This window comes from Uloborus diversus, unplaced genomic scaffold, assembly GCF_026930045.1.
Source record: "Uloborus diversus isolate 005 unplaced genomic scaffold, Udiv.v.3.1 scaffold_12, whole genome shotgun sequence".
Taxonomy (NCBI): domain Eukaryota; kingdom Metazoa; phylum Arthropoda; class Arachnida; order Araneae; family Uloboridae; genus Uloborus; species Uloborus diversus.
Window position 1 is genome coordinate 4,863,703 of NW_026557876.1, and position 72,089 is coordinate 4,935,791.

General features: G+C 33.9%; 1 protein-coding gene and 1 long non-coding RNA gene across 2 annotated transcripts in view; one reads left to right on the top strand and one right to left on the bottom strand.

Moving 5' to 3' along the window:
- Positions 1–8,826: 8,826 nt before the first annotated feature.
- On the top strand, positions 8,827–36,127 carry LOC129232380 (ankyrin repeat and protein kinase domain-containing protein 1-like). The gene is made up of 3 exons (XM_054866530.1): positions 8,827–8,902; positions 14,034–14,122; positions 34,470–36,127. The coding sequence occupies exons 1-3, from the start codon at positions 8,894–8,896 to the stop codon at positions 35,566–35,568; spliced, it is 1,197 nt and encodes a 398-aa protein (XP_054722505.1). The 5' UTR covers positions 8,827–8,893; the 3' UTR covers positions 35,569–36,127.
- A 31,595-nt stretch (positions 36,128–67,722) lies between these two features.
- LOC129232382 (uncharacterized) overlaps positions 67,723–72,089 on the bottom strand; it is a 26,216-nt gene continuing 21,849 nt past the window's right edge. Inside the window, exon 3 of the long non-coding RNA XR_008581345.1 lies at positions 67,723–67,813. This is a non-coding gene — a long non-coding RNA (uncharacterized LOC129232382). The remainder of the gene's footprint in view (positions 67,814–72,089) is intronic.

The following is a 72,089-nucleotide window of genomic DNA, read 5'->3' on the forward strand; positions in this document are numbered from 1 at the left end:
CGGGAAACTTTGATACCACGGCACGGATAAAGTCCCTTATTCTAATGTTGTGTGATACTTAAAAAATAGAGAGTGAATGAAACATTAAAAAAATAAATGAAACAAAAACGCAAAATGAAATATAGTGTGATAAGATAATCATGGTTGGCAGCTAATGTTAAAATTGTTTAAAGCAAGTCTTGATGTTCTGAACTGTAATGTTAGTTTATATTCTGTTCAATTTAAAGCAGAACTTAGTCTAGCTTTCAATTTGACAAATATGAGTTGTAATGAAATTTATCATAAACTTCAACAGAACTGCTACAACAGTAAAATCAAATGCAGTGGATGTCGGTTAGTTGAATCAACTGCTTCAATTGGATTTTGATGTTTTGATTCATCAAATCATCAAACACAGAACGAAATCCGGCTTTATTGAATCAGTCGCTTTATGGAATCGAAACTATGGAATATAAGTTATTCATATCAGCAGCGGCCACTGTATTTAAAAAAGCGGGGGAGGGGTTCACACACACGCCATTATATTGGAATAATTATTGCATGACGATAATTATTGGTCTGTTATTTTTCGTTACGATTTTCAATTTTAGTTTGTTTTTTGTAAACTTCTTTCAGTTTCTTCCAAATATAAGGTTTAGTTCTTTTTCTGCTCAATTCAAGGGTCAAATTATTTATGAATGACGCATTAGAGTTATTTTGGTCTTTCTGATTTCCTGATTGGCTAAAGCAGTGCATTATCAATAGGACAGGGTTGGCCAGATTGGACCCAATTGGGTTGGACCCAATGGGTTTTTTTGAAAAAACCCATTTAAAAAAACCCATTATTTAGCCCACTTTTGGGTTTTTTAAAATTTTCTGAGAACTTTTTTTTTAAAAATAATTAATTTATTTTTTAAACAATATTACAATTTAAACTTCTTATTTCTTCTTCACAATGGGCAATGGACATAAAAAATGAATTTTGAACTTTAATAGTATTTCTTAACTCTTAAGGGCATTAAAAAATGCTTCAAAGATTTTAAATAAATATATTTAACTTTTTCCTTCAACTGGTCAATAAGGAACTCAAATTATCTTGACTAAGTCCTGTCACGTCAGATTTTCTCGGTATTTGCAGAGTGTACAAAGGATACTACTTTAGCTATAGGGCTCTCATGTGAATTATTTTCTGCAAACCAACACATCACAAAACTCGAATAAACAAAGTATATTTTTTAGAAATTAACAGGTTTTACAAATGGTCGGACAGAAAACGGAATAGGATGTACAGTATTTTCATTATCTTACGAAAAAGTTTAATATTTCTTACTCTGTACACAGAAATAGAAAAACAGGCAACATAAAATTCAAAGAAATGTCTTAATTAGGCTGGAATTCAGTAAAAAGGGATTTAAACTACTTGAGGTTCTACAGTAGTTTTGCATAACAAAATGAAATACAATAAAGTAAAATACAAAAAAAAAAAAAAAAATGTCGCAATAAAAAAACGAACAAATAAACAATAGATTTTATCACTCAAGAAGTAACTTTGCCTTAACTGTTGGTAATCATGGAAACTAAAAAAATCTGAAACTTCACCATTCTTGAATTTTGTCGTCTTTTATACCCTTCTTCTGAAAACGCTGAATTTTCCAGCTTTTTTTATCAAGACAATTTTTGTGCTTTGTCCATATACTTATGCTACAATATGCTACGAGTACCCCACCTTTCCCCTAAAAAAAGACAAAAAAACCCACATTTCTTTTAAAGAACCCAGCTTTAGTTGGGTTTTTTTTGGGTTTTATTTAAAAAAAAACCCTGGGTCCATGGGCTTTTTTAACAAAACCCGGGTTTTTGCCAACCCTGCAATAGGATAAAGATATGCATCAGTCATTAGGATATGATCGTGATATAGATCCAATATTTATTATGAAAATATGACATCTTTGGTATTTTCAGTAATTATACAAGGGTCGCTCAGAAAGTACTGTTTGACCACGGATTGTATGTAATTTGGCAATCTGCCAAGTAAGGACGATTCCATCTGAATGAATCTAGCAGGGGAGAAGGGAAAATAAGGATGGGATTTTGATGCACGCCTTTTATAATGTCACTAGTGCCTTATTCATTTATTGCAGTCTCAAAAATAAAATAAGGGGAAACAAAAATAGTTACCATGGAAACAACAAAAAGAAAAGAAAATATTTTCATTTCGATCAGGAACGTAAAAGCAAAATGGTAAGCTCAAAACTTTGTTGTGAATAAATAAATGAATGAATTTTTGCCTTGAGAATATAGATCGAATATACTTAAGATTTAAAAAATGTTGCTGTGAGCAAATTTTCATTTTTGCAAAACGAAGGCTAAATAATAGAGAGGCGAAAGTGCACATCTGAAACAAACCAACTAACATCCCTATAAACTAATAGATACGTCCATTTCCGCCTATAAACCGGATATTAGCCTTTCCATGTAATCGATGATCAGACAGTAAGTTGAACCTCCATATGTAAAAATGCAAATGATTGAGTAGCGCTCCTGACGTCATCAACAATGAAACTCGCTCCATGGCATGAAAATTTGATAATATTTTTTGGTAATGCTTGACATACAGGGAAATGTTTTATTTTAAAAAGGCTGAACTGGATCCGGTTTTACTAGTAACAATCATTTTAGGAGAATGAAGAAACGAAAAAGTGGTCAATGCTATATACTGGAGTTAAGAGTTAATCCCTGGAGTTAGGGTTAACGTTTCAACTATCAAAATATTGCCAAACACGCAATGGCAATGTTCAAATGCGGAAGCAATTTTCACCCATCATACCTTGGCGGGCGATTTCCTAGTTTTGAAATAAAAGTACAGATAGAGCAAAGAAATTTACTGCTCAAAAATCTACCGCCCTTACTCTATTTTTCGACATTGCTCCCATGATTTTCCAAGCATTTGTCATAGCATGGTACAAGTTTTAAAAAACCTATTTGTAGAATATTGCCATCTGTGTAATAAATCATGAGGACACCTACAGGCCTTTGGCTGAAACATTTTTGACCATCCTCTACACAGCCTGGACGCCGCTCCCAGCAACTTTCATTTGTTTTGGCATCTAAAATCTTTCCTTGGGCGGTCCAAAAGCGATGATGAGCTCAAAGAACATAGTAACCCATAGTTGACTACAAAGGTTTCAACATTCTGTGAAGAGGGTTCACAAAAGCTTGTACCACGCTATGGCTAATGCCTGAAAAATGCGTAGATTTTTATACAAATACAAATACAAATGTGACGACCAGCAACAGGCTCTGGGCCCAGCTAGGCTGGTCCTAGTCAATTAATTAGTCCCCAATGAAGATCAATGGCCCTCTTAAAGCTATCCACTCCTTTGCTCATTACCGCCTCTTCCGGTAAGCTGTTCCAAGTGCCCACGACCCTGCTAAAGTAGTAGTTTTTCCTGATTTCCAAGTTAGCCTGAGATTTAAATAGCTTAAAACAATGACCCCTTGTCCTGCTTTTCCCGCAAAAATTTAATCCATTTACATCTTTCATTTTGATAAATTTAAATAACTGAATCATGTCCCCTCTGACTCTCCTTTGCTCCAGGCTATACATGTTAAGCCTATTAAGTCTGGTATCATAATCTAAATATGAGAGTCCCCTTACTAATTTAGTTACCCTTCTTTGAACCCTTTCCAATACAAAAATATCTTTCTTCAGATAAGGCGACCAAAACTGAACAGCATACTCCAAATGAGGTCTTACTAAACTCCTATATAAAGGCAGAAGAACTTTCTTAGATTTGCTTGAAATAGATCTATTGATGAACCCAAGCATATTGTTGGCTTTGTTACTAGCAATACTGCACTGTTGACTAAACTTGAAGTCCTGATTTATAAAGACACCCAGATCCATAACATTTTCTGCCTGATTTATGACTGAACCCTGTAAACGATATCTCATACGCTTATTTCCATGACCTAAGTGTAGCACTTGACGTTTCCCTACATTAACTGCCATACCCCATTTATCTGCCCACTTAGTAATATGATCTAAATCCTCTTGCAGCTGTTTTACTTGTTCTTCATTTTCGACAATCCCCATAACTTTTACATCGTCAGCAAAACAATTCATACTTCCAGAAATAATTTCATTGATGTCATTCATAAATATAATAAACAAAAGAGGCCCTAAAACTGATCCCTGAGGAACCCCACTTAAAACATCGCTCCAATTAGAATGATTTCCTCTCACAACTACTCTTTGCTTCCTACCAGTAAGCCAATTTCTAACCCAAAGTAAAGTTTTTCCTCCTATTCCAATGTCAGCTAACTTGCTGAGAAGAGCAACATGCGGTACCTTGTCAAAAGCTTTTTGAAAATCAATATAAACAACATTTTTTGTTATCTAAAGCTGAGGTAACCTTGTCGTAGAAATGCAATAAATTAGTAGTACAGGATTTACCTTTCCTGAAACCATACTGCAAACTAGTCAACAGACTATTAGTCTCTAAGAACATCATGATCTTAATTTTGATCAAAGTTTCGAAAATCTTACAAATCACCGAAGTCAAACTTACAATTCTATAATTCCCAGCAATACCTTTAGACCCCTTCTTGAAGAGTGGCGTTATGTTAGCCAGCTTCCAGTCCTCTGGCACCGTCCCCGAGTTATAAGAAGCATTGAAAATATTCAAAATAACATCCACTAATTCATCTGCACATTCAACCAAAATTTTTGTGCAATAAATTCCTTTGCTCTATCTGTACTTGTTCGTTTTTTATTTCAAAATGGCACTTACTTTCCAAATGATTTTTGTATTTGCAGCTATAATATTTTCAATCTTAATATTGCACGTATCAGTATAACATTAAGTAATTTAAGTTAATTAACTCTAATTTATTCATTTTATGATATATAATTATATCATTTTAGTAATAAATCGGTTTTCTGTTTCAATAATTAATTTTGGAGCAACAATATTTCCAATCTTAATGTTGCACTTATCAGTATCATATTAAGTATTAAGTTAATTAAGTGAAGTTAATTTTTGTGTATACATTGCAATCTTTCTGCAAATGTGTTGTTTAAATGTTAATTGATTTGATCACTTATTAATATGACATCTTGGTGTTTTCGTAAAACGTACCATCGCTGAAGGTCGATGATCCACACTTTATAGATAGAATTATTGTGTTGCAAACATCCTATTGGACTATGTGTTAAATTACAAATATACAGTGGTACCTTGATTAACCGAGCTGCGATTAACCGAGGTTTCTATTAAATAAAATGATGGTTGTTCAATTTGAAAATGGAAACATTTTCTGAAAAAGTGTTTTTTTTTTTTTAAGTTTATCTTTTAGTATAAAACTTGGTTTATTAAAAAAAAAAATAAACAATTGACTTTTTAAAACTTACTGCAAGACTACAAGTTATTTCCCATTTTTGTTTTTTTAACTAAAACACTACTTTTTATATGTTCATCTCTTAAAAATATTTTATTGTATTTTTAATTAATACATTTTAAAATTGTCCTAACATGTGATCCTAACATGTTTTCATACTAAGTTTCTATTAACCAAGATTTCTGACATCCGAGGCACTAGCGTGCCTAATTAACTCAGATAATCGAAGTTCTACTGTACTTAGAATCAGGCCCTAATTTCTACGTGCCTCCCCCATCCCCCTCCCTACAGTTTGTAGTACAGTACAAAGCTGATTTATGAAAACCCTTATACAGTAAACTCTTGATTATTGGCGGTTGGATTATTCACTGGTCTTTTTACTATTTTTTGTTTTTTTTAGCCTACTTTCCCAGTAAAAGTCGGAAAAAAAAGAAAAAAGCATGAAAGAAGGCTTAATGCATCTTAAAAATATCGTAAAAAACAAAAAAAAGTCAAAAATAAATAAAATAATTAAATAAATATTAAAAAAATAAAAATTGGAAAGTAGGGTATTGAGTTGGGGAAAAATGTCTGTCGGTCTGTCTGTCCCCCCCCCCTAATAGCTTTTGAATGAATAGTCCGATTCGAACAAACTTTTTTTTGTTCGAAAGATCTCGGCGAGGACACCTCATTCCCATATTTCACTTTTTGATTTGAACTATTTTTTGTTCACACTTTTGAACAGTTCAAAAAAACTTAACATTAGCGCCTACGGGGAAAGTCAAGGCAATTCCGATCTGTGAGGCGAATTTGCTTCAAACAAACTTTGTAGGAAAAAGCTTTTGATGAAAAACTTGTATATAAAATATCTTTTTGATTTGAACAATTTTCCGTTCAATTTTGAACAGTTCAAATCCCTTAACATTAGCGCCTACGGGGAAACTGAAAGTCAATGTAGATTCTGTACTTGAAGGCGGATTTTTTTTCAAACAAATTTTGTTGGAAATAGCTCTTGACGCCAAACTCCAGACTTCAACTCCGAGAATTTAGGGACACTTAAATCCGACTCCTATGCCCGACAGTTAATCGGACTCCGACTCCCCGACTTCGACTCTGACTTCGTAGCTTTGGCAAAAATTTATACACGAGGACAAATGACTGACTCCGATTCTTAGATATTTGACTCCGACTCCTTTACCCCGAAATGAGATTGACTCCGACTCCGCAGCTATGGTTTTGACTGTGAAATAATTATTATTGATTTGACTTGTTTTTATTTTTACGCTAAAGTTTTAATTTAGGTAATCAGTTTTCGGCGAATAAACTCGAAGTCATTTATGTTTCTACATAAAGATATGCGCAGATTTTTTTTTTGACAATGAAAATTATTTCTTTAAGTTGACATTTTATTGTTTTTATTTATATTGGTAAGTGCATTAACTCAGTTAAAAAATTGTTTTTGGCAACAGGGGAAAAAGAAACGATTTTTTTTTTTTTGATATGATGTATTTATTTTAATGAGTTTATTAATTTTAATTATTTTTTCGTTTTGAAAGCTGTTAAAGATTTTTTTAATGGAAAGAAGTGTATTAGCTGCTTTATTTAAAAGGTTCCTTTTTTTTACGCATTTAATTTTTTTAGATGAGTGAGGAATATTTTATTCCTAGAAATCAGCTTAAAGTATTTTAAAAATATGTTTGAAAAAAATTGCGATTTTAGCTATTTTTGAGAATATTGATCAGGTACTAGAAAGTAGTATGGGTATACGGGAAAGTAGGCTCGTCTAGTTCTAGACAGAACTTCTTGTTTTTAAATGTCATTAAGTGGTTTTTAACACTTTCAGGTCCGAGGTATTTCGACAGCATATCTCCCTCTAGACTGTGGTTTCTTGGTGCTTTGCTTGATTTTTAAAAAAAAATACTTGGAAAATGTGTATTTTAGTAATTTTTATTGCATTACATACTTCAAGATGTTCTCTTTCATAATAAAGGAACTATTTGAATGAAACAAAATTCAATTTTTAGTTAGAAATTCTCAAAAAAAGCATGTTTAAAATTAAAAAGAAAGTTCCGCATAGGAAAACATCATTTTTAACCATAAAAGTTTACCCAGACTAAATTAAAAACTTGAACAAATATCTGGAAATAACTTTAATTTTTAAACAAACATTATTTAATTAAATTTGCTTTTGTATGGTACATTTCAAAGCACAAACTGGAATCTAAACCCTTATTCTATCATGTTTCGTATAGTTATTTCTGCCTGGTGCTGCCATCTATCTAAAGTGAAAGGTTCGTAGATAGTACCTGAAAAGGCTAGAAAGGTATAGAACTCATACTTTTATAGCTAAGATTGTGAAAATTTGACGCCGAGAGAATCTCGGGCTTAGTTAATTTCACCAAAAACGGGAACCCCAGTGACGCACGGGCATAGACCTCTAAGTGTTAAATTTATGATTGTGTTATTGTTCATTTTTACCTCTTACATATATTTTTTACATTCAGTGGATGCAAAGCAGGACTGTTTTTAGCTATAGTTTAAATGTATGGGTCAGTGTTATTAGTATTTTTTAGCTATTGTATACAGAAGTGTATCATTTTTTACCTATTATTCGGATTATCCGTGGTTTTCACTTATCCACGGTTAACGTGCCACACTATTCCGTGGATAATGGGGAGTTAACTGTAGGTACAGTACCTGCCACTAATAAAATCACGGGATTATAAAATCAACCGCTTTTTAAAATCAAATCTGGAAGAACAATCATTGTAGTACCAAAACATGTTAAAACCATCCTTTAATAAAACCATTATTGCCGTTTTATAAAATCAAAATTTGGGACATCATGCGAAAAAAATTGATAGAGAAGCACCAAGAAGTGAAGGAATTGGTCTCAGAAGATGAGAAAATTTCAGCGCCAAATTTGCCTCTTCAATGGATGTCAGAAAAGCCCTTGATGATATACGATGCACTTCAGAGCAAGGAAGAAATTGTAATGTTGAACGATACAAAACATTTAGTAAACTCTCAAACGATATTGAAACTTTACTCCCCAATTCTGTTAACCAAACTGCAATACGCCAATATTTTAAGACCCTTGTGTAAAAAAAAGAAAAAAAAAACCCTCATGTTTAGTTAAAATGAGAACTGTATTTTGAAATACTTAAAACAGAAATAAATGGCGTAATTCATTTCGTTTTTTAATCTATTTAAACTTCAAAAACCTTTCACATCTTTAAAGGTAGGTATGCCGGTTTATAAAATCAGCCGCTTTATAAAATCAAATGTCCTGAGAACGAATGTGATTTTAATAAGCGGCGGTCACTGTACTTATAAATGAAGATATTTATGATTCTTCTCAAGAACTTTGCCCCACTTTGGATACTATCTGTTAGTAATCAACACCTGTAATGCATATTGTGAGAAGTATATTTGAATGTGTAATCTATAGTTACTTTTAATTTTATTTTCAGATACATTTTAAATAAAGAACCTACTTGTGATCCTCCTCCAAAGAAAAAAATCCCTGAAAGGAAAAATGAGCTCTGTAAGTTTTGCTAATCTTGAAGTGAATGTTTTATCTTTTGTTGCAGTAACTGAAATCTCTAGTAAACAGATGTTTTGAAATACTGCTGTTGTGATTGTAACAATTTTGAACTAAACTTTTTAGCGCATAATGTAATATTAATAATGTGATTTTAAAAAAGTTTTAAATAAGGAGGACCAAATATTCAGTTGATATTCGGTATACTGCTTGTTGGGCCAATGAAAAACGAATACGGTTGAACCTCATTATCGCGACAAACGGATTTGTTAGGAGGAAAAACTATTTAAAGTTTTTAGTGAACCTCACAAATGTGTCTTGGTTGAGACAAATTAGTAAGCATATTTAAGTAAATCATTTACATTTATTAGTACAGAAAAAATACAACATGTTAGCGAGCATTTCTAAAGCTTCTTAAAAAATTAGTGTATTTATGTAGAATCCTAATCCAGCAATGAAACAATATTGCAGCATAACAAGAAACAAAAAAATTAGTTCTACCACAGGTGCTCCTAAAAATTCATCTTGATAACAAAAAAAGGTCCAGTAGTTTTGAATGGTCTTCAGCCAGGTAATTTCTAATCCAAATCTTGAGAAGTTCACCCAAGGCCGGCCGGCCTAACTTATTCATTCAGCAGGTGGATCAAGCACGATTCCATCATCAGCAGGATGACCAAGCCCTGTGCAGCTAGCCCACTACTGGAGCTTATACAGGAGGAGACATCGTTGCAGTGGAAGTGGGAGAAAGAGAGAGATCGATGGACGGATGTCCACCGCTTAAATACCACCTCAATGACGTTCCACGCACTTTACTTTCACTCTTGACTGTTTGATGAAATTCTCCAAAGAAGCTCAAAAAATATTATTGGCAACACTTAATTTCGTTGAAACAGTTACTTCGACGAAAAAAAATTATTTTCACTGTGAGTTTTAACTGAACCGTTAATCGTGCACCATGCGGTTTGTTTACATTTTTCACTATGCATGCGGGTATGAACGAAAGTCCTGGGACTGCATTTAACCAGTGTAGCGTCAAGACATGGAGAGTCCCCTCACATAGAAATAGGTAAGTATAATTAATATCATTTCCCCAGCACCGGAAAGTCAAGAAAAATAAATAAAAATGTCTAATATTTTGACAGGATTTCACGACTCTCCGGATGTCACGTTTTCAAAGTCCCGAACTCATGCTATATAATCTTAATGTTGAGGGGCTCCAGATTTTACAACAGTGTTTAATGGTGAAACTCCAGTTACAACGACACTTTGAGCTGCTTGCACAGGATCGAATTTTTCTTTGCAAGCGAAATATTTTCGGTAAAGTAATGAAAATATCTGGAATAGTTTATTTTAGGAATTTCAGTCTCTGGTAAGAGATTAGAGACATATTTTATTATGGACCACGGATGCTCCCTCAAGAATGGCGGGGTTGAGTAAGATAAGTTCTGAAAGCTACAGATTTCAGACTTTGACAAGAAGGACAATCGAAAGGAATGCAAATCAGGTGGATTTTATCCTGGATTAGGGAAGTATCAGTAGAAGAATAAGACCATAGCTGTGTGTAGGTGGCTACTGAAAGCTTCTCCCATGAGAGAAAAAGAGATAAGAGCTACTCAATAGAATGAAAAGGAACACACAACTTTAAAATTGATAAAGGAATTATAAAGCGTTTTTCCCCTTTCGAAACATAAGGTTTAATTGTCAAAATCGGAGGCCCTAAGTGAAGATTCCTCCTTGGTTTCTTTCTTGCTGATAATTACAGTAAACCCCTTCTTCAAATAATCAACTTTGTGGAATGTAGGAATACTAATATCATTCAAAAACGAAGTAAATTTTATTGAAAAGTATTTTAGAATACAAAAAAAATGTGGCGTATATTTTTTTTCTTGACATTTTAGTTTTACCCACCAATAATTCAACTTCTTTATTAAATCTGTAATGATATTGTTAACTAATGTTTAATTACGAATTTTTAAACTATTCCTGTTATGACGTCGCTCCGGGTATGACGACACTTTGTTGACACTCTTAAAACTGACATGATACCGAGGTACGACTGTATTTGGTGTGACCGAATACTTTGATATTCGGCAATCGAATAGTGAACAAATTTAAATATTCAACATTTTGTAAACATACATTTTTTATACAGAAAATGTAAGTTATAGAATGGTAAGTACCGTAGTACAAAATTATGCTTGCTAATTTTTGCTCTCACTTACAATAATTTGAAATCCTCAGATACTTTGCACTAAAGGCAAAAAATAAAAAGGATCTGGCAATGTTTGAAATCGACTCCTCAATTTCGATTTTGGTAAAATTATCTACCAAATATTCTCAACAATAAACAAATGACTATATTAACTTCATTTCTAGCTTTGTAAAGTTCATAATGTATAAATAAAATCACAAACATTTGAAGAAAAAATTACCTATTTTCCCCAATTTTAGGCCTGTCTTACCGGGAAACCATAATACAGTGCAATGATGAAATTTTTTTTAAATAAGTAGCTATCCGGTGAGCACAGTAAAACATGTTTCTGGAAGCATAGATTTTCTCCCCATGTTCCCGTCATTGAAATATGCAGTCCCTAAGTCTTCCGAAACTTTAAGAAAAGCCGCCAAATTATGCAAGTTTTTGTGAGTCACCTTTGCCTGGCCATTGAATGTCTTGCCACATGCAGACAGTGAAGTTACTTGGTACCTTTACCACCAATTTTTTGCCAAATCATTAAATTTGGCGAGTTTTCATAAACTTTTGGCGAACTTTTAAGACCTCTTAACTTGATTAACAGGAAGACAATGGTAAATAATTTTTGCATCAAAAATGTGTCTCAATATGCATTTTTGATTTTTATCTATTTTCACTCTTTTCATAATTTTACTTTTCATGTACCCTGGGTAGAACTAGGAAGTAAACGAACTGATATGTTCACCACTTAATTTCCTTTTATGCCAATTTAATGATAAAAGTGCCTTGGAGTATGCAAATAAAACAATATAAATATTTTCACCCCTAGTTTGCTGATACAAAATAGTGTTTTACAGGGATCAATTTTTCCCAATATCGACAATTCAAATGTGAGCCACTGGATAACTCTCTAAATAGCTCCAAATTGAAACCAGATTCGGAAAATAGTTTTTTTTTTGCCAACTTGGTGACAACTTCATTGAAGTGAACACTGATTTTCTCCAAAAATATATAAGAGACCCCTTTTCAAACATCCGAATGCAACCCAAAGGGGAGGTCAGGGCTGGATTTGGGGGAGGGCAGGTGGAACTACTGCCCCAAGGCCTCCACAATAAAGGGGCCCCCACAGTAAAATTTTTACAAAATATCCTAACTTTCACGGCTCAGCAAATTTTACGTTTTTTTCTCCTTTATAAATTATAATAATAATAATATAAAAAAAATAAATAGCAGTAACTTCAGGATGTATTTACTATTACAGTGCTGATCGAAAATTATCGGATATATACATATACATCAAAATATTCGGATACATATCAAAGTTTCGGATATTTTCGAAAATATGATGATCTTTTTGAACCCTGATTAGGGGCCTCCATTCTTTTGTTGCCCCGGGGTCTACACACTTCCAAATCCGGCCCTGGGGGAGGTGCACAAGTGGACACCACTCAATAGTCAACTTGCAAAATTTCAGCATTCTACCTCATACCATTTTTGAGTTATGCAAGATTCGAACGCATATATATACAATTGGACGTCACAAGAAAAGTCATGATAATTAACTCGGGAATGGTCAAAATGGATATTTTAGACGTTCATACGTTCTTGGGTGCTTACACACGTGCAGTCGGGTCAAAAAAAACAACTCACTGAACTAATGCTGAATTTTGTTAAGCAAATGTAAAAGATGATGTACAGTAGAAGACCATTATAACGCACACCTTGGGACCAGAGCTTTTGCGTTATACAGGTTTTTGCGTTATATAGATCATTTCACAAATTTTGAAACTAATATTCAGAGTATATCTGTATATTAGCACTTCAGAATGAGTTTTATCTGCAATGAATATTAAAGCCCCAATATTAAAATTAGTTATTCACAAATAAATATGTTCCACAATCAAAATCCTGCACTTCTGCTAGCTTCATGGTTTGCATAACAGCTGCATTTTCAAGAGCCATCTGGTATTTTCTGTTTCCTATGAGTACTAATTTTCAATTTAAAAGCTTTGAAATAAGATGGAAAGATGAAAAACTTTCAAAATTTAATTCGCCTAACAATTTTTATTTTTGCAAAGCAAAACAGAGGGATTTTTTAAACTTCAAAACCTATTGTTTACTTCTGAAACGTAGTGCAGCTTATAGGGAATTGCATTATACAGGTCGGTGTTACAACGTTCTTCTACTGTATCTACTTAATGAAGAATAAAAAAAATCTGACATTTCCACTACATAATTTTCTGTACTTCTATTAATTGATGTTTTTTCGATAACTCAAAAGAATAGATGCGTGTACTTAAATGTGCGCATTCTGAGTAATACTTCTTGAATTCATATTTTTTTACAATAATAAAAATACGCTAAATATAGAATTTGGTCCTTCAGATGTTTTGAAATCTGAAGGATAAAGCTGTTTTTTGTAAGAAATTATGTACGTAATAAGTACAAATGAGGCAGTGAGAAGCAAATGTGTGTGAAGTGGCAAAATTAAAAATTTGGAGATAACCTATACGCATGGTAGGTGATCCTCTCCTCTGTCGTGGGGCAAGAGATGTACTAGTAGCCCAGGTTGGTGCTGTTATACAGCATGATTTAGAAAAAAAATTCAATGAAAGCTTATCTAGGACGCTATCTTTAAACGCGTTTTACTCAAAACTTGAAAATGTCCACTTACATCCCTTTGCTTCTCAATTTTTCAGTAATATTAATTTTATTTTTCAAATAAAATTTCTAAAGAATGAAGTGCAAAAATTAAAAAAAATAAAATAAAATTAAAAAAAAATTAGCAAAAAAAAAAAAAAAATCATAATAAAAATAAGCTTTTTTGAATGCTTTTGAAACATTTCAAAGGGTGTTTTAACCCTAAAAATCCACCCCTTGAATACGACCCTGGTTTAACTGTCAGCTTATTATATTGCTTTATCAAAGAACCTTATGTTCTAGGGAACTGCAAGTGAGACAGACAGTCAGCTGCCAGCAGCAGATGGAGGGACCAAGCGTCAGTCTGAAAACTCTGAGGACGAGCCTCCCAGGTAATTTGAATCATTCTGTAAACGTTTTGTCATGTTGATGCCCGCAGAACTTCATATTGGATAATACTAGTGATGGGCCAGATATCCCTATCCGCAGGGTTCGAAAAGTCTAAAATTTTCAAAATAGTTAATACAACCTCAAATCACTCTTGATTTTGTTATGCCATTATTACAATACTAGAAAGTCGCCCGTCAAGATATGATGAGTGAAAATTGCTTCTCTTTTTCTACATTTTAACAAAGCAATTACCTTTTTGGTGATATTTTGATAGTTGATATTTTAACCCTAACTCCAGTAGATAGCGTTCATTGTTGACCTCTCTTTTGTTTCTTCATTCCCCTGAAATGACACAGTCTTACCAGTAAAACAGTTAAGTCACCGGATCCAGTTCAGCCTTGTCTCAATTAAGCCTTTCAATGCGTGTTTGACATTGCCAAAACATATAATTAAATGATCATACCGTGGCAGGAGTTTCATTGTTGAAATTCGCGGCTTACTCGATCATCGGCCATTATTTATATGAAGATGTAGACTTAAAATTAAGGTTTCTTTTCATTATTCATGTCTCATTTTAGATCTTTATCTATTTTAATGGAGTTAATTTAGCTTTAGCTCTTTTACTCATTTTTTTTCTCTGTTAGCTACTTTTATACAGTTGTATGATTCAGAAGTAAAAATATGCATTCAATGGTGCACAGTTCATAAGGTATTTTATTTTTCTGACCAACATTAATTAATTAATTAGGCACTTTTAATATGAATTAAAGTGTTACATTACTAATAATTTTATGAATATAAAATAAAAAAGGAATATTTTACTTTGTTATATTAATGATACATTAATGCTTCATAAAAATATAGCACATAACTTTTTGGTTATTTTTCATCATAAATTAACAATATTACTATGTTAATATACTTTTTATATTGAAAATACCATAGTTGAAAAATAAACATCGAAATTATCAAAATATCATGATATTTTGAAAATAAAGGGATTGGAAAGAGGGGGGGGGGGTATGAAACTACGCTAGAATCAATACAGGAGAAAAATCTGTCAAAAACAAATTATACAATAAAAATGTTTTCAAGTTTTGACTTCTTCAAAGCCACTATCAGCCATATTTTTTAAGTGTAGGGGAGAGTGGGCCGCAATGAGACAAAAAACATATTTTTCATATATTAGTGAGTTCTAAAGCACATAAACATTTTTGATTATATTGAAGGTCAAATTATATTATATTGCACCAAATTTAGCCCATTTAATGTTAGAAAAAAAAGTATTGTGGCTTTATAAATTCGATGAAAAGTGTCTCATTGTGGCCCAGTTATGGGACACTATGAGACACTAAATATGGCCACAATGGGACAGCTGAATGATCAGTTCTTTACCTAAAATATAGCCATCTCATATGCTAATTCTCTTAAATCTCTCATACTTTTTCCATTACACATTTTTTTAACTAGAACCATAGTAATAATAAGCCTATTCTCTGACTCAGGCCCAGGGTTGCTAAGAAACACATTATTTTTGCTTAAAGCATATTTAAAATGTTTAAAACTGTTTTTTATTACATACGAAACAATTTTAATTACAGTAAGCAAAAAAAAAAAAAAAAAAAAAAAACAGGATTTAAAAAAAAAACAGGAAGAGAATAAAATAATAAATGCCAAATATTAATTGATGATTAACTTATATAGTTATTTTATACAAATATTAATTATAATTATAAAGTGCTTTGAAATAAGTACCATGTTTGGCAAACTTATTAACACCTAACCGGTTTCTAGTTTTGGTTTGTACAAAGCTGTGTAGTAAAATAAAAAGGTCACATGTAACAATTAGTTAAAATATAAATATTTTTAAATCAAGCCTATTTTTTATTGTTAAATTTGTTTTTTGTAAACTATAACAAGAAAGTAGATAACTATTTTACACTTGCTTACTGGTGCTTGGGCATCTCATTGTGGCCCAAACAACAAAATAATTTTTGCTTCATATCATTAAAATAAACCATGAGTTAAAAAAGATTATGATAGATGCAAGAAATTATCCAAATAACTTTCAGCGTGTCCAAACAGTAACAATTTTTTTCTCTACAAAACAAAAGCATAGAACAGCATGGAACTAGGAATTCTAGGGAGCATTTTGGTTATGTTTACTCCTAGGTGGTGGTAGCTGTCAGAATTGTATTTATTTTTGAATTTTACAATGTCTCATTGTGGCCCACCCTCCCTTAAGGGGATATCACACGAGAGAAATTACAAGACATCGCAACCGCAATAGCAACCGTAAACGCTATCCGGAACTGGTTTTTCTACTCACTTCCACAAATGATTTCTCCAAAATTCTCGTGTGCTATGGAAATTTGCAGTTGCTCGTATAGGGGCAAACTTTTTCCTCCGCTAGAAAAAAATTGCCTTTAATTCTGGGCAAGTTACGAAGGAACCAATCAGAGCGATAGGATTTCGTGACGTCAGGCAGCGTCACTGTAAAATAACATTTGCAATCGTGGCGACAGAAATGTGGGGATTCCTTTTTATTGTTCTATTTATTTTATGTTTCAAATATTTTCAGTTACACTTTAAAAAACGGATGAGCGACATTTAATCTTTGGTTTTGCATCTGATTTTAAATTTAAATTGCTACTTATATGTTAGTTAACATCAGTGCGAATTTTATGCATTTCTTAATTTATATTGGTGCATTGGGTTTTTGAAAATTGTTTTGCACAAATGTTACAATGGGGTCGTTTCCAAAATTTTAAACATATTTTTTTCTGAAAGAGCATGTTTAAAAACATAGGATCTGACCATTTTTTAAATAATTTGTTTTTGTTTAATATTTTTAAAAAATTACTTAAATCGTGGCGCTTTCATTGTTTACATTTCTGTCATGTGACGTCACAAATGATGAAATGCCATTCGTGTTGACATTCACAGAGCAAAATATTTAATTCGCATCTTTACTCACGTGTATTTGTAACGTCATCAAGACCGCGCTTTGTTTGAAAAATCGGACATTTAAAAAAATTAATTAAAAAATAATGGTTGGAAAAATGAAAGTATTTTTGGGTCCAAGTTATTTTTTATTTTTTTTTATTTTTTGCTTATTGTATCAATTTCAGTGATAAAAGTACTACTTTTGACTGGAGGAAGCCACCCCATTCTGATACTTGAACAATTACAGTAAATTTTTTCCTTGAAAAAGTTACGTGAAAATTCCTTTTTAAAAATCATAGCATTGAAGCTGTACTTTTCTTTTTTAATTCAAACTGATGGGTACATACAGTATGTACCCAGGACTATAGAAGTTTACAAGGGCTAGGTCATTCCTTTGTACTAAGCGTTTCACCGCCGATGTGGTGACAAGAAGGGGAAACTCGTTTTTGACGTCATCGGGTACACTTTGTCCAGAGATTTCTGCAGCTTTGAGTATTCAAGCTGAAATCTCTTTAGAATGTTTACTCTGCACAAGGGTTATTTTAAAGGGCAGTTGAAGGGACCTGGGCCCCTCCCAGATATGATTAAAATCCACTCATTATGAATAAGGATATTAATATTATTTTCAAGCTTTTATTTGGGAATGTCTCATAAAGCTTTCCTTGGGGCCTCTCCAGAAAAAAGTTCCTTTTCCTGTTGTACGTTATATTTGCTTCTCGTTCTACTTGCTGATGTAGACATAAAGGTCACATTTTTTAAAATCGAAAAAAAATATGTAATATTTGTAAGTATTAAAAATGCCATCGTGAGACGGAGGATTTTGAAACTGAAGAAGTTTTGGAAACTTGAGCTCCCCTTCAAGATTTTCAGGGGTCCAAAACACACCAAAAAATTGGGAATACAACCTTCTTTTCATTTTTTAAAAAATGGAACACTAAATTTAAAGCCGGGCAGCAAACAATTTAGGAAAGAATTTAAAAAGTGAAGACAAAGAGAAAGAAAATTTTCTTAAAATGTGGTGCACGCAAGGTATTTTTTAATGTAGGATTTCTCTCAACTTTTTGCAACGTACTTTTATGATTTTTTTTTTTTTTTTTCAGTAAGGGCACTGTGAGACCTAAATAAATTTTATTCAACAACTAACCGTAGAATTACAATGCATCTAGATGTAATGCACGGAATTTCTGTGTAAATATTATTCAATACATCTAATTCAATAATTTCTTTAACACGCTTTCCACTTGTGTGAAATAATTGAATAATTAATAAATCGCATTGATGTGACAATGACTTAAAGGTGGGGATAGGGGGATGGAAAATGAACACAATACATTTATAACTACCTTAAATTGTGATTATTTAAATCGGGTATCTTTTTTTTAATGGGGGTTAATGTTTTTATGATTGTACAAAAGGAAGGCCGTTTAATCGTTCTTCTTAAACTGTTTTCTAGAATTCTCATTAGGGGCCCAGCATTTTTTACAAAGTAAATAAACTTACAAGCACGGGTACATATTACTGTTGCAGGTTAATTTTATTGCGTTATTTTGTTTGAGTTAAAACTGTAACTACTTCAGAAAAAATGCTTTTTTTTTTTCAATATCTTGTATTTAAGTCTTTTGTCCAAGTGTTTTACCGAAAATAATTCTTTGTTGATTTTAATTTAAATGTATCGTCTATTTGTGCAACAAAACTCACAATTTCCTTGAATCAAATAAAAAACGTTTAACACTGGTATCATTTAGAATTAAGGTAAAGATTCATAATTCAGAGATTTTCAATAATAATGTTTGCGATAAAACGTGCTTCTTTGGCACTCTCACAATGATAGGAATATTTTCAAGTTTAAACGTGTGGGAGAAAAAATACATTATTTTAGTTCTTGACCGTGCTAATGTTGAAACAACTCAATCACTGGGCCTAATGCGTAACATCTTTCGCACCCCCCCCCCCTCTCCTTGGGTTAAGAGGAAAGGTATTATTTTAATCAAATATCTTGTTCAAAATTAAAGCACATGTAGGTCAAATCAGGACAGCAGTAGGGTCACTTTCTGTCAAATGCAAGCTAATAAATTTTTCCATCTTTCAATGAGAATTCGGGAGAAATCGAAGAAAATACGATGTGGCTAGCTTCCTTCCCTTCTCATGAGAGTTACCGTTTTTTCTTAGAAATGGAAATATTGAGGGAGGTTGCTAATTTTTGGTAATCAGCTTAACTTTTAGCTTGCGGCACGGATGAGGTGCATTTACGGGACATGGACTAATGACGTGTAGAATTTCTCACAAGAAAGTATTTCTTTTCAGAAAGCATCAGAGGGTGTTCTTCCGGAGCTCATCATACTTGAGCCTCAGGAAAAATACTCAACATCTGGTTTTCCTAGAAACGATTTATGCAGCTCTGAAAATGCGAAGTAACTGAGTGACCATTTTATCCTTCGTCATTCATAATTGCATCCCTTTTCAGTGTAGTCGTACAGTGCGCGAATTTGTTTTAAAGTCTATGCTGTTTCAGAAAGTTTTTTTACTCGTCTAATGTAGATAATTTTTGTTTAACATTTTCTTGTATATACTTATATTTAAATCATAAAAATGCCTTCATGTGCCGTAGCAACGTGTAAGAATTACGCAAAAAAAACTAGAGGAGGAAACATCATTTATCACAGATTTCCTAAAGAGCCAGAGTTGGCAAAAGAATGGTTGCATAAATGCAAACGGAATGATACTGTGAACATTGTCAACGCTAGAATTTGTAGTGAACATTTTGCAGCAAATGACTACAAAGTAGACCTAAAAAATCAGCTACTTGGTCTTGAAGAGAGAAAAAACTTGAAGCATGATGCGATACCCAACCTAAATTTACCCAGTATTTCTGAGAGTGATGCTCCATTGGCAAATGAACGTAGACTAAGAAATGAAAAAAGAAATATTTTAAAAAACGCCTTAATTCGACTTGATGAAATTCCACTGCAAACACAGGCAGATGAAGATATTTGTGAAGGAGAAAACAATTCATCTAATATTGATTGCTCTGAATGCAATGACTTAAAAATACAAAATGAAACCTTGGTTCTCAAAGTAGATTTTTTAGAGAAAGAGATAATAAAATTATCAGAAGAAAAAAAGGAGCTACTGAAGCACAAAATGAGAGTTACTAGAAAGAAACTTCAGCTGCAAATTCAAAAAAAGAATTTAATTTCGGAAGCTAAAGGTTTACGAAGAAAACTTAAAAAAGCATCGAAAATGAAGAATTGCATGGAAAAAGTGCTAACGAAAACGCAACTGTCAGCAATAGTAGAAAAAAAGAAGCGTATAAATTGGACCCCCGAAGATATTTCCAGAAGTTTGGTGTTAAGGGCTATATCTCAAAAAAGTTATGAACACTGGCGGACAATTATTGGACTCCCGTTACCATCTGCAAGCACTCTTAAAAGGTGGTGTGCAAAGTTTTCCTGCAAGCCCGGCATTTTAGAAAAAGTCCTAATGGTATTTAAAAAAACCTCTGAATCTATGTCTGAAGAGGAAAGAATGTGCACGCTTAGTTTCGATGAGATGCACATAGACAGTAGATATTGTTACGACGTGAGAGATGACCAAGTTTTAGGCTCTTTCTCAAAAGTTCAATTTGTTTTAGCAAGAGGAATTTTAAGATCTTGGAGGCAGCCTATCTTCTATGATTTTCAAAAACCTATGACAAAAGATCTTCTTTTCGATATAATCCTCAGAGCCGAGAGTTATGGTCTATTTATTTCAGCAATTGTATCTGATTTAGGTGGCGCATCGACTTTGTGGCGTCAATTAAACATTTCTCCTGAAAATTCATTCTTTGAACATCCGGGCAATAAAGATAAAAAAATTTGGGTGTTTGCTGATCCTCCCCACTTTTTAAAATTACTGAGAAACCACTTTTTGGACAGTGGCCTAATTCTGGCAGACGGAACGCTCCTCACAAAAAATATTCTGGAAGATGTTCTTGGGAAAGATAGAGGAGAAATCAAAATGTGCCCCAAGCTCAAACCAGAGTATTTGAATGTGAAGGGCAACAACCGACAGAAAGTTTTGCCAGCTAAAGCAGTGTTTTCTGCTACAACAGCTACAGCCATAGATCATTTAACAAATAATAAAAAAGCTGCAGATTTTTTCAAGCTTGTGGACACATTTTTTGATGTATTCAACAGCACACATCCAAATCCCAAGAGTAACAAACCAATGCAGTCGGGTTTTGGAGAAGAGAAGCATTTTCCAGAGCAAAAAAAAGTGTTAGAAGAAATGCGGATTGCAATTCATGGAATGAGGGTTTTTGGTAAAAAAAGTTTACTTCCCTTTCAGAAAGGAATTCTCACATCCATAGCATCTCTTTTAGGCTTGTGGGAAAATTTAAAGGAAAAAAACTTCCGTTATATTTTGACTGCACGCTTGACACAAGATGCTTTAGAAAATTTATTTAGTCAAATTAGAGGTGCAGGTAATTTTTATGACCATCCTTCTCCGATTGAGGTGATGAACAGATTAAAAAAATTACTATTAGCCAATAAATTGCCTTCATTATCACCCAAAGCTAACACGGTGTTGGAAAAAAGCTCAGAACAAGCGCACTGCTATTTGACTGCGGATATTATAAAAAATGCATTTGAAGATGATGTAATAGTAGATCCACCTTCAACACCTCTGGATGAAAACGAAATATGCTCTCTTTTGTATGAAGAAGAAGTTCCAATGGAGTGGGAGTTAGAGAAAAGTACTTCAGACGTGTTGATGACTTTCTCGGAACACGAAGGACTAAAATATATTGCAGGCTACATCGCATATCGTGTAAGAAAAATTGACCCAACTCTCGGAGATCTGACGTCCAGTCAAAGTGAAAAAAAAGCAGACGCTCCGTGGATCATTGCCTTATCTGAAGGAGGATTGACGATTCCAACTGACGAATGGCTGGAAACAATCGAACAATTTGAAAAAATATTTTTAGCCATACACGGCAAAGAAGGAATTCGGACAACAAAAAACATAACGAAAGAATTGGCTCGTATATTGGAGGACCAATTTCCTGACACTTGTAAAGAAGCTGTTAAACTTTTTTCTCGAGTAAGGACATTTAGAAGAATCCGATTTTTGAATGAGAAACTGAATGAGGACAAAAGGAAAGCTAACAAAAAGATGAAAAAATGGATTTTATCACAGCAGAAAACTTAGTAGAATATTCGGTAAGATTTTATTTAATTACTGTAACGTAATGTTTTTAGTGTTTAGACATAAAAATATTTTTTAGTCTACAAAGTTAGCTTTATAAATTCGGTGATGATCATTGAAACTTTAAATTCAGTTTACGTTGTAAGTAGTTCAATTTCAATTTTTATTTTTAAATTGAAGTGGTTGAAAACGTTGAATAATAATTACAGTAAGACTTTGCCTAATCCGGAACGTTACGTATAAATAAAAGGCCCGTTAGCGCAATAATGTATTTTTGTAAGGCCGTATTTTTATATTTTTGGATTTATTTTTTGTAATTTTCTCTAATGCAGTTATATATTTCATTCTCTTGAATTAAAAATTACAATTTTTACCGTGTTCAAGTATTTTTCTGATGTGCATTGGTCCAATTTATAGGTTATTATGTTTTAGCCGCTTTAATCAATCTGGATGACTTGGATCCCCAAAAGTCCGGGTTAATGAGGTTTTACTTTAATTTTCTAAAACAACGTTCGTTAAAATTCTTGGTTAGAGCTTTGTTACTTAAGGTAAAAAAAAAAGGAAAAAAAAAACCCTGCTCTAAAAAATATGTGCAGTATTACATATTTACGAAAGGCATCACGAAATTCAAATATGTTTTAGTTATTCCTTATTATCTTACCTCTTTCATTTTCTATAATGAAATACATTATTATTATTTTTTTAAGTTCAAAGTAACAAAATTAAAATGCACACAAGAGTAAACTTGACGAACACAGTAAATTATTTTCATTTCTTTATAAGCTCAGTTTTATTATGCAAAATGTCCGCTTTCTACCCCTTCAAAATACGCAGATCGGATCAAGTATTTCCGAAACTACACAAAAAGAACTAAAAATTTGTATTGTAGATTTTAATTGCGTTTATTGTTTTTAGTATCGTTTATTGTATTTGTTCTCTGTACAAGGGTTGTTAAAGAAGCAGTTGAAGGGGCCCAGGCCAATCCCAGACAAGGTTAAAAATCACTTATTATGAATAAGGATATGAATATTGTTTTCAAGGTTTGATTTTAATTTGGAAATGTCTCATAACATTTGACTAGGGTTTCTTCAGAAATATGCTCCTGCGCTAGATCAGTTGCAGGTCATTTTTCCTCCACGTTATGCTAAAGTAGACATTAAAGGTCACATTTTTTAGAATCGAAAATATTTGTGCGTAATTATATTTGAAAGTATTGAAAATGCCTTCACCTGCTGATGGCCTAGTACTGAAAAAGTTCTGGAAACTTAAGCTTTCCGTCAAAATTTTCAAAGAGCTCAAAACACATAAAAAAATTGAGAATACAACCTTCTTTTCTGTTTTTAAATGCTTTTTTTTTATGGAATACTAAATTTGAAGCTGCTTCAATAAATAATTGGAGGAAGAATTTTAAAAAGTTAAGATAAAGAGCTAGGCAAATTTCATAAAATGTGGTGTACGAAGTTATTTTTTAATGCAGGATTTGGTTCAACCCTGTCACATTGCAAGTTAATGATATTTAATAAGTTTATTAACGGCACTGTGAGACCGTAATAAGTTTCCTTCAACCGTAAAACTACAATATTTAGATGTAATGCATGAAATGTCTTTGTAAACATTATTCAATAGATTTAACTAAACAATTTCTTGAACACTGTATCCCCATGCTTAAAATAATTAATAATTCGCATGTAAAATGAGCACTGTATCGTGATTATTTCAATCGTGTATCTATTTTTGTAGGAGCTTTTCTTTTTTTTTTTTTTTTTTTGTGATCATTTAAAGCTTTCAAATCAGATACATTAGTGTTTTTGTGATTGTACAAAAGCTTGGCCATTTACCGTATTACCCCACATTATCCGGCATGCCGCAAAATTTGGGGGTTACCAGATTTTCAATAACACTTGCCTGGTCCTTTCCGGCATGCCGGAAAAATCGAGGTTAGGAAAAAAATAATAATAATATAAAAAATATATGATCAGCTTAAAAATGAATATGAATTCTTTTCATATCTTATTGATATTAACAAACAGTTTAATTTTGTGAAAATATTTACTAACAATGCCATTTGTTATTTTAACAAGAAAAATATTGTTTGATAACAAATAATTTTATAAAAATTAAATTGAAACTATGTAAGCAAACATTTAAGCAGTAAGAGTCCGCCCCTAAACCAGTGCTAAATAATTTACCATAGCTCTTCGATAAATAAAAATTAAACTTACCTCTCTGAAAGGAACCTAAAATATTTTTATGTAAAAAAAATATGAATAAATCGCAGTAATGATGATTGTTTCTGAACTGATTACTTTATTGGCATGTAATCAAATCCATTAGTTATGTCCTATCATAAATAGCACGCACATGTTATATGAAATGCACATTTATTTTGAAAAAAGGTTACTTTCGCGATTTATTTATTTTTTTACTTACAGTGGTTTGACTTTTGATTGGACCGGAACGGGAAAATTTACTTTTGTTTTAATGCGAAATAAACCTTGAATTATCCGGCATGCCGGACAATTCGAATTTCTCGGCGTGCTGGTCAACCTCGCTTTTTTCCGGCATGCCGAATAATGCGGGGTAGTACGGTAATTGTTCTTCTGTATTGGAAGACTAATTTCCTGACCCATATAAAAAAGCTGTTGAACTTTTTTCTCGCGTAAGAACATTTGGAAGAATCCGATATTTGAACGAAAAACTTTCTGATTACAAAAGGTACGCCGACATTTTTTTTTAAATGGACTTTATCACAGAAGAAAACTTTGTAGAATATTCCGAAAGATTTCAATTAATTACTATAACGTAATATTTTGTAGAATTCAGACATGAAGAAATTTTTCAGTCTACAAATAAGTTAGCTTTATAAACTTAGCGATAATCATTGAAACTTTAAACTTGGTTTACGTTGCTAAATTTCAATATGTTATTGATAAATTGAAGTGAATAAAATGTTGATTAATAATTTCAGTAAACACCCATTAATCTGGGAAAACCATTTAAATGTACATACGGTATAAATGAAGAACGCGTTAGTGCAATAATGTATTTTTGTAAGGCTGTATTTTTATTTTTTTAATTTTCTTTAATGCAGCTTTATATTTCATTCTCTTGAATTCAAAATACAACTTTTACTGTGTTCAAGTATTTTACTTATGTACATTGATTGAATTTAAAGGTTGTTTTGTTTAAGTCGTTTTAAACAATCTAGATGACCTGGATCCTATATTAGTCTAGGTTAATGAGGTTCTACTTCAGTTTTCAAAAACAACGTTTGTTAAGATTCTTGATCAGAGTTATAGTTACTTCGTAAAAAATAATTTTCTCTAAAACATATCGGCAGTATTTAGATTCAAATGGTATCGCGAAATTCAAATATGTTTTAATTATTCCTTACATCAATCTTATCTCTTTCATTTTATTTGAGACAAGATTGAAATAACAATGTTATTAATATTATTTAAAGCCTAAACTGACAAAATTATGTACACACGAGAGGAAACTTGACAAGCACAGTAAATTATTTTCATTTCTTTATAAGCTCAATTTTACTGTGCGAAATTTCCGCTTTCTACCCCTTTAAAACAGGAATATTGGCTAAAGAATATCCAAAACTACACAAGAGAAACTAAAAATTTGTATTGTAGATTTTAATTAGGTTTACTGTTTTTCGTATCGCTTATTAACTTGTCGATGGGACTCAAAGCATTTACCCTTGTATTTCATTCCTTTTTGAAGCTTAACCCTCAAGAAATAACATAAAAACGGGAAAAGAGTGAGGAATTACGCACGCACGCACAACACAAATGTCCCAGATCGAGTGTACCTAGTGACGTCACTGGCACTTTCCCCCTCCGTTCCTACTTTCGAGGCGCTAAGACCTAGCCCTTCCTCTTCTATGGCTCTGGTATGTACCATTTGAAAATACTTAAAATGTAGGAGAATGTGAGGCAAAGTGAAATGGTGAAATATTTACTCTACTTTTAGCTCCACCTATTTAGTAATATTTTGACTGTGTAGTAACACATGTACTCTATTCCAGTCAAGAAAAATAATCCCTCTGAAAATCAAAGAATATGATAATACAAAGAATTTTTAAAAAATGATACGCACATTGTAATATTTTGTTGAGATGTCAAAAATTATGTTTGGCATTATTAAATGATAAAGTTATTTTTATTAACATTTGAAACATTGATTGAGACGTACTAATATTCAATGCAGTGTTAATTTTCTCAGTATTAAGCTTATTTGTATTATAAATATATGATATTATATATTTATGAACTCAAAATTTAAAAAATTAAAATTTCTTCTTACCTGTCAATAAGTGACTAATAATTCCTATCTAAAATTAAGATTTAATTTAGTAGTTATAGGAAAAAATAAGCCTAGAGAAGTCATATATTCTGTATGTCTTCTTTAAATGTAACAAGAGTATCACTTTAAATCAAACATTCAATTAATAGTAATAAAAGTTTTCTGTTTTTCTGAAATTTTCACCATAAGTACTACAAATTAATGTTAAAACTCAAATATGAATTTAATAGGAGGAGCTTTGGTGACTGCATGAAATAATAATTGATGCTCTAGCTCTGAAATCATTGCCTTGATCATTTCCCTTTTTTTTTTTTTTTTTTGGCCATCTTTTCACAAATCCACATACAATTAAAACTGCAAGAGCTGCATTAAGTATTCGATTACTAATTTCAACCATAATTGTCGAATTCACGCGACGCAGCGTGATAACCAAATGCGGATATGACGAAAAGCGATGAACAAGCGCAAGCACATGGATGTACGCTAAAAAATGGTAGCCCCCGTTGTGAGCAAATCGAGCAACCGTCCGAGCAACCGGCAGTAACCCTGTAGGCAACTTCCCGCCCGAAAAACCAGTTCCAGATAGCGTTGACGGTTCCTATTGCGGTTGCGATGTCCCGTAATTTCTCTCGTGTGATATCCCCTTTATATGACTTTCAATGTGAGCCACTATTAGTTTCTGTAAATGTACTTTGAAGAAATATTTATGCTTGGTGCCAATTGATAGCATTAGTGATTCAAGTACGACCAAAATTGATATTCTTCTGAGAGCAGAATTTGCAAGAGTCTGCCACAAAAGTAAGTTTTCACTTTCATTTTAATCTACTTTTATGCCACCTTAAATTGTTACATCCTTATTAGTTGTAGTTTTTTTTTTAAACTTATAAGAATGAAAAAAAAATCTGTTGAAATTATTCTATCGTGATAGTTTAGATGTCTTTTCTTGCCCAGGAAACTGCTGCCAACGCCCAGTGCCTCACATCTGGCTGTGTTTAAATCATTCGAGGATATGTGGAAGGAAGTTGCCAGAGGCAGTGGTACCCATGTCCTATGTTCAGGGGGGTGGACCTCTCTCCACAATGCTCTGATTTTTGAGAGTGAGGTTGGAGCAGAGATCTTGATTGATGCTGGCTGCGGAAATGATGTCCAAGATTGCCATGGGGATATTCCTCTGCATCTTGCTGCACGGCTTGGATACGTGGAAGTAGTCAGGAAGCTGATTGCTGCCGAAACCAACATCCATTTCCGAAACCAATTGGGCCAGACACCCCTCCACGCTGCTGTGATGATGAAGAAGGGGGCCGTAGGCTGAGCTCTTGGCTGATGCTAATACAGTAGAAGACCGTTATAACGCCAAACTGTATAATACAATGCTCTATAAACCGCACAACTTTTCAGAAGTAAACAACAGGTTTTGAAGTTTAAAAAATCCCTCTGTTTTGCTTTGAAAACATAAAAATGGTTAGGCAAATTAAATGTTGAAAGTTTTTCATCTTTCCATCTTATTTCAAAGCTTTTAAGGGAAAATTAGCACTCATAGTAAACAGAAAATACCAGATGGCTCTTAAAAATGCAGCTGTCATGCAAACCATGAAGCTTGCAGAAGTGCAGGATTTTGATTGTGAAACATATTTGTTTGTGAATAACTAATTTTAATATTTGTGCTTTAATACTCATTGCAGATAAAACTCATTCTGAAGTGCTAATATATAGATATATTCTGAGTATTAGTTGCAGAATTTGTGAAATGATCGATATAACGCAAAAACCTGTATAACACAAAAGCTCTGGTCCCAAGGTGTGCGTTATAACGGTCTTCTACTGTAGTGGAATTGACATCCTAGATCGGTATGGATGCACTGCTCTTCATCTTGCAGCAGCAAATGGATCTGCGGACATAGTGAGAAAGCTTGTTGCTGCCGGAGCTAATACGTGTCTCCAGAATCCATCGGGACAGACCCCTCTGCACACTGCTCTTTATAAGAAGAATGAGGTTGCAGCAGAGATACTGGTGGATGCTGATGGCAGAAACGAATTACAAAATACGCCCGGCTCTACTCCCCTGCATCTCGCTATACTCCAAGGATATTTGGGAGTGGCGAGGAAGCTGTTGCTGAGTGGCGTGCATCCGCACATAAAGAATAACAAAGGACAGTATGCTCTGCACAAGGCTTTCTACGGACACCATGGTGATGTTGTTAAGATGATTCTAGCATTGTGTGCCTGGAGAAGCATCACGATCGATTGGAACGAGATGATGCTTCGGCACGATCATAGGCGGCGTTGCATTCGTCTGCATGCCAAGTGGAGATTCGAAAGATGAAGGAAACCCGAGTGCACGAATCAAGGGTGTCCTATTATGACATAGCGAGTCAATCTGCAAGAAAGGTGGCGCGATACCTTGAGAACAAGGTCATGCACGATGTTTTGCTTTGTGATCATGTGATGCAGGAATTTCCACGGTATGGGGACCTTATTGCTTTCAAAGTGAGGAAGGCAGAGGAAAGGAGAGTCCTCTCCAATCAGTGTCTGCAGTGTTTCTTCGTCTTGGTTGGAAAGTTGCCTCCTCTGCCACCCACCAGCACAGACATTTTATTACCCTTCCTGAACGAGCGAGATATGCAGAACTTAATTAGTGCTGTCAACTTACGTCCTTGAAAACCTTTTCAAGTCTTTAATAGCAAGAAAACTATAAGACAGTTCATGCAGTTTTTTAATAATGGTTACATTTATTCCTGTTTTGTTCTGGAGAACATTTTTCAACACATGCATTTGAGATTTTGCCTACAACTAACCATATGAATGTTTTTATTCGTGATTTTAGCTTTAGTCCCGCCCTTCGTCAGAATCTATAGATTGTCGGTGATGTTCTTCCACATTCCTAATTCCCCATTGCTTCCACCAAGAAACAGTCAAAAACATTTGACATCTTTCCTCATCAAGGGTACATCCAATAACATTCTATGTTGCCAATTCAAAAGTTTGTTTGAAATATGCAAAACTCTTTATTGTTTGTGCGTGTGAAAGGTGTGGACTCTGAAAATGACTGCATCTTATGTAACTTTGACAATTTAAAGCAGATATCTGGTAATATACTTGACAACACACAGCTGAGAAATAATGTTTTAAATATTGTGAAATGTCCTAATATCAGCATAAATCACACATGTTTTACCAACCATTTGAGAGAACTACAGTATAATTTACAAAACTCTTATCTTTTTATTTGTGTCAATGTTTGTTGTCAGTGCTGCCTAACAAAAAGATTTTAGCATTTGAAGTTTGTTTATTCTATGCGGTATTGACATGAAATAATTTGCATGCACATGGCTCAAAAATACTCACTTAAAAAGGATAGTATTAGTAAGGGAGACTTGGGATACTTGATCTCCACTTTAGTTTTCAATATTTTTCTCTGCTGCAAATTTTCAGTTTCTTTAAAAAAAAAAAAAAAAAAAAAAAAAAAAAAAACGTGAATATAGGTAATTTTTTCCTCCATCTGACAGTATTTTTTTTTTTAGTTGAATTGAAAGTTTTTTGGTAAAATATTTTTTTTTTCAAAAATTTCATAAAGGGATCATGTATCCCCACATCTAGGAATACTTGATCCTATTGAGAAAATACATAGACTTTTCATTAGATCGACAGTTTATGGATTTTAGTTTTCTAAATAATGTTTCTAAAAAAACAATTTCTAATTTTCTTTATTAAATTATAATAATGTGAACACAAAATAACAGATTTTCAAATTTCACCAAACATTTGTAAAAAAAAATGTACACAACTTTCATGAACTTATGATGCTTTTGATCAGTTACTTATTATCCAATACAGTTGTGAACTATACTATATTTTATAAATAAAACTAACAATTTTTTGAAAGTAGCGTAATTAAGCTAAAATTACAACAAATAAAAAAAAAAAAAATAGGAGGACAAGCACGAAAATCATTTTATTTGCTTCTTGTCCTGCAATAATAAAACTAAGAGTTTCATCATTTGAATTAATTTTTAAAAAGAGGGAAGAAAAATGTAAGTATCAATGTACTCATAAAAAAGAAAGCCTAGCTTAATATGTTTTCAAAACCTGAAAAGTCAAATGCAAACAATTCGTTTGTTGTAGTTCTTTAAGTTCTGCTCAACCCTACTGGATGTGTGCAGCTTAACACATTTTGTCAATTTTTCAGGGAAAATAGATTGATTAAACATATTACCTTTTCGCTTTAGAAAACTAATTTCAAACTCTAGAAATCCAACTTTGCATTCTATCCGCTAGTGGGTCAACATGATGGGCAACTCACTTTTTTGTTGTAAATCTAACTATAGTAAAATCATTTATTTTTTCTTTCAAACAAAGAATTGACTTCTACTTCAACTTGTTCAAGCTCATTTGGCTGATCAGAACATAATTTATCAGCAGAGTTTATGTTCAGATGTTTGAGGTGTTATGTGGGTTACAAGTGTAAATTTATATTTCAATTGTTTAGCATATTTACAGTAGTGATGGTTTAAATCTATCACTCAAACTATGATTAATTTTATTATGTTAACATGGTTTTTTGAATGTTTAAAGTTAATGTCAACTAAGTAAACAACATTTATATTGTTTTCAATGTGTTTATATTGTCATATGGATACTTGATCCCTGGGATCATGCATCCCTTGAAACCAAGGGTTTCAATTATTAAAGACTGTCTATACTTTACCATTATACTTCAGTATTTTTTTTTAAAGTTGTATTTAACGGATAATGTAAACTTCGGAATGCTTTCCTAAAAAAAAGTTTCCCTTGTCACATTCAGCAGACGATTATTGCTTAAGCTAAAACAAAAAGGCTGAAAAAAAAACAAAATTCTCCCAGTTTTTATGTACAAGTATTACTTTTATATAATTGTCAGGTTTCAAATTTCTACTTAATGATTTTGGTACATTTTTGGCTATGGGATCATGTATCCCTAGGGATCAAGTATCCCTAATCTCCCCTCCTTACTTTTGTAAAACTTCTACTCTATGCGTAAAGTTCAACAAAGCTTTAACACGATGCATAAGGTTTTTTATGTAATATATGTAAAATACAACCATTAAAAAAAGAAAGAAACCCTACATTTGCAAAAAAAAAGACTGCATATAGAGCAATCTTACCTTTAAACATTGTAACTCGTTACGACATAGTACTGCATTTCAGGCTCATTTTTGTATTCTATCTCAAAGAACACCATTAAAAAAAAAAAAAAAAAAAAAAAAAAAAAACACGCACAATGTGGTAGTAAATCTTTTTAATGGTGCTAAAAACAAAAATTAGTGGTAGCAAATTTGAGCTACAGGGCAGTGAAGGCTGGCTGTTTTTGGTGTGGAGGATTTTGATAACCACTGGATGACAATGTTTTATACAGGGTTAATATGTAAACTGTAGAACTGTAACATATCACAAAAATGAGTTCTTTTGGGTTTTTTTTCCAGTACGTTTTGTGCTTTTTAAAAATCTGTTTATAGTTTTTCTTTTTTCACATAATGTAAATTTATTTCCGAATGCATATGCTTCGATATTAATAATTTCCTTGTAAAAGTTTGCATTTATTCTGAAACTAGTGCTACCCGCACGGCTTTGCCCGTAATAGAAAACTAAAAGGTCTTTTGGTTCGCCTGTATATTTACAAATAATGTATGGTGAATTTTCTCGCCAATTAGCTTGTACCCATGTTACGGTTCCACGTTATGATAATTTCGTAATTTACTCGTCTATCTTATGATGTTTTTGTTCTTAAAATTGAATTGGAAAAAGAACCACATCGAATTTTCGAAAAATCGCTTCGAGGTGCACACCCCCATGGTACAAACTAACTTTGTGCCAAATTTCATGAAAATCGGCCGAACGATCTAGGCGCTATGAGCGTCACAGAGATCCGGACAGACAGAGGGACATTCAGCTTTATTATTAGTAAAGATAAAGGCAAAGCTTTTCTAGCTTGTCAAGTAAATGTAGCAGCGAGAGTTTAAAGCTTGAAATAATTTTTCACATTTTATTTCAGCATGAATGAGCGCTGTCCCATTTCTTCCTCTAAACTCCCCCTCTCAGAAAAAAGGTGTTGGAAAATTATTGCCAAGTCAATAATAAAGGATTTATAAGGTTAATAATAATTTTATATATCCTTTATTTGGGATTTATTCTCTATACAAAATGTTTCTAGCTAGTTTTTAATGATAGTGGTGTTTTTTCACAAATAAAAACTTATGAGGTTTAATTTAAAAAAAATTATTTTGGAATCAATTCTTGGGTAATTTTGATCATTTAATGCTTAAACCCAGTGATTAACGAACGTTAGTTCTGATGCTAATCCAGTTAGTTGTTTTTCTTCCTGCGTTCATTTTTCTGACATCTGGCGAATGAGAACTGAAAATTTGAAGTAAAATTAAAAACTTGATTTTGAATTCTATGAATACTAAAATAACACTAAATTAAAAATGAACACTTTTTACATACAGTACACTTTTTACATATCGTTTTATGCGGGTTTACTTTACGCGGATGCGGTATTGCAAACGGATAAAAATTTTCCCCTCTTTCAAAATTTAAACTCTTTAGATTGCAGATAACAAGTAATAAACTGCAATTTCAAGTGAGCTTAGGCCACTGGAGACATTTTTTGCGATTGGTTACAGAGCTCTTTCCAGAAGAGCTTTTAGAAGTGACAAAGGAGAACAAAATGAGCGAGGATACTGACATCAGTGACACACAACCAAAAACATTCACATTGAAAATTTTGAGCCATTCCTTGACAATGGCAGATCACAGATGATCTTTCTGATTTTTTGGTGAAAGAAGATCCCGCCATGTAGATTAAGCTAGTGATCATGTAGCATTAATGCCCCACAAAAAACTACAGAGGAAAATTTTTTGTTGAATTCCAAAAAATAACATAAGCAGCTCTTTTTTTATAAACACTAAGTTGATACATGTTTCTTTATGCACGTTGTACATTATGTATTGGAATAAAACATATGATATTGATCTATCACTAGTATGAAGGTTTTTTTTTTAAATCTACGGAATCTAACACCAGATGAAACACTAATATTAAATCTTCAGTTACTTGATTTTGATTTACGCTGCATTTCCCTGGAACCTAACCCCCGCGTAAAACGAGGGTCTAGTGTATTTAAATGAGTTTTGATAGGGTAAAATGTGCCTGTGATTCTGAATGGACCCTACTCACGGTTTGGCAACGGTTCCTTCAACTTTTCATCAGCAGGTATTTTGATGTAGTATTCAGTGTTAGTAGTGCAATCGAAACTCGTTTAATTTAATAATCACTGGACTTAATATACATCATGAACATGCGTAGGGCTTATAAAGACTCATAACTGCGTAGAAAATGCTGAGAAAAGGGGAAAATGAAAAAAGAATGGGTTTTCACCCTATTTCTGATGATGAATCAAGATTTTTAAAATCATGAAAATACCGGTTATAAAGAATCCTTCATCATACTTTTACAACGTTTCTAAGTTAAAAAGTTTCAAAAGCCCTCTTTTTTTTAAATAGAAGAGTTTATAAACCGCATAAAAGCAATTGATGCCGTAAAACTGGATTTTCGTCTGCCACAGTACCCAAAATATCATTTAACACCCGCAGTTACGTCAGGTGAATAGGGTCCATTGCAACTTACATGAAGAGCAATCTCTATCTGGGAGCGAAATGGGAAGATTGGGCGTCTATTTTTTGGGCGCTGTTCAACATTTTCTGTGCCCAAAAACTGTGTCCAATCGACGGCACCCAATCTTCCTAGACCGATCTGGGAGGGAGGGGGGGTAATTGGCTCGCTTGTCTTAAGAAATTTTCAAATGTGGCCCTTTGGCAAAAAAGTTTGAAGACCCCTGACCTAGAAAATTTTCTCTTTTCTAGGAAACGTCAGCAGATGACCGGAGGCTCTCATCAGGCTGAAACGGATGAATACGGATGGACAGAGTTGCACAGGGCAGCATTTGAAGGAGATGTGGAGAAAATACGGGAGCTGCTGGCCCTAGGCTTCGACACCTGTGCCCGAGATAAAGAAGGAGGGACGGCCCTTCACCTGGCAATAAGGTCGAGAAAGGAGGCTGCTGCACTGCTCCTCGTGGATGCTGACAGCTGCAACATCCGGGATAGAAGTAATTTGACTCCTCTGCACGTTGCCGCGATGATAGGATGCGCGAGGGTTTTGAGAGCGCTCGTTGCTGCAGGAGGAAACATGCGTCTCCAAAATGTGGGCTCCCGGACCCCCCTTCACCATGCTGTGAGTTGGGGGTGTAGGGCTGCAGCCGAGTTTCTGGCGGACGTCGACGGCACGAATGACGTCCGAGATGCAGTCGGGATGACCCCTCTCCGTATTACTGCGGCGTTTGGATACACCAGCATCGTTAAGAAGCTGTTGTTCAGCGGGGTGTGTCCCTATTCAAGGGGTGCAGGAGGTGAGTACGTTCTGCGAAATAGCCTGAGGGAAGGAAGTGAAGACATCTCGAAAGTGATTCTGGCCATGTGTGCCTGGAGGGGCATCGACATAAACTGGAACAAGATGAGGGTTCCCACGGACAAGGTGCAGTGGTGCAACGAGGTGCTCTCGGAGTGTTACGCCGAGATAAAGCGGATGAAGAACACCAAGCTGGATGGGATGAACGTGTCTTATCATGAGCTGGGGATGAAACACGTGAGCAAGATCTCGCCGAGACTCGCAAATGAAGTTAAGCGACAGGTTTTGCGCTGTGATCGGGCGACGGCGGACTTCCCGTACTACGTCGAGCTGATGGCTTTCAAAGTGAAGCAGGCCGAGGAGAGGAGAGTCCTCGCCGATCGGTTTCTGGAGTGTTTCTCCGTCCTGGCCCGAAAGTGGCCTCCTCTGCCTCGCACCTGCACGGACATTGTGTTGCTCTGTCTCAGTGAACAAGACATGAGAAATTTCATCTGTGCTACCAAATTACGGGCTAGAACACCTGTTAAAGTGATAAACAGTATGAAATCTGTTTAAGACAAAACCTTAATTTTCTTTGTACCGGTTTCTATTGTGTTCTCCAGATCATTCGTCAAACTTGTTCTCTGGAGACAGTTCGCAATATGCATATCTTCCCACAATTCTGCTGCTCTTGAATTTCATCCTTCAAGAGATCAACTGTGATGTCCCTCTACAGGGTTCATTGCTCCTTGTTTCCATCCAGAAACATTAAAAAATTCAATGGTTTTTCTTATCAGGTGATCCATCTAACGACTTCAACATTTTCCGTTGGAAGTTGAAAAATTCTTTTGATAAATAAACTCTTTTTGTATGATCGTACGAAAACTGCCTTCTAAAAACATGAATATATCCTGCACTACCCAATCTGCCTGATGTGGGTATCCGGCAGGGAGTTTATTTAAAATTATTTGATTAAGAATGAATGTTATAAATAGTATAAGCTTTTTTTTATTGTGCAGCCCCGTTATCAACGGAAAACACCCACGTGTTTCATCATTGTTTTAGCATTCTTTTATATTCATAACTCTGTCTTTTTTGTGTTAGTAGTTGTTAGTAATGATGCATAATAAAAAGAATTAAGCATTCGAAGCTTATTTGTTTTTTTTCCACATGGCATCGATTTGAAATAAATGAATGAAGTTGAAAATTGTCATTTGCATATGCATACTGCGATTTTTTTTTCCCAAGTGCAGTTTTGGAGTGTTCTGTTTCACATAGGGGCACATGTGTGTACCATATTTCGTTCAATTTCATGCGGTAGTTTTTGCTGTAGAGCAGCCACAAAAAAATGTTCACACACAGATATTTTCCAAAAACCATCGAAATTTGAAAATTTGCACGAAACTAATATTTTTGTTAAAATATCAGATTTAGAAGAAAGTATAAACGACATTAGTGGCGCTTGTGTTTGGAGGCTTGTAAAACGAATCTTACATTTGTTAATTGAATATTTTCTTTAAAAATTTCTGAATTTCTGGTGTTTTGCTTTAATACTATTCTTATTATCCCTATTTGATATTATTAAATGGTTTTAACCCATTATTTCGCCTTATAGAAGATGTATTGGAGGGGGAACGAAAATAGGACAACAATTTTCAATTCTGGTAAAAGTGCATTTTTCTAAAACCTTTCTCCTTTTTTTTTAATGAAATGTGTTTCACGTATTTAAGCTTAATACCATGTGTAGGCTTATTTGGTGGTGTTATGTAATTTTTTTGGATTAATTAATCGTAACATATGCTACTCACTACTAAGGCTAAAAAATTTATGGGGGACAAAATATGGCGACTTGATTTTGCTTGTTGTCTGCTGAGCAAAATATTTAAATTTTCACTAAAAAAGAAAATAAATTCTTTTTTCACGAGTCATTTATTATTGCCGTGAACAGGAAAATTCATGCTTTTGGCAAATTTGAACTTAAATGAGATTTATAAACCACATAATAATTACAACAAAATTTCTATCTGTGGCAGATACCCAAGTTATACGCTAATAAGTAAAATAGTTTTTTAATTATAATTTTTCAATGAAAATTGCTATCCATTCTAATGACATCATAGACGTCTACATGGGGGTCACCAGGGGTACCATGAGCCCTTAGAAATGAAAGTTAAGAAAATGGTAAAATTTTTAAATTCATTTATTTTGTACTTCTAATGCGTTCTTACTCATAACTTGAGAAATTTTCCGTGAGCAAGCTCGCATCTGAACCTTCGTGTACAGGTGTTCTCCCTTTCCCCCCCTTTCGAAGCTCTGCGCACGACTTTGGGACCCATAGTCTCCACATGACAGATTTGGGACTGAATTCCTGGGGGGGGGGGGGGGCAGGTTTTTTTTTGGAGCAATATCAGTTGTAATCTGTAAACTTCATGTGGCCCTAAGATATTTCAGGTTTGGGGTCTCTTTTGTAGTCCCAACAGCCTTTTCTGCCAGTGGCGAAAAAGGTCATTTTTTTAACCCACCTCCCCCCACTATGTTTTTTTTTCCTGTGATACAAAAGGTCATGCCTTACTTTTTTGCGTTGTTTTAATGATGAGTTTCCTATTATCCTTCGTAAATTCAACATGAGGGGAAATAGTACCTCTTTTAAGTAGGGTATAGAATATCTCCAATTTTAGGGTGTCTGCGGGTTTCTCCCTCGGCAGAATTTTCTTAAAATAGATATAAAATTCTGAATTTTGAAGCCTTATATGGGGTAATAGGAACTAAAAAAATCTCGGGGGGGGGGGGGAATAGGCAAAATACTCTTTTGTAAATTACGATAATACACAGTAAAAATTGTTTTCCGGTCGACAAATCAATGACAGGAGTCCTCAGAGAGACAAAGTGAAGAAGAAGAGAAGATTATTAAGCATTGTTATTTGCTTACATCGATTGTAGGTTCAACTCAATTAGTTTTTGATTACGCCTCCAACTCACCCACAAATACAACAATGAATTAAATGCAAAATGATTAATAGTAAAAAATGCTTTAAAAGAAATGGTGTTCAGATTTAGAAAATAGGTAACTAGAGAGTAACATATCTACCCATTTGGACAATTCATAATTTATACACTTGATAAGAAATAAAATTGAAGCACACTGCATTTCAAAGACTCGTCTAATTCATTTCAAGGATTTGAAACCAATTAAAATCGTTTTAAGAAACTTTAGTTGCCTTTTCCAGTCTCTGAAATTTAGTACTAGATTGTACAGTTTTACCGTATTGTTCAAACTTTGTAAGAAACAACTATTTTAAGTTTGAAAGAAAAAAAAACTATAGATCTTTCACAACAACAACGTTTTTTACAATTACAAGTAGTGCAGAAAATGAAAGGAATAGAGGTAGTTAATTTAATTTTTTTTTTCGGGCTAAACAGATTAACAATGTGTAGTAGAAGTGAGATAAAAGCAAGCAATAACAAAATAATGTTAAAAATACTGCATAAGGGATTAAATAAGTAGCAAGATAAGAAACGTGAGTCACTGTAATAAGTTTCAGAAACACAAGAACCATGATTTTTAAATTTTTGATGCAGGATGCAGTAAAGAGCTGAATTTGTCATATTTTCACATTCCTCCCCCTACCTCCTTCTATTTGGGGTTCGTAGCCACACTTTTCCAAATTTTCAAGCACTAGAAAATAAAATTTATTTTTTCAAGTACTTTCCTTTCTTTTAAGGAACAAATCATGAAATTTTTGGGAGTTGGGGATTTTCAACAAAGCCGGTTCCCTAAGCTATAGCTTGTTTAGTTTATAGATAAATCCTTTTTTTTAAAACCATTTGTTATTTTCACTTAAATACTTGCCCTAATGGTTTTCAGTACAAAATCGTCGTTTCAAACACGTTTTCAGCAACCCAGTGACAGCTAAACTACTTGTAATAGTGATAGTGTATGGTGTCCTTTTTTTCTCCTTCCCCCCCTCAGAAATGGACAGCAGCTATTCTCTTCATTTTCACTACTGAACTATTCAAAAAAGAAAAAAAATTATGTTTTTTAAAGATTTTGGAAAGTGTGTTGTTAATATGTATAAAATCCCCCCATGACTGGGTGGTTCGCCTCCCATAAATCTGCCCATGATAGTCTCCAAATCTCAGTCACGCTCTGGCGACTCTTCTAAAGAAAGCAAGATTTTATACAGTCGTGTTGACTCGTTGTCAACGCGGTGAAGTCAGAAACTATTTTTTTTCTAAGGAATGAAGTTGCTCTTCTACAGGTAGTTATCAAAATAATGAAAACACTTGAGATTTATAAAGATTTCTTTGTTAGTACGAGTATGATGTAGGACCACCTCTCTGAAATGTAATACAGTTTGGATTTGCAGAGGAATCGATTTATACAGGTTTTGAATAGTGTTTAGCGGAATTTTGTACTATTCTTCATGGGGATATTGTGTTGGTGGATGATATTGATTGCTTTAAAATAGATAACGGATCATCTATATTTTAAATCAGGTGACTGCTTTGACCAAGGCAGATGTTTAACTTCATCGTGCTCATCAAACCATGATTGGACAAGTCCTGGTGCATTATCATCTTGGAAAAGTTCATTTCCTGCAGGAAACAAAGTTTGCATCATAGGATGGACCTGGTCAAGGGAAATCAGCAGAAAACCATGACATGGCTGTCCATATCCTTATTGACATATCCTTCCTTATGCTTGGAGAGAATAATGATCATACGCTTGTGCTGGTGTCCTCTAAACGTGTATCCGTCCTGTAGTAAGCAATAGCGTGAAAAACGATTCGTCACACCATATTACTCTCTTCCACTCATCACCCAGGATTTTTGCGTGTGGTACCACTGTAGACGACATTTAGCATTGAAATCTGTGACATGTGGCTCTGTGCTGTAAATGCTTCATTTCTGAAGAAGATGCCTTCTCTAACTGTAATTACTGTCACTGGTGAATCCAGATGGTGATTGAGTTCTGTGTGGTCACTTCTGCTGATTTGTTCTCTTTGAAAATTTGAGAGATTCGACATCTCATGCGCTTGACAAAAACCCTAAGACTTCCAGAATTTCAATTAAGCCACCATATACTACCAGAATGCAAATTGTACATAACTATTCATAAAAAAAAAAAAACTGGTAGCTATTTTTATTCTTTAATGTTTACGAAGCGCATGCAGAAATGTCACTTTTATTCGCAGGTGTTTCCATTATTTTGATAACTACCTGTATCTTCTGCTGGTGTATTCCAAACTAGCCAGGTGGAATTTCGCAAGAGATCAACGGGAATATTGTTGACCTTGCCGTAGGAGGTAATGGCTTGGGGGTGAGAAGTTTCTCTTTCTTTGTGTCAGTAGTAGATTGTGAGAAAATTCTAGGGTTGCCATTGGCGACTAAAAAGGCGACTTTTGCGACTATTTCTTACCTTGGGTGACTATGGCGACTCTTTTGCAAAAAACAGGCCAAAAACGACTATTTAAAAAAAACGGCGACTTTTTGCTATAAAAAGCGACTATTTTTTCATCTTTTATGAAATTCATTGAAAAAGAAATAGGAAGAACGATTTTGAGCCAATCAGTTGCATTCCAACACACTATGGAGATTGCATCATACAGTTTTCAGCCAATAGCGTTTCGCCGGGGCGAACGTGTCGATCTACTGAGGTCGAATTCAAATGCAATATTATATGCAATATATAAAATTGCATTATTAATAATGATTTCCAGTGCTTTGACTTAAGTTATCCTAATTTGTACGGCAAAAAACTAAAGCCGTTCTTGTTTGTTAACATTCTAGCGTCGCACACGTGCTACGCCGAAAATTGCATGTCGTGTTCGAAATTGAAATCTTTTAGTATCCGGTTAGTGATTGAACTATTTTAAAAGGTCTTAGATATTTTAAATTATGCAATCTTAGGGAAATTTATTTTGGTTTTTATTTCAATAATTTCTTAATTTTTTTTAAAACTTTGCTCTTAAGTTGTTATTAGTTACGTATTTTCGTAAAAATACGAAAATTAAAACTAGCAATCTTCCTTACTTTTAAATTTATGACCAAAATAAATATTTTCAAAGCTACTTGAACTTAATTTTTCTGTTTTTTGAAATTCACATAGAAATGAAAATATAGAGAACAAACACTCAAGCGTCGAACACGTGCTTCGCCGAAAATTGCATGCCGTGTTCTAAATTTAAATCTTTTATCATCCGGTTAGTGTTTGAACTATTTTAAAAGGCCTTAAATATTTTAAATTATGCAATCTTGGGGCAATTTATTTTGGTTTTTATTTCAATAATTTCTTAATTTTTTTAAAACTTTGTTCTTAAGTTGTTATTAGTTACGTATTTTCGTAAAAATCCGAAAATTAAAACTAGCAAACTTCCTTACTTTTAAATTTATGTCAAAAATAAATGTTTTCAAAGCTACTTGAACTGAATTTTCCTGTTTTTAAGTTCACATAGAAATGAAAATATAGAGAACAAACACTCAAGCGTCGAACACGTGCTTTGCCGAAAATGTCTTGCCGTGCTCGAAATTTTAATCTTTTAGCATCCAGTCAGTGAGTGTTTTAATATTTTTAAATGGTCTTAGATATTTTAACTTATGCTATCTTAAAGCAATCACTAATAGCACTAAAATATAAAATGTAAAAAAATGAAATGAAAATTGATTTAACAATTAACAACAGTCATAAATTTACTTAAATGTTCATGTATTGGTTTGCAATAATTAAGTTTAGCTTATTAGGTAATTAAAAATATGTTTTCACATGTAGAAGTCTGATAACATTACATCAGCATCTGCTAAAACAAAAAACCTGTCACTACAGGAACATAAACTGGATCCTTGCCCTAAAAGTTAGGCTAAGAAGTAGAACTGGCCCTGCCATTATTTAAGAATTTTTTAAGATGTTTTGCTTGACGTTGTCATGGTGCCATGTTCACATGTGCCCCCCCCCCCTATACTAGTTTGTTGTTTACTTTGCTTATTTCAGAAGCCATTTTACCTATTACATTAATTACTTTCCCTATATAGCTAGTGCTTAATTATTACATTTAAATAGTAGTATGAAAAAACTGTCTCATTTTAGTTCACAGTTCTTAATTTTTAAAAAAAGCCTAGACTTTGAAATACACAAATCAACGATCAGCATTGAAAAAAAAATCAACATTTAAATGTATTGACAATTTTAAATTTAAAATGCATGGGAAAATGTCAGTACTGTCTCCCAACTTAAATACTTTGAAGACTCATGAATATGTTTTACAAGTTCAAACTCAATTTATAATTCCTTTGTCTTGACTTTAAAAAAAAAGATCTTCATTAAATTCTATTATTATTAGTACCATTAAAAAATGCTGAATGAATCAAGTTAATTTTGAAAAAAAATATTATGTTTGGGAAAATAAGTTTTTATTTTCCTATAGTTACTATAGGTAGAGTCATCTTTTGATTGTGTGACACAATGTATTTTTTGAATTTGTAAGTATTTAAAAAATGTTTTAAATATCAACTTCATTACTATTCTGAGAGTTGCTTTTTTGAAGTAGTAGTTCCAGTAAAAAATGTTGAATGATGTTAAAACACATGTTAGATCTGAGAAATTAAGTTTTGATTTTTTTCGTTTTTTGCATTTACTATAAATAGCTATGTTTTAAGATTTTCTGTTGTGTGATTTTGTTATACTAAGTATTTTTTGAGTTAGTAAATAGTTAAAAGATATTGGAAAAAGCAACTAAATGGGTGAAAAAAGCAACTTAATCATTGTGCTGAGGAGACTATTTAGGCGACTTTTTTTTACAATTTAGGCTATTAAAGCAACTATTTTGAAGCAAAATTTGGATGGCAACCCTAAAATTCAAGTTAGCGAGATCTGGCGACTTAACTTGAAGCTATGAAAAACTGCATGGTTACTTTCCAATCTAGAGCCGCTATACAGTGTGTTCCGTTTCAACCTGCAAGACCTCTAATTTTGCAACCGTTAGTCCTAGATGAATACTTCCAATTGCAAAAATGTTCAAAATCATATGCAGAGTTAAGATATTGAAAATTTGAAGCAAAAATAGAAATGAGTCAGAAAGTACAAAGTTTAACTTTTTATACGGGCCCTAGGCCCCCTAACTTTTATTTAGGGAGATAATCTCCATCGAAAAATATTATTTACACATAAAACTTGACACTTTCCAGACTAAAACTCAAGGAGATATTCAAGTTTTAAGGGACCATACAAAAGATAAGATTGGAACTTATCCCCCTTTCAGAGGAATGTCAGGTTGCCGAAGTAAAAAAACTAAGCATTGATATTTTTCATTACTATTCCAAAATAAATGCAAATTTTATGCCATGATATACGCAAAAACACACTACAAAACCTCAAACAATTTGAAATAAAATAAAAGATTTTTCGATGACGCCGTAAACAACCAAAACATGTGTCTTGTTGACTACTCCTTGTCAGAGGATTGGCATTCGGAGCAACAGTACTCATCCAATCTATCCTCTACTTGAAATTCCATACAGATTGCTGAATCATCCTTTGTTAAAGCTTTAGAACCAGAGAGGGACAGCAAAACGATTGTCTAACGGATGGACAATTGTATGGCCCAGAGTAAAAATTGGGGCGTTTTTACCACCTCGATTGCACTGACCAACAGCAAGAAAATAAATGCAGTGACGATTTCTTTCAGATTTTTCGAACCAGGTCACACATTCATGAAAGCTAATTCTGTTCATCATGGCGTAGAGCAGCGTTTCTTAAATTGTGTTCCGCGGAGCCCCGGGGTTCCACGAAGATCAATGAAGGGTTCCGCGTTATTTTTTAAAATTCAAAATAGTCCCTTAAAAAATCAGTGAAATATGTTTTGAATGACGCATTCAATAAAATGTTTTGTGAGTGAACATCAGAGAAAATATCAAAAGGAATTTTGAGGTATGAACTCAATTCTTACAAGTGTATACCAAATGTTTCTTGATTGACATTCAGTAATTAAAAAAAATATATATATATATATAATATATATATATATATATTAGTTATGATGACAATAATTATAAGTATTTAGAATACTTCTCATTTTTATTGAAAGATAGCCATTTTTGAATGTTGCATTCATATACCACTGGAGATAAACCAGGGGTTCCGTGAAAAAGTAGATAGTAAAAAGGGTTCCACTTACCAAAAAAATTAAGAAACGCTGGCGTAGAGCAAGAGATGAGGGGGCGACGGGGAATTATATTTTATTTTCTTGATTTCGAACAGACTGTGACTTCCAACAACAAAATGACTGTCTACAAGTGACTTCCATGGTTTTCTTGCAGGACAATCTCAATGGAAACTGAAATGCAAGTCAAGACCGTGCACAGAGAGCATCGTCAAGGTTCCCGGAATCTTTTCTACAAAGTGGATTATGAAGATAATCAGTAAAGGGATTTGATTTCCTAAAAAACGAGCTGATGTGTGCATCACATGACTTCCTTTTACTCCAATTTAATGCTATTTCCCTATTATTGCAATTTTAATGGGATTCTCTCTCTAACTCTTTAAATATCACTAGCAATGGCCACATTGAAAGCAGATTTAAAAAAAAAAAAAATCGCCAAATTTTTCGCCAAGTTGGCGACAAAACTTGGCAACCAAAAGACTGGCGATATATCGCCAAGTGACCGCCAAATTATAACACCACTTGAGTTTGCATCGAAATTAACAATGATTTCCCCCCAAAAAGGTGCAAAAGAGCCCTTTAGAAACACCCGAATGCAACCAAAATAGGAGGTGCACAACTAGACCCCACTACGAGTCTATGTACCAAATTTCAACTTTCTAGGACATACCATTTTTGAGTTATGCGAGATACATACGCACATACGCACATACATACAGACGTCACGAGAAAAGTCGTTGTAATTACCTCGGTGATGGTCAAAATGGATATTTCGCGTGTCTATACATTCTTAGGCACTTTTCCGCATGTGGTCGAATCGAAAAAAAAACTCAACATTCATTTGGGGGTGAGCAAAATGGAAATTAAGGGCGATTTTTGAGTGAAATTTTTTTCGCGAATACAATACTTCCTTTTTTGTAAAAGGAAGTAGTAATTTTCCGCTGAAGTCTTACATGTCTGTCTCCCCTCTTTCTCCACTAAAGATGAAACATGTCATTATTCAGCAAATGTGCCCCTCAAGGCCGGATTTGGAAGTGTGGAGGCCCCGGGGCAACGAAGGAGTGGAGGTCCCTAATCAGGGTTCGAAAAGATCATCCTATTTTCGAAAATATCCGATACTTTGATATATATCCGAATATTTTGATGTATATGTATATATCCGATATTTTCGATTTAAAAAATTTCCATTCAAGTCATTTGATCAAATAATTTAAAATTTTTGAGCTCAAGAAGCGAGAAGTTGTAAGCATGACCTGCAAAGTTAACCATTTTTCGTTTTTTTTTTACTTACTTTATTTCTCTTTAACTCATAGGTACAAATTACAAATTAAAAGAATAAAAAAAATATATTGCCACTGAAATGCTCGATCAAATAAAAAATTGGTAGTAAATGGATACTCGCAATCAGGGCTTTCTGATATATCAATAATAATATTATTTTTGTGCAAGCATTCTTTTTAGAAATACAAAAAAACAAAGTCTGGGAGAAAAAACTTAAAATTTGCTGACCCGTGAAAGTTAGGATATTTTGTAAAAATTTTTTATTGTGGGGTCCCCTTTGTTGTGGAGGCCCCGGGGCAGTAGCCCCGCCTGCCCTCCCCTAAATCTGGCCCTGGTCCATTTAATGCCAGAAAATCAAAGATGCTTTTGAGAGGCTACATCAGTCAACGACAAATCAAAAGATTTAATAGATGTGTAAAAAAAAAAATCGACTAAAGTTTGTTACAACTCAATGATTCTTTAAAGTCAAAAAATATAAGCTCCAAAAAGGAGTTTGTTTTAGCTATGACTTTAAATTAGCAAGTGTATCTCTGCCTGAGTATGTAAATATTATTTCACTAAATTTATATCAAGTTGATGCATGTCATTTTGTTCGACACATAATTATATTTTTTAATATTAAATTTCTAACTAACATGTGGCATTTATTTAAATTTTGTGCAAAAGAATAACATTTTAATTTCATTGCTAAGTGACATTTAATTCATTTATATTAAATGTATGTCATGTGTATACATGGTATTTATTAATTTTTAAAAAAATATATTATCCTTTCACAATGATACACTTTGTAATAGCGTATCTACTCCATATTATGTCGAATCTGTAATAATTGGTCATTTAATAGCATGCAATGCAGTTACTGCTAACTACCAATCACAAGTGTATGACATTTACTGGTGCAAAAGGCAGGTAAGCAGCAGTATCTGCATTAACTAAAATTTTGATTGCAAAATCAAAATGAAACCTACTGCCCAAAAAATATTGTGACATAAACATACAGAATCGCCTAAAATTGAATTTCAAAATTTTATTGATGTTTTTGAGAAATCAAAAACGCGTTTCTTCAAATATCTCAGAAAACTCATTTTTGTAAAATATGTCGTCACGGCAGAAGTACTCTTTGCTGATTTACAAAGTTTTCTGTTTTCTTGAAAAATCCTGGTTGACTCCCTATGAAATCTGGAATGGGCAATATATCAGCACTGAAACTCTAATCAAAATATTCCTTACTTTAAAAATTGAAACGGTTGCAGCAGAAATGACTCGGCTCCATTTTGACCGATTTTAGGGAAATTGAAACAAATTTTGAATGTTTAAACACCTCTTGCTTATTTTTTAGTCAACTACCTCTTTCTTACACCAAACCAAGAAAGGATTTTCAAACCGAAATGTGAATTAACACGACTTTTCTAAGAATGGAGACTAAACTCTGTTCTGCTGTAAGCCTTTCAATTCTCATAATTGAATGAAATATGAATAACTAAAAAAACGTTTGCAATGTGAAAGAATGTGGGCTTGTGCATCAAAAGACATCTGAGAAAAGCTCTTTTTGGTTCTGTCAAGACTTTACACATATATTAACTCACATCTTTTGCAATGAAAAAAAGTTTCTTGTAGCGCCAAAACATATCAATGTGGTTTTTTCCTTTTTTTTTGCAAATGTTATACTTTTTTAAAATTGCTGTTAATATTTTTCCATAAACCGAATTCAATAACAAAAAATGCAAATATTATAAAAATAAAAATACCCTTTTAGAAAATATTATTTTTGAACATCAGTATGCTTACGAATCTTTTCCAGTTCAGTTAATTTCATGCCAGTATTGTATATTAAATCAACTTGAATGACTAAATTATTATTATTTTTATTATTATTTTCTTTTTATTATGCAGCATTATCAACAGCCATCGATATGTATAAAGAGGCTTGAAAATTATGTATAAAAATGCTTAAAAGGTTTTTAGAACATTGGTAAATGAAACATTATCATGTTGATGGGACAAAATTAAAATATATATATATATATATATCTTGCAACTCGAAAGCAGCAGACGTTCAGCCAAATATTTATGTTTAAGGTCTGCACAAACAAAGAGATTCATTAAGTTATCGCTTTCTTGCCAATTGAAATTGATGACAAATGGTTGAGAAGAACCTCTGATGAGGCAGCTGTCGGATTTCATGACTGTATGCATAATCTTTTTTGCAAAACAGCACTGTCAATCTTTCAATTCTGTCAAAGCATGGAATTTTAATTTAAAAGAAAAAAACATCTACATATGAGGCAGTGAGAAGCAAAGGGAGTGTAAGTGCCAAAGCTAAACATTTAGTGATGACTTAATGCTAATGGTAGGAGAACCTCTTGTTTGTTATGGGGCAAGAGATAGTATTAGCAGCCCGAAAAATTTCTGCTATACAGCAGGATTTAGAAAAAAATTTCACTGAAAGCCTACCTAGGATCCGATTTTAGAACTTGTTTTACTCAAAACTTGAAAAAGTCCACTTACATCCCTTTGCTTCTCACCACCTCATATGCGATCACTGGCTAATTGTCTGAATGAAGTGTGAAGCAAACAGGTGATATTAAATGGTAAAACAAGATGAGAGGAATCCATGGCTGCAATTGAACAAATGCTGTGAAACTTGAAGAGAACAGTTTTTGAGTAATAGCATGATCTACAGTCAGTACTCTTACTGTGTGAGTGACAGAATCTTCAACACTCGACTTGGAATGCACGGATGAAGTTACCCATGTCGTTGTCATCCAAACAACGCAAGACAAAGTCTGAGATGAGGTCTATGCACGTCGATGGCAGAAGAGGCCACTTTTGTGCCAGGAGTGAGAAACACCTCAGACATTGATCAGCCAATACCCTCCTCTCCTCTGCCTGCATCACTTTAAAAGTGATGAGATCCCCATAGTTGAGAAAGTCCGGCAATGCACGATCACAGAGTAAAACCTTACGGATAGCTTCAATGCGCAGATACGACGCAACCTTACTTCTATGCTGCCTGCATATGTCCAGGTACGACACTGTCGTTCCGTCTATTTTGGTGTTCTTCATCTTCTCCATCTCGGCGCTACATTTCGAGACCAGATCGACGTAGAGCTGCATCTCATCCCGTGGAATCTTCATCGCTGCCAAATCGATCGCGATGCCCCTCATGACACACGCTTGGACAATAACTTCCGCAACGTCATATTCGGAACCAATGGCATAGGTGAGAGGATAATTATCCATGTCATCCCTTATGTGTGGATGCGCGCCACTCCACAACAGCTTCTTCGCCAGTCGGAGGAATCCACGCTGTGCGGCGAGATGCAGAGGAGTGCGGTCGGATAGATTCCGGGCATCGAGTTCACTGCCTGCATCCACCAGGAGCTCTGCAGCCACCCCTCCAATATCTACATCCAGCAGTGAGCGGTGTAGAGGCGTGCAGCCCCCCCAATCTCGTAGACTCACGTCGGCTCCGGCAGCGAGGAGCTTCTTCACTATTCCCGTGTATCCAAACAATGCAGCAAGATGCAGAGGACTCGACCCATACCGATTTTGGGAGCTTATTCCGGCATCGGCATCGGCCAGGAGCTCCGCCGTGAGCTCATCGCTCGATTCCAGGGCGAGGAGGAGGGGCGTCACTCCCCTCCTATCTCTGGCACGGGTGTCAAAGCCTCTCGCCAGCAGCTCCCTCACTTTCTCCGTATCTCTGTCTTTGACTGCCCTGTGCAACTCGGTCCGTCCGTCTTCGTCCGCTTCGTCTCCGGGCACATGCGGACGTTTCCTGGGAAAGAAAGGAGTTTCCGGTCAGCATATAGACAACCTTTACTTTGCTAGAGACCATGTAAAAATTTGGAGGCTGCTGATTGGCTACCACTTAAAAAACCGTCATCCCCCCAATTTATAGCTTGTTTTGCATGCTCTTCTTATTGTTTCATTTCAAAACAAGATTTTCTAGACATTATTTGAAAGGGTGAGGGGCTAAAAATATTCAAATGTGAATCCAGAAGTTCTGAGGGACGAAATTTGTTCTCAGGCGTTGGGTGAGGAAAAAAAGCATGGCTGACGCATTTGCGTTGGCTAGCCAATCGGGAGTCCTAAAACTATTACAAGGTCCATTAGCTGAGTAAAGGTTGTTTATATACTTCTGGTCACCACACATTCAACATAAACCGGGAACTGTTTCTTGTTTAAATCCCCCAAACCTATGGAATTGAAAAAGAAAAACTAAAAACTAGTTTGAATTTTGAGATCTTGAATTCAAATTATGTTTTTTTGCAAATCAGAAATTGCGATAGGACCCTACTCGTTGGATTTCTCGCTTCTACTGATGGCTTTTATCGCAACTGTAATTTGAATTCAAAAATTAAAATGCATGCCGGAGGTTGAACGTTGGATGTTGTGTGCTGGATACTGTTTTCTCGTAAAATTGCGTACTAAGTCCATATACATGTTATAAATAATTCAACTTCAAAGCACACAGATGCCTGCTGCCAGCATTATAAACATAGAAAAATTAAATTAAAGGACGGGATGTCATTCAATGTGCAAGTGAAAACAATAAGCAATATGTGATTGCTCAACAAATCGTCGCTAAAAAGAAGAATGGGCGTATCAAAAAAAATCGAAAAATGAGTTATGACCACCACAGATGTGTCCAAAGTCAATTTTATACTATGACCAATGGGCGTATCTCTACAATAAATAGTAAAACCCTAGTCTCTCACACTGGTCGTGGTTCTCAAGCGATACAGTAATTTGGAAATCTTTAAATCAGTTTTCTGCAAAATGCTTAAAAGCGAGATATGCCCAGTCGTATTTTTAGCGGCGTAATGCATTAAGAAAACTGGTATGTCTCTCATCATATTTTTCTCAGATTTTGCTCAGAACTCCTTAATGAACTTGATGACCTTTACCACAATGCCGCCAATATAAGATACATCCATATGCTATAAATTTTTGAAATAGTTTTTTTTATTAGCTTTTATTATACTTGCTCTGTTGTTGGTTTGTAGCACAAGCCAATCAGCGTCAAAAACAAAAATGGATAATACTGCGGCAGGAAGGTAAAGAGCAATATCTGCAGAAATGCATTTTTGAGAGTTTGAAGAAATGCATTTTGGATTTCACAATAACAATAGGGAAATGCTTTAACTTGACGGTTTTTCCTGCGCTTTATTGTCAGCAGAAAGCATTTCTAATTTTTGAATTCGGCTGCAGATACGACTTTTGCGCTTAGCATGGCAGTATAGGTAGTTTTATGATATTGAAAAAAAAAAAAGAGTCTAAATTAATCACTACCTATTTTTAGCAATCAACAGCAGATACATTTTTCAAAGCACATAAGTTAAAATTTAAATTTTGTAATTGCTTTTTCATTACTGTTTAACGATTAAACCCATTAAATAATCAAAGAGTGAATATTTTGATTATTTAACACATAATATTTTTAATGATACATTATAATTTTTGATAAAAATTAAATCAAAGTATCCTAAATTATATGTGGTAGAACTACACATTAAAAAAAAAAAATACACATTTTGCTTTATTGAATCAAGATTGTTTAACTCTGCTGCAGTGTTCGGGTCCATTTCGACCCAAAAGAGATTTCATACTGCAATAAAATTTTGAATAACATTGGTATAACGTTGTAACTGCATGAATTTGTTTCTTTTCTTATTTTACAATTCAAGTTATTTTTTTTTGTTTTAATTGAAACATAGCCCTGTTTGTCAGAAAAAAGTTTACGTATACTGTGTTCGGGTCCTTTTGGACCCATATGATTAAAAGCACACATCAGAGAAACAACATACGTTATTCTTGCTTATATTATGTCAAAATTACATAACGATAAATAAATCATATATTTATTGATATAAAATAATATATATCTATATATATTTATGTATATGATTCTCCACCCCCGCCTTTTTTTAAATTTTTTACTTTGATTACTATTTTTTACTTTTTATGTAATGAAATACAGTAAACTCCCGATTATCGGCGGTCGGATTATCCGCTGCTCGGATTATTTGCGGGTCTCTTCAATTTTTTTTCTTAACGGTGATGATTTAAAGAATGTTGCAAAATGCACCTATTTTTACTTTGCAAGTGCATAATTTACTTTTCAAGATTCTTATTTCTTTTTTCTCCTTTCCATCATATCCAAATTCCAAAGTTAGTGAAACCAGACTAGTTGGAACCGGCACCTGCAGTCCTTAAGCAGTTTACACTCATTGTTCAATAAAAACCCCTTCTCTCCCCTTCACGATTTTTTTTTGTTCCGACCTCACTCATTCCAAGAAACTCCCCCCAGAATTCCAGCCCTATTCCAGGCAACCAATCAGTTGCATTCTGTTTTGGATTGACGTCATAACGAATCTCTTATCTCTGTTTGCTGGAGTCCTAATCAGTGTCAGTTAAACTGTTAGTCTGACTTGCTTGCCTTCAGTTGAAAACGGTTTGCAGAAATGAGCGAAAAAAGAAAGAAAGTTGTCTTGTCTATCCAAGATAAGTTGGAAATAATTCAGAACGTCGCAAATGGTTCCACACAAAAACAAATGAGTTTACAGTATGGAATTGGAGAATCGACCGTAAGAGGAATCCTGCAACAAAAAGATAAACTGGCACAATTTGCCTCTGCAACGAACATTTCAACATTCATGAAAAAAAGAAAGACTATGAAAACCAGCACTTATGAAGAATTGGATGCGGCGTTACTCAAATGGGTGAACCAATTAAGAAGCGAAGGTATTCCCATATCCGGACCAATAATTGCTGCTAAAGCTAAGCAATTCTTAAGCAATTTAGCTTTTGCATATATTTTTTACATTCAATGTTATCGTTTTTAGCTATAATTTGCATGCATATGTGAGTGTTATTCATATTTTTATAGCTATTATATACACTAGTATGGCTTTTTGCCTATTATTCGGATTATCCGCGGTTTTCGCTTATCCGCGCCACCCTATTCCGCGGATAATCGGGAGTTTACTGTAGATAAATAACAGTGACATTGTTTCAAGACTGCCGTTTATAGAATTCAAAGCTCCGCAAGTGTGCTCGATTGAGTGGAATTCCCTTGCACCCTTCTCCCCGAACCCTGTGTTCATACTATTCTGTGCAGCAAATCCTGACGCCTGTATGAAAGAAAAATCCTACAGACGGCTTAGAATTTTTAGAGACTTTAGGTATGGCTTTAGTAAGAGAACATATTTGTAGAAGAGACATGCTCCCACGCCAAGAAGCAGCTGCAAAGTTAGTGAAAAGCATGCAAAGGCAATCAAAAGACGATGCCAGTTCTACTTCCGAAACGTCGTTGCTATTTGTGCAAATCAGACAGTAAAGTACAAAATGCATGTATGGAAGTGAGGCAAATACATATGTAAGTCACATTTGAATCAAATCTGTACAAAATGCATTGATACAGTTACTCAACGATTTATTCATTTCATACAAATATAAATGTTATATTGTTGTACAGCGTTTCCATTTTCAACTCCTTCTTTTTAAGCTTCTAAGTTTCTTGTAAATTTCTTAAAATGTTAGCTTACATAATTTTATGTTAGATGTCATTTGGACGAAAACTGGAATTACTATTTTGCTAGTTTATTTTTGTGTTTTCTTCAATTAAATTCATAAAATGAAACATATAAAGAGCGTGTTTTACGTTCAAAAGTTTCTAACAAGATCAAACAACTTCGTGTAATAATCAAATTTGGAAACAGAAAATCAATGGGGCTTTAGCCATTGAAATTAGATACGTTGGGTCCATTTGGACCCGAACACAGTCTACATACGTTCGGAACAAACACTGCAGCAGGGTTAAAACAAACCTGATTTGTGGTAACTGTATTAATGTAATATAGAAGCAAAATATGCTGCTTTATGCTCTTTATTATTATTATTGTTGTTTGCATCACTATTCTGCTTTAAGGGGGAAACCAGTTTAGGAGGACGAAATTTTAGCATTTTTCACGATTTTTTTTAAAAAAGAAAGAAAACAATCAAAATTTCTTTAAACTTGGAGGATATTTTATTCATCTTTTGAAGTATACAGTGAAACCCCTCCTAACGGACACCCCTCAAAGGCGGACACCCCTCTTATGCGGACAATTTTTAATTTCCCAGTTCCAATGCAAATAACATTATTAAACCCCTGTTCTGCGGACACCTCTCTACTGCGGACAAAAAAATTTGTCCCGATAGTGTCCGTATTAGAGGGATTTTACTGTACCTTGTAATTTTTTGCAGTCATTTCCACCAGAATAAGTGAAGTTAGGAACTGCTGTCCATGGACGATCACCATTAGAGCTTATTGCTAGTGTGTATTACTGAAGCCACAATTTTTGCCTGTAATCATTAATTTTTCTTTCTCCTAAACAACAAAATTCCCTAAAATATAAACCTAATTTTGAACAAAAAAATTGAAAATTGCACGTTTTTGAGGTGTTTGATTACAATGTTATGTTTTTCTACCATTTTTTTCAGACTTCTTGCATTAAAAAAAAAAATAGTTTTATTAATAATATCATCGAAGAGTTAGGTTAATATAGAGTATAATTGAACAAATAATATTCACACAAATTTTCAGAACAACTAGTAAAAACACTTTGAGCTAGAAAAAAAAAAAAGTTGAAAAAAAGCTGTTTCGAGAAAAACTCGTTTGAAAAAAAACTAGTATGTTGTGGCCATCACGAAACTTTCTTCTATATTTTTCTTTTCTTTTTTTTTTTTCTGATCCCTCCCCATGCTTGACGAGGAAGCAATATTCCCAACAAAAACAAAATGACACATGCAAAAACTTGACGACTATCCCAATGTCTGAATTATTGCAAAAGCAAAGCAAAGAGCGAAAATTGAAAGTTATTTTAAAAGCCTTGCTTGAATGAATTACAAAATTTTATTTGTTAACAAACATAAGATGGCAACAGTTCAAAATTTTAAATCATTGAGATAATATTTCCTATCATTTCCATACAATTAAAATCACGAGAAATACGCAGACGACAATCTATTACGATTTATCTTTCTTATTGTTGCATTAATAAAAATATTTTTATTCGCAAAAAAAAAAAAAAAAAATCAACACCTCTTGGAGCGATCGGCGTCAAAATAGAACCAAAGCCTGTTTACATATGGATTCACATATATTCCAAATTTCAACCAGAACGTAGCATTACTTCTTGAGATAGGGCACTCAAAATGGAAAAAAAGAACGGGTGATTGCGCTACCCCCCCCTTTTAGCTGTTGACACAAAAATAAAATCAGTTCTTATACCCACTAAGGGCTACTTGCCGATAAATTTTTCTTTCATTCCGTTCATTATTTCTTGAGATACAGCAGTCACAATTGACGACAAAAAACGTTCTACAGCTCAACCCCCGTTTGAGTTATTGACACCAAAATTGAATCAGCACCTGTTCCTGTTAATACCAACATATGGACCAAATTTTGTTTGATTCCGCCAGTAACTTCCTGAGGAATAGCAAGCACGCGTAACTCGAAAAACGTCCCATTGCTCCACCCCCCTTGGAGGAATTCGCGCCAAAAACTAATGGGCACAAGTTCATATAGGGGCACATATGTGTACTAAATTTCGTTCGATTTCATGCGGTAGTTTTTGTTGTAGAGCGGCCACAAAAAACTGGTCACACACAGACGTGACACACATACATACACACACACACACACACACACACACACATACATACATACACACACACACAGACAGACAGACATTTTCCAAAAATGGTCGAAATGGACTCAGCACACCTCAAAACGTTCGAATCCGTCAAAATTCGAAATTCGAAAATTTGCACGAATCCAATACTTTCTTCTATATATTAGATATAGAAGAAAGTAAAAATGCCGTGAACATTTTCGAATCTCCACTTAAAGTGCTCATAGCATCGGAACTAATCACTCGAATTTCGGCAACATATTCTTGAATAGTTTTACTAATATTTTATGAAATAAAATGGATTTTTTTGACCAGTCTAAACCTTAATAACCCAAACTAAGGACTGATATTTTCTAGCCCCAAAATCTTCGCAACCTTTGGACCCAAGCTGTGCGGTTTTTTGACTCTACTGTACAAAACAGTGTGTGATAATTCATCAACAGATATCTTACCTGGGGGGTTCTCCTTCAGAACTTCCAGAACGTTTTCGAATCTCCACAGTCACTTAAAGTGCTCATAGCATCGGAACTAATCACTCAAATTTCTGCAACATATTCTTGAACAGTTTTACTAACATTTTATGGCATAAAAAAAATTGGATTTTTTTGACCAGTCTAAACCTTAATAACTCAAACTAAGGACTGATATTTTCTAGCCCCAAAATCTTCACAACCTTTAGACCCAAGCTGTGCGTTTTTTAGACTCTACTGTACAAAACAGCGTGGGTTGAGCCATCAACAGAAATCTTACCTGGGTGGTTCTCCTTCAGAACTTCCAGAAGCACGCTTGCACCCTGCAACCGCTATTGGCCACTTTGGATCCATTCCGCTGGGAGTGTCCTGGAACATAGGGATAGGAATACATGACATACACCGCAGGGTTGGCAAAAACCCGGGTTTTTTTAAAAAAGCCCATGGACCCAGGGTTTTTTTAAATAAAACCCAAAAAAAACCCAACTAAAGTTGGGTTTTTTAAAAGAAATGTGGGTTTTTTTTGTCCTTTTTTAGGGAAAATGTGGGGTACTTGTAGCATATTGTAGCGTAAGTATATGGACAAAGTGCAAAAATTATCTTCGAGTAAAAAGCTGGAAAACTAGTTAAAATTCTTTCTGAAGTTTCTGAAGAAAAGTATAAAAGACGAAAAAACTCAAGAATGTTAAAGTTTCAGATTTTTTAATTTTCATTATTACCAACAGTTAAGGCAAAGTTACTTCTCGAGTGATAAAATCTATTGTTCGTTTTTATTTACTACATTTTTTTTTTGCATTTTACTTTATAGTATTTCATTTTGTTATGCAAAACTACTGTAAAACCTCAATTAGTTTAAATCCCTTTTTACTGAATTCCAGCTTAATCAGGACATTTCTTTGAATTTTATGTTGCCTGTTTTTCTATTTCTGTGTACAGGGTAAGAAATATTAAACTTTTTTGTAAAATAATGAAAATACTGTACCTGTTATGTTTTCTGTCGACCGTTTGAAAAATGTGTTTATTTCTAAAAAATTTACCTTGTGTTTATTCGAGATTTGTGACGTGTTGGTTAGCAGAAAATAATTTACATGAAATCCTTTTAACTAGATTAGTTTCCTCTGTACAATCTACAAATATTGAGAAAATCAGACGTGACAGGACTTGGTCAAGATAATTTGAGTTATTTATTGACCAGTTAAAGAAAAAAGTTAAATACATTTATTTAAAATCTTTGAATATATTTTTAATGCCGTTAAGAGTTAAGAAATACTATTAAAGCTCAAAATTCATTTTTTATGTTCATTGTCTGTGGTAAAGAACAAATAAAAAAGAAGTTTAAATTGTGAAAGTATTTAAAGTAATTAATTTTTTTAAAGACTTCTCACAAAATTTTAAAAAACCCAAAGTGGGCTAAATAATGGGTTTTTTTTAAATGGGTTTTTTCAAAAAAACCCATTGGGTCCAATTCGGCCAACCCTGATACACCGCGAGATCAGTCATTTCCAGCCGAAGACTGCAGTTTCGTGCTTATTAGCACTCATCAGCCCGGGATAGGAAAGTGACTGAGCTGGAGATGGAAAACCTCTTAAGGAAGCCAAGAGTGCCAAACAAACTGGTAGCTAATATAGAATTAGCACAGACCAGACAAGTGACCGAAGCAATGGTTTGGTTCAACTCAGCCAGCTCAGTCATTTTCCTAGCCGGGCTGATGAGTGCTAATAAGCACGAAACTGCAGTCCTCGGCTGGAAATGACCGAGCTGGAGGTGTAATTCATGTATTTCTGCTTTAGCCCTGGCTAATGGGTGGTAATTTACTGAATATAGGGATAGGGATTTATGTCAAACAGGTGTTAGATATCAGGCACAACACAAGGTTTAAATCTTTGGAGGACTAAGACTGCAGCAGTCACCAGTAGGACCTGACTAAGATTTTTGAAGACACTGGGCACAAAATTTATTTGGTGCCCCCCCTCTCCCCTCCTTCAAACTTATTTTATACTAGCCGCCTGCGGCGACCAGCTGGTTCGCCTTCTTATGCCATTCGCCTTTCTGTGCAAACAGCGACAGCCACCTACGGCGGCTGTTTGGCTCACTTGTCATTTACCTTTTTACTTCAAGTTTGCCGCCTTCGGCTGCTGTTTAAATAAATTTGGCAGCAGTATTAATCAATCCATCTTTATCTTTCTTTTTTTTTTTTTTTGTGCCATTCACATTTTAACGCCAAGATTGCCGCTCTCGGCGGCAATCTACCTTTACGATCTATCTCTAAATTTTCTTATCCATCTCTATTTATTTTAACTTCCCCGCCCATTTCCTAATAAAAACAAAGATCACTCAAAAAACCACTTTTTTATTTTTTTAAGTAGAGCAAAAAAAAAGGCTCAAATTCCCCCCCTTCCCCCCCCCCCCCCCGTAGTGTGCAAAAAGTAGCGTTTGAGAAACAAAAAAAAATCTCGCTGTTTTTATTGATTTAAATGCGCACAACTATGAAATGTAACGTAATGTAGATATACAGCAAAAGGTCCAGCTTGGGGCGGAGGGGAAGTGAAAAAGAAACTAATGCAATCCCTAAATAAAACAGAAAAGGAAAGAAAAAAAAGCGCTACCGGGAAAAAAAACGTGGTCACACGTCATAAAATGTAGAAGTAAGCTATATAGTAAAAAAAAAAAAAAAAATTAACATTGCTTGCGATTAAGATTCCATCGTAAATATCGAATCGAAATCCAAGTAGTGACGTCACAGACATAAAAGATTGAAGAAAGCTTTTTTTCGACCGATGCGTGAAAAGACATAATGTGTTCAGCATTAAAAAAATTGTTAAAAAAAAAACTATTGCGTATTTTTAAGAACTGTTATTTTCTGAAGAGGGCAAAATATCTTTACTATTACCAACTTAAATTTTAGAAATGAGGCTTTGATTCTTCACGCAGGATGATATAAAAAAAAAATGAAACCCAGGAAAAAATGCAAATTAAACGTTTTTTCAAAAATTTAAAAAATATGCAAAAATTGCTCAATCTTTAAAGTATTTTCATTCATCATATTCAAAATTAAATTTTCTACACTATAATACAAAAAATATTTGCTTGGTGCGATTGATTTGGGGTCTGTGAGGTAAAAAGTGCAAAAAAAAACACATAAAACATTAAATAACTTTTTTTCTAATTGAAATATCAAAAATCGAAGCCCGAGGTGCACATCTTCAGCAAAAACTGTACCTGTATACCAAATTTCATCTTTCTAGGCCTTACCGTTTTCCCAGGAAGCGGGCCACACACACACACACAAACATCTTATTTTATTATATGTATAGATGGATCATTCTCCAGAAAACGTAACTTTCGAGCGCAAATATTTTTCAATTTTGAAACTTTTTTTCTTTTTTTCATTCTTAAATGAAAGTGTTACCTACTAGAAGTAACCATAGACAATGGGCCAGCTAAGTTCCAATTATTTTGCTTATAAATTTAAAAAAATAACATAATGCCGTGTTCATGGAAATAAAACAAAAGAAGAAAAAGTTTTAATGTTAAAAAAATCGAGGCCAAATTAATATCAAAGTAGTAATTTTGCTAATTGTGCAAACATTGAGCTATTTTAATGATTAGTAGGAATCCAACATTAAGCTCTGCTAATTAAAGTATGGCTTAATTAGCAGTTATCCTTTTAAATCGAATGTGTGTTAAAAATAGTATTTAGTAAATTTGAGAATATACTAACAATTTATAATTTTTGTAGAATGCCTGATGTATTTCCCCTCCATCAGTTATTTTCACCTCAGAAATAATGACTTTGATAAGGTCTGTCACGGAGATGAGATTCACGGAGGTGAGGAATTTTCCATTAATATAGCCCTAATAGATACATTTTTCAGGGAAATATTTTCTTTCTTCGTTGCTACAATCTGCACATGTTAAGCATAAGAAAACATGTTCACTTCTTTTTTCACATTAATTTACATCTCTGAAATTCAAGTTCACGGAGATGAGAAGTCAGAATAACCATACTAAGTATTTGAAGCAAAGTCTATCTTTTTCTTTTTCGACAAAAATCTCACAGCTTCAGCTTTGGCTGAAGATAAACAAGCGGGCTCCTCTGAATCACTGGAAATAAAATTTGATGTCATTACTGCCACGTGTTAACGAGGAACGGCATTTTGTGCTTAGGTAACGGAGGTGAGAATTTATTGTGTGACTCGACTTCTTGAAACGAACTAAAACACAATATTAAAAAAAGTAAAGTACCTGGACGACCGAGCCTCGCTCGGCTTTAAAAGAATTTTTTTTTTTGTCAAATTGTGTTTTTTTAAGGTTCAATACTTTTCCAAATATACTTGAAAAGTTTCACGTTAACGAAATATTATGTACTCGACCTTCTTATAACACTAAAGTACCAAACAAAGAAGATTCTGAATGTAATTAAATCAACATTTTGCTTTAAGCTATCTGTTAGGTTTGTTTCCACTATACAATTTTCTTGTCAGTAATTAAAATATTTTGACCTTGGTTTTGCTATGGTGAAATCGGTTTTTAACCGAATACTTCCTTTCATACTATGATGCGTTTCACGATTTTATCCCAATCGAGATTTTCTTTTTGAATAAGTACTTTTAGTTTTTACGCCAGAAAATGCTACATACAGCATGGTATCCATCAAAACTGATGATCCACAAACCATTCCAACAAATGATAACAACTGACTTAACAAAACATAAACAATCTCAAGACATACGCTTCTTCGAAATAAAATTTAGATGCGTGATTTAAAAAACATGTTAAACTATTTGAAGTGTAAAAAGAAAATAAATAAATAAAATAAAATAAAATAGGATGGTCAAGCAATAGTTTCACTTAAAAAAGAAAAAAAAGCCTTTCATCGACTTACATAATGCTTTTGAATTTGTTTTCAGCCAAGTGTGTTTGAAATTAGCCAAAGTGGCCAATATCAGCCAAGCCTGGCAACCCTAAGCAAGTTTAAAACTTTAAAGCGAGAAGAGACAAATTTTCACTGTTTATGGTTGCAAATCGTCTGCCTGATGCGTCAACTCACAGTTTACTTCAAGGCTTAACTCAATTTGACTTTATATTAAAAAAACTGTTTTTTGTAAAAAATCGCGTTTTTATAAAAAAAAAACACTGATGTAGATGAACTTAGAATGCAAAACTACAATTAAATCCAAAATTTCGTCTAAATCGTTAGAGCCGTTTCCGAGATAAGAAATATATATATACCCACAAGAATTGCTCATTTAAAGATATAAGATATACTTAAACAATTAGTATTTGAGACACTGGTGAAAGGAATAATAAATGAATAAGTATATACTTTTAATCAATCAAGTTATTAAGCAACATAAACAGTCACACAAGGTGTGTGACATGCCACGGAGGTGAGAATTCACAAGTTGTGAACCAAAAATATACCAAAATCAAAATTATTATTAAATAGTTGTTGGCAGGTTTAAATAGATATATTTGTGATGAAATTAAAGATCATCGTTAAATGAATTGTTCCTTAACGTTTTTCCTCTAAAAGGCATGTGACAGAAAAGTTACACTTTTTGAAGGATGACCCATACAGAGAATACAAATACAAATACAAAAGTGACGACCAGCAACAGGCTCTGGGCCCAGCTAGACTGGTCCTAGTCAATTTACAATCCCCAGTGAAGATCAATGGCCCTCTTAAAACTATCTACTCCCTTGCTCATGACCACCTCTTCCGGTAAGCTGTTCCAAGGTTCCACTACCCTGCTATAATAATAATTTTTCCTAACATCCATGTTAGCCTGAGATTTAAATAGCTTAAAACAATGACCCCTTGTCCTGTTTTCAGTGCTAAACTTCAGCCCCTTAACATCTTTCGTTTTAATAAATTTAAACAGCTGAATCATGTCCCCTGGGTCTCTTCTTTGCTCAAGACTGTACATTTTTAGCCTTCTAAGCCTGGAATCATAATCTAAGTGGGAAAGTCCACTTATTAGCCTTGTAGCCCGCCTTTGAACCCTTTCCAATACATTAATATCTTTCTTAAGATAAGGAGACCAAAACTGAACAGCATACTCCAAATGAGGTCTTACCAAACTTCTATATAAGGGCAGAAGAACTTCTTTAGATTTATTTGAAATAGATCTATTGATAAACCCAAGCATCTTATGGGCAAGCAACAAAATATCTTCCTACTTGCATATTAACATATCTGTATCAAATTTGATGGTATCCTATATAGCAAAATATATGCGTTATAAAAAATATAAGTGACACAGTATTATGATAACTAAACATGACAATATTAGATGTCGTCAAACTTTAGCTGTTACAGTATAAGCCATTAATATCAAAATTATCTATGGCATAACTTTTAATAGTTTTGTAAATATAGAACAAATTTGGAGTGGTTTTGGTATTTGTAAAAGAGATTTTAAATTGTTAAAAGGATTTTTTTTTCTGGATTTAATATTTATATCTTGCTATAATGTGATATAGAATGAAGTCAAAATCAAAATTTTACCAACAGATTTTGTGCCTAGTGATGTTCTCATCAATTATTCTGTGGGTATAATCCCAGTTATCCACTACACACAATTTGTGCATGCGATCATATACAAAATATGTCACAATATGAAAATTTTTGAAGCTTGAGGGTATACGCTATATGTCTAAAAAATGTTTGAGAGTATATGGAGTATACCCTAAGGGAACACCACTGTTGGTGCCCCTTAAATGTTAGTGGTCTGGGCCCGTGCCCCATGTGCCCATGCCTTGATCTGGCCCTGGTCATGAGAAGCGAAATATAATTAATATGTGTTTGTTATTAATGCAATGCAGATCATTCATCATAGATTAAGTTACATTCCAATAAAATGGCTGGTTCTGGAACAATCATAACAATTGTGATTCATTTTTAATTTTTGTTATAAATTAGTTTAAATTTCAATTAGACAGGTGGAGGTTTTTTTTTTAATCATTGAATAACCTTATTTAATTCTTTATACAAAACATTTTAATTTAATACTGGAACTATAAATATTTGCTTCGTTTCAATTTATTTTTTTTTAAATAAAATTATTCTTAATCAATTAGTTTTCTTATCAGAACAATAAGAATAATATGGCAAATAAATATTTTACCAAAATTAAACCACTTATTAATAAAATAAGATTATTATACAGAAATGTTTTATGGTAAACGTGTTTGTTATATTAAATTTAAAATATTTTTCTAACCTTGTTTTTCCCGGTATGTTTGACACAATTCGCAATAAAATAACGTAAAATAACAACGTCTAAAAAGCGCAAATTCGCAGATTACTGCAGACATATGTTTCACGTTTTAGGGAATGCCTTTTTCAATGCAAAACGTAGTGAGCTTATGGGGCAAATCTAACCAGAAAGCATCGCGAAGGCTACATACATCCAAACCTGTTTTTATGTGGTGGATAGGGACCGCATAAAAAAATCACATTAAAAAAACGGTTTGAAACTTCAAGAGTAGCTTTAAAAAGTTGTTTTCGCAACTTAGTTAAAAAATACTTTTATTATGCGGTGGATAGGGACTGCATAAATACATAGAAAATAACCCCAAAACTTACAAAATAATCTTTAAACGAAATCAAAATAAACCAAGTGATGATAATTTTTGCCGAATAGTTCGAAAAAATTTCCGAAAAAGGAAATGTTTTGAGGTTACAGTAACTCTTCATTGGGGTGCCTATATCGTCACTTGAAGATACTACCTTGTACTCGTTTAAAGAAAAATTTTTGACAGTTAAAACCCAATCTGTTTGAAATATTAATATGGCGCACAAAAAAAAATCACGCAAAAAAATCAATAATCGTATAGGCTGTGTAAAAACAGGTTTGGGTGCATATTCTAATTACAGCATTATGAAGCTGTCAGATTAGGTTTGCCCCAGCAATAGATAGATTTTAATTAATAAAAAAAACCTTTAAACTATAGGACAGAAATCCTGATTCATTTTAAAAAAGGAATTCTATCCTCACCAGGAAACCATAATGATAGTGTAACAAGGGTGCCAATATCCCCCCCCCCCTAGAAACTAGAACTTCCTTGCTTTTAGTACTTTTTTCTTTGCAAAAATGTAAAAACATTTCTTTTTCAGCCATTATTGAATAAGTTATTAAAAAAGTCAGATTTTAGTCACTTCAATCTGTACTAAAATCCGTTTCTACGGGGAAAATATCCTGCTAAACCATGGGGAAAATATCTGACCCACCCCCTAAAATTTTGTATATGGGCGCCCATGTAGTGTAATAATGAAAAAAATCTAGTTAGTAGCGTTTGAAAGAGCAAAGTAAAACATGTTTCTTGGTGCATAAACTATTTTCTCTTGTGCACCTGTTATTCAAACATGAGGTCTGAAAGTCAGCCAAAATTTTAAAAAAAGTCACCAAATTTAGGGAGTTTTGATGAGTAACATGAGACATCTTCTACACGCTTTGCAAATGGATGAAATTATCGGCGATAAATTTATAGCTTTGATGCCTCATCAAGTCTTTAAATTTGGCATTTTGCTTAAAATTTTGGCAGATTTCAAGATTTTATACAGTGGAACCTCGATAACTGGACACCACAAGGGGACACGAAAATATGTCAACTTAAGCGGGTGTCAACTTACCGAGGTTCCATAACTTCAATTCCTAAAGACTTTTCTGAGTCACTTATTTACTGGTGCATACCATTCGCGTTATAAAAATTGATTGCGGAAAAACAATATTATTTTCTCTTCAGTTTTTTTTTTCCCTCAGAAGAGCATAATAAAATAAATAGGATTGAAAATCTCATCAGGAATTAATTCATAATTTTAAAAAAGAGAGCTCTCTTGTCAGTCAGGTCTACTTAAGATTAAAAACAATCGTGCTTACACCCTTTTTCCCATAAAAGAAATTGGTTAACTGACCAAGAAACCACATTCTAAAATTGTTCGTAGAATGTTGGTAACAAAAAGTGGACAAAAATAGCAAGTGGAGGTAGACTTATAGGGGTTCCTGAAAATGTGTGCCAAATTATAGAGGTTTTTACCCATTGGATTAGATTAGCATTGGGCGAACCATCAGGAAATTAAATGTCGACTTACCAGGGTAGTCGACTTATTCGCGTGTTAACTAACCGGAGTTTCATTGTATCTCAATAACAGAGGAACGGGGGCAAATACTTTTTATGTCACAAAAAATGTTTCAATATGCTCTTTTGATTGCTTCCCTTTTCAACTTTTTCCATTATTACTTTATTAGTATAGTTTCAAGGCAAGGCCGGATCCAGAAATTGTTCAAGGAGGGGCGGTTGATTTTTCAGCTTCTCTACTACGTATCTAATTTACACATGCTTGAGGGGAGAGGGGCTACCACAGTTATTCTAAAATTGCGTTTTAAAGCTGCAATTTTGTAAAATTCTTAGGGAATGTTTTCAAACCCTCCTAACATAATCAAAGGTAGTCGAAAATTTCGCTCTTTTGGAACTTCAGTTTTGAAAAATTGTCAGAGGAAAGTCACTGAACTGATTTCTTCCCCTAACACTACCGAAGATGTCTACAATCGTGTCGTTAAGACTTAAATTTCGCAAAATACGCGGCAAAAGGCCTCCAAACTCCTCCTCCTAATCTTAACTAACATCGTCTCAAATTGCCTTTTTTAAACTTTAATTCCGAAAAGTTTCCGAGAGGGACATCCGAACATCATTATTTTCCTGAATGTCGTCAAAAATAACCTAAACTTGCGTTTTAGAAGTTCAATTTAGAAAATTTGCCGATACAGGGTATCTCTCTCCCAGTAGCGAGCAGATCAGTATTTTTTAGGGGACTAGTTGGTTACGGTAAATTACGATACACAAAAGTAAAAAGATTTATAGATATACTATCTTCCCTATTATTATTAACTTCAGTGTTATGCTTCAAAGTTGATGAGCAACATTGCTCACTAAGATGAAAATCTATTCGAGTTTTACCAAAAGTTTTCAACTGAGTAATGGCTTGGTAGTGTCCTTGGGTTTTCTCGTGACGAATCGTTGCCTTGTGGAAATTGCTCATATTTGAAAATCGACTGGCATTTCAGACGCCTTTTTCCTTTTCAAAAAGGACGCAGGGCCAGCAAAATATTTTTTTTTCTTGACTTACAAGCAGTCAGCCACTTAACAGTCTCAAAGTAATATTTCTTAAAATGCCGATTGTAATTTTTTTAGCTTCGCAGATATTGCTAGGTCAGGAGTAGGCCTGCTCTGCGAAATTATTTGAGCTTTCTCTTGGTCAAATCAAAGCTCCGAACGAACGGTTTGCGAGAACGTCCAGCAGGCAGCAATTCTCTTCCGAGCTCCGCATGCTCCTCAACTACGTCCAGTTGGGGACTTGTTTTTTCGACCGAGTCCCCTTCCATTACAAAAGAAAAACACAATGGACGCAGAAAAATAACTTTGACTAGTGAATCTGTTGTTTCCTGAAGCTCACATAGAAACCTGTGCACTAGGTACGGAAACAAAAATTTATCCGTTGGTTTAAAAAATGCATGAAATAATCAAATAAGCTTTCGAGCGAACGCCAAGGATCTAACAAAGCTATATGAGATGTGGGGAACAGGTTCTTAAGAGCGAGTCCCTCGGACAAGTCCATTTAAGACGTCGCATGCAGGGGAGAAAGGGAGGGAGGGGCAGTAAAAGAAGTAGCGCTTTCTAATAAACTTGTTTTTCTGCTCACGTTTTTTCTTAATAAATTACTAGCTGCGTGCCCGGCGTTGCACGGGCTACTTAAAAAACGAAAGAGATGTCCAATTGATGTTTTTGTATTACTCTGACTTCAGTTTCTAAAGCGCTAAGGAGTAAATAAATACGCGTAATGCAAGGTTTGCAAAACACCAGTAGAGCATATTTTTGGCAAAAATCTCTTTAAAGTTAATCATAGTTATCAATAATGCAAGTTATGCGTATTTTCAATTAACACAAAACATAAAAATACATGCATTATCAATTAAAATCTGTGCTCACTTTAAACTGAATTAAATCTGATAGACTATATCTGAAACATTTGTATGTACAATTACGATCAGCTTTTTACATAAAATGACACACACTTTTTGGTTGCTTACGTGATACTAAAGCACCAAGACTTAATAAATACCAATTAGCATTAATTTAATACCAAGTCATCAGATTCCAAGATAGCTTTAGTTAAAATCCTTAAAAACAATATTTTTGTTCAACTCTGTTTCACTTAAAGAAATTCAAACAATCTTAATTTGACATGTTCTTTTAACGATACAAACTGTATTTCAAAAATAGAAACAGGAAGGAAAAAGAGAGTTATTACAATTCGAAAACTCACCCATGTGACGGGAAAAAGTCCAACAAAATAGACATAATTAGTCGCACATCCTAAATGTACCAAAATATGAGGCCGGTGAATGATAAACTCACACTACAATCAATAAACATAACTAAAGAAACAACTTTCATATGTTGAAAGGAGTTAAGAACGTTGAATGTAAAAAATAAAAAAAGGACAGACGATAAAATAAAGGCTACTTCCGAATAGGGCAACCAATTTTAAACTAATTTAAAATGAAATTCTAGATGGAAACGTTGTTTTAATATTTGGACAGCAGCCAAAAAATCTCTTTTAAAACAATTATTAGAATTTTACTTGCTCGCGCATATGCAAAATGGCAACAGGAAAGAAATAAAAATTCCTGAATAACGTTATGTTAATTAACGTTTTAATTAATATCTCCGCTAATTAAAGTCGCACAATTACGAGATTGGTCCTATTGTTTTCTTTGGAAAATTTCGAATCGATCGGTATCTCGTTTGATTCCCGATTCGCAGTGGTTCTAGAGAAGATAGATCTTCAGACAGACAGACAGACAGACGCGAACAGATTTTAATATTATAGAGGATTCTGCAAGGTAATTTTTTGAAGGGGCAAATATTTAAGGGACCAGCCTAATCCCTCTGGTACATGGGCGGCACGCCACTGCTCTCTCCCCTCCCTTGTATCCGTCCTTGTTTCTAGGTCAGTGCTGAAAATTGGCACCCATGTATAAAGTGGTCAATATTCCTGTTAGAGCATCCACGGGTCTCTCCCTGGAACATGTTAACGATATTAGACAATAAACAGTTTCAGCGGTTAACATACTTTGCACAGAGATGATCTCAGTTCCTGAATCTCGTTGTCTTTAGTCTCGAGGAGTATCTGTTGGCGACGCAACTGCTCTTGAAGTTCGGCCTAAATGAATGAAGGGGGAATTAAAATAGGTTTGAGAAAGACAATAAAAACAGAGAACCAAATATGTATATTCTTAAATGGCTATATAATACACACACACATTATATATACAGTAGAAGATCGATATGAAGCATACCTTGGGACCAGAGCTTTTGCGTTATACAGGTTATTGCGTTACACAGATCATTTCACAAATTTTGAAAAATAATATTCAGAATATATCTATATTAGCACTTCAGAATGAGTTTTATCTGCAATGAGTATTAAAGCACCAATATTACAATTAGTTATTCACAAATAAATATGTTCCATAATCAAGATCCTGCACTTCTGCTAGCTTCATATTTTGCATAACAGTTGCATTTTCAAGAGCCATTCGGTATTTTCTGTTTACTATTAGTACTAATTTTCAATTCAAAAGCTTTGAATTAAGATGGAAAGATGAAAAACTTTCAAAATTCAATTTGCCTAGCACTTTTTATGTTTGCAAAGCAAAACAGAAGGATTTTTAAACTTCAAAACCTATTCTTTACTTCTAAAACGTTGTGCGGTTTATAGAGAATTGCGTTATATAGGTCGGCTTTATAATGGTCTTCTACTGTAGTAGCAGTAGCATCGCTACAGGGGGGGGGGGGCAGTTCGCCCTGGGTTTCACCCATATGGAGGATTGCACCTAAAGTGGAATTGCAAGTTTTAACAAAATTAAGCGAAAATGCATTTTTAAGACTACAAATTTGAAAAGTTTTCGGAGGGAAAACCCTCAGACCCCTCTTTCCTCCTCCCTCCCCTGCACTGTGGAGTGAATGTTATGCTTAGGATTAGGTTCATATTGTCAATACTTAAGCATAGTAATGACTTTTTTTTAAATCAAAAAACTTATCCCCACTATCTTTCATCGTGTTAGAAATAATTAAGGAACCATCAATTTTTTTCGTACACTCCCTTACTTTTTTTTGACTTCCCGAAAGCCATGCACATACGAGTCTAAGGCAACTCATACGAGAAGCGTTCATTAGCTTTTATTTGTCTTTTGTACATTAGCTCACTTAAAATTTTGTTAGAACTCAAATGCAATTGTTTCTGTAAATTCCATGAATTTCAATTTCATGTTTGCATAGAACATTTTTTTTTCTTTGTAGGGTGAAGTGACACCACATATTCCCGCCCAGGTGTCTCCCATCATGCTAGGGTGGTCTTTATTTTTTCGGTTGTAATTATTCTACAGAAATTACCCTCCATTACTTCTTTGAAATGATTTTCATAAAATTTTACTTAATTTATTTATGAATGTCAACCCAAGTCCCTGGGGGCTAATGTTTATCTGTAACTATGTAATTCCATTTGGTAGACTAATGTTTTCAAGAAACAGAAAAAGCAAGAAGCATTTCTGTTTCTTAAATATCAAAAATTGTAGCACTTACAGCAATTTAAAAAAGTTAAGTTTTGAAAAAATTTCAAATGTTCGATGGTTTCCGATCACTATTTTAATGATGAAAGAAAGTATAGTATACTTAGATGATAGAAAATATAGTGTACTTAGATGATAAAAAGTATAGTATACTTAGATAATAGAAACAGAGCGCCCAGAGAGGGCAAAATGATAAACAAAGATGACTCGAGTAAGAGCAAACTTAACCAGGCAGCAGGGGTGAGTTCAATGGCCCAAATTCCCCCCCAAAATTTTTCTCAACCCTCTGTCCCCCCCCCCATTTTATTTTTTAGCTCTCTTTTTTTATTTTTTAAAAATATGTTTATTTATTTTCTTAACATTTTTTTTTAAATTTATTTGTTTATTTATTTATTTTTAATCATTATCATCATCATTATTTTATTAGAAAAGTTCTGTGATATGCCAATGACAAACACACACACATACAAACTAAATAAATAAATGAAGTGAAATATAAACAGAATAAAATAAAATAAATAACTTGAATCAAAAATAAATCAATAAATAAATTTAAATAGAAAAATTTTAAAAAATACCCCCCCCCCCCCAATTTTGATGACACAACTTGCTCCGTAACCCCCCCCCCCTGTGGGCGCCCGTGCCAGGCAGCATTATGAAGGTTACGCAGATCCTCATCACAACATTATGACGCTGCCAAGTTAGGTTTGCCCCAACTATAGATGACTTTTATCAAAGATTTTCAAATGAATGCTGATGAATTACAATACTTTGATCATGAAGTTTTTAGTCATCATAAAATTAATCGCAACTAAACAAAATTGAGAAATTATAAACACCAAACATTTTTTTCCCCATTTTTGAATCTTTTTCATGGCAAAATGCAGAAAGCTGCTTTCAAATGAAAGAAATTTCCAAGTCAATAAAAGTTGTAAGATGTTTGAATGAATGCGATGTTAAAATAGATGAAGAATTTAACCACCAGTTTACTAAAGGAGTTAAACAATTATTTTACAGACAGTGTAAACCCAACAGCAGAATCCAGAGACAGTGAAAAAAGCAATTGAATTCTTGTACAATTTCCTATGTTTTATTCAGTGACAAACTCTAAGTAGAGAGAGTAGGCAGCTGCCTAGGGTGGAGAAATGTTTAAATACTAGCAGTACCCGCACGGCTTTGCCCGTAGTATAAAATTAAAAGGTCATTTGGTTCACCTGTATATTTACAAATAATGGATGATGAATTTCGCGCCAATTGGCTATGTTCCTTCGCTCTCCCAATCCATGTCATGATAATTTTGTAATTTACTCGTCCATCTTATGATACTTTTGTTCTTAAAATTGAAATAGAAAAAGAACAAAATCGAATTTTCGAAACATCGCTTCGAGGTGCACACCCCCATGCTACAAACTAACTTTATGCCAAATTTCATGAAAATCGGCCGAACGATCTAGGCACTATGCGCGTCACAGAGATCCAGACATCCTGACAGAGAGACTTTCAGCTTTATTATTAGTAAATATTTATTGTGCAAGGGAGCAAAATGTGATGCCTATGTCGTCCGAAAGTATCTTTCGGATAATTCGAGTTTTCAGTAATCCGAGGTGGTGCAAGCCCAAATTACCTCGGATTTTCTTGATTCTACTGTATTGTTTAATGTAAGATTTTTAGCTTATAAACAGTAATAAATAATTTATACTTTATCTTTTTGTAAAAGTCTTTTTTAAACTAAGGATGAAACAATAATGTTTTGTATAAAGTAAAAACTCAAGGATTTGTGGCTTTTTTTTTTTTAGGGTTCATACTTCATTAGGAAGAAATAAAATAATAGTTTAAAAAACTAAAAAAACAAGCTTTCGTAGCAACATGAACTAAAAAGTGAAAAATAATCTTTGGATGATAATAGTTGACCAATCAATTAATTTCAATGTAATACAAAAAAGCGTGGGTTGCTGTCTATTTACATTTTTGCTTGGACAACAAATGGAAGAAATTCAAGACAACTGATAAGAAGCCCCCCACGGTTTTTTGTATTACATTAAAATTAAGTGATTGGTCAACTACTATCATCCAAAGATTATTTTTCACTTTTTAGTTCATGTTGCTACGAAAGCTTGTTTTTTTAGTTTTTTAAACTATTATTTTATTTTTTCTGTTTTTTAGTCTTATGTTGGAGGAATTATCAGGCGACGAAATTATTTATAAAACGAGTGCAAAGTAATATCTTAAATTTAAGACAAGGGTACCCCGATGGGAAGCTACTGTGAGATATCGATGTAAGTTTGCGGAAATCATATTTATACTAGCTGCGTGCCCGGCGTTGCACGGGCTACCTAAAAAAATGTAAGAGCAGTCCAGTTGATGTTTTTGTAGTACACTGACACTAGTTTCTAACCCGTTAAGGAATAAATAAATGCGCGTAAAGCAAGGTTTGCAAAACACCAGTAAAACATATTTTTGCCAAAACACCTCATCAACGTTAATAATCGTTATCAATGATACAAGTTATGAGTACATTTTCAGTCAGCACAAAAGGGGAAAATATATGCATTATCAACTATAATCTTTACTCACGTTAAACTGAATTACAGCTGATAGACTATATCGGAAATATTTATGCACAATAACAATCCGCTTTTTACATAAAATAGTCTACTACCCGGCGTTGCCCGGGTGTTTATTAATGCAACATACCACTCAGATAAATATTTGGATGGATTCTATCCACATGGTCGTACAAGAATTACATCAATCCGTTTTCCAGGTACAAACCCTCAAAGAACTCAAATAACTTGTAAATCACTCATTTACTTTACGACGTGCACGGTCCTCCTCGAAAATGAAAGTTATGTCATGTGACGCGTATTT

Bases quoted from the DNA above. Each gene is read 5' to 3' on its own strand.
- LOC129232380 (XM_054866530.1), top strand. The intron at 14,123-34,469 runs GTAATTTGAATC...TCTCTTTTCTAG, and splicing joins TCTGAGGACGAGCCTCCCAG to GAAACGTCAGCAGATGACCG.